Below are 59934 nucleotides of genomic sequence, written 5' to 3' on the forward strand. Positions count from 1 at the left end.
CTTCAAGTAGACCTCAACTCTGTATCTATTATTGCAGCTTCTTGCTACGGCCAATAAATTTTCTTGCATGTTGTCAAAAAAAAGGGCCCTGTTTCACCATTTGGGTGAGCTCTTTTGGGCTCCAGCTCCATGCTACAGCATCGAATGAGCCCAGTCGAAGGAGCTACAAATCATGGTTTCTCCTGGCTCCACGTTCATTTTAAGAAGAGAGTAAAACAGTTTCTATGAATAGAGCTGAAAAAAAAAACTGTTAAATATGTTCTAGATGGAGAAGGATAGAGACCACACGGCAGTCCCAACAAAAGAAATGACCAAAGAGAAAGCAAACCATTAAACACAAAATTGACTTCTACATAAATACTATATAGCGGGATTGAGCTTGAACCTATAGAAACTAAACTCTAGATAAAAAAAATAGAAGGTGTTCGAATCACATTTTTATGGTAATTATTTTCACGGCGAGAATATTCAAATAGTAGGTTTTAGGTAGATATTTTGATTATAAAATGATTTCATTATAATTATTTTTATCTAATTCACATTTTACTTCAGAGATCCGTTGATGCAAGTTTCGGTCACGCACCAATAACGACAAAATCATCCGAGGCCATACATGACCTAGACATGCAACCGACCAAGCGGACTACGCAGATATGATGCTCATTCTTTGCTCAGAAAATCCATGAACACCTTTCTAAAAGACCCATCGGAGAGTAGCATGATACGGTTGCCCTAGGACCAGCAAGGCTACCTAGAGTGCCAATAAATTTTGTCGAGTAAGACATTGGACATTAGAGGGGTTAAAAAAACTAAAGTTATGCGAAGAAGGTAATAAAATAATTTTTGATCGATTTTGTATGAAATACTTCAATTAGCCATGATATGACAATTAACAAAGCCTAATATGAGAGTTATATATCGGCTATTCTGACAAAAAGAATATATTATGGGATTTTGTTTTAAAACTTATTTTCATATAATATTCACAAAAAGTATTTTCGTACAATTTATAGTATTATTAAAAAATATTAGAAGTGAAATCTCCTTTCAAAACTAAATATTTCTTATAATTTTTATACGGATAGAAAGAGAATACGTAGACACTGTTTTTTTTTCTTAGAGTAAATTGTATGCACCATAAAACAACTTGGACGTTGGGTGCAAATTAGTCCAACAAATGCTCAATTCAGTACAACTTGGCATGCGGGTCTAAATTGGTTGAACGACTTGTAAAATGATTATTGAGTGTAACAACTTGGCAATTTTGTGCATCTACATCCAAACGTTAATACATATGATATATTTGTCTTGTATTGTGTCATTTTAGATTTTTTTCTTAATACCACGACAAAAAAAGGTTATGCCATCTTTTTCAAATTGATTTTGCAATATTTTCTTGTATTTTTGAACACTCACTTTTGTTTTATTTTTTATCTTACCGCTACGTAATTGTTTTTTTCATGGAAAAAAATAGCCCGCTATTTTTGCCGCTATAGTCCGAAATAGCTTGAAACAAATTGTGCCGTTATTTGCGTTCATGCACAGTTTTGCCGCTATTTTGCCACTAAAGTATGCTAATTATGGTTTATAAAACACTAAACACCTTGGCCTTAGCTCGCTATTTAAAACATGAGTTTTTTTAAATAATATTAATAGCATGAAATAAATAATATTTTTTGCAGGAATATTCTACTCATAACTGAACATTGACACACACGGTGACGCATACCCTTATGAATTAATTGATGTACTTAACTTATTTAAACTTAAAATACCTGTTAGAATTTAATTATAGTTCAAATTAAAGAAAAATATTGCTTTTGTGCACACTTAAAACATATAAACAGGTGTAAACCAGACTTCTAATGTGTTCATAGACATTGTTTGCTATTACGTCAAAATCATAATATTTTATAGACATTGCTTGTTACGTCAAAATTAGACTAAACTAATTTTGTATGTAGACAAAAAATATCTCTCATTTTCGATGTGAACATATTTTTTTGAATTTCGAAATAAAGATTCTTGTCTTGGACAACTATATCACCATTGTGATGTGGATATCAATGGACACATTGTTAAGAATAGTTTGTTAAGGTCACGGACCCTGGCCTATGTGCCGCCCAAGTCTAGCATTGCTTGTAATCTAGATTAGAGTTGGGCTTTTCCTGGCCTATATTAACACGTACCCGAGAGCCTGAGAAGGCATCTCATTCCTCCCACTTTGACATGGTATTCAGAGCCCTCAGCCTCACGACATTTCCCCATGGCGTTCCATGCACTAGCATCCTCATCTCTTGCCTCGTCTGCTCCCTCTCTCATTTTTCCCGTCACAAAAAAGCTGACCAAGGCAAATCACTCAACATGGAAGATGCAAGTGCTCTCAACCCTAAGGGGAGCATAGATGGCATCGTTCATTGAAGCAAAGATGACGGCTCCAAGTTCTTTCCTGTCGCTGATAAAGGAGGAAGAATATCATCAAAAGGAGCCCAAGCCGAACCCTGACTTCGAGACTTGGGTTGCACGGGACCAGACAGTCCTGAGCTTCCTACTCAACTCTCTGTTCAAGGAAATTATTAGGGAGATGCCAACGACGATCCAGTCCGCAAAGGATGCATGGACTGCGATCGAAGGGATGTACGCCTCGCAATCGAGGGCGCGCACCATTAGTATGCGCATGGCGCTCACTACGGCGACAAAGGGGTCGTCCACAATGAACGAATACTTTGCGAAGATGAAGAGCCTGGTGGACGACATGGCATCTGCCGAGAAGAAGCTTGAAGATGAGGAGCTCGTGTTGTTCATTCTAAGCGGCCTCGACCTCGACTAGAACCCTCTAGTGACCGCGGTCACCACCAGGGTCGAACCAATCTTGGTGAGTGAGCTGTTAACACAGCTTGTTGCTTATGAACAATGTGTGGAAATAAAGAATGGAGGCTCCAACACCTCTGCAAACGTCGTTGCTCGTGATGGTCGTGGAGGAAACTCATCGCATGGCCGCAATAGTGGCGATCGTGATGGTGGGGGACACGGTGGTTTTGGCCGTGGTGGAGGCGGCCGTGTCCAGAACCAGGCCCGTGACTCCAATTTCTAGGCCGGTGTTTTTTGCCAGATATGTGGCAAGGAAGGGCATGTGGCGTACCGATGCTTCAAGCACTGGAACGAGAACTACACCGGCCTCCACAGAAGACGGCATCGTCTGCTTCTACTAGTTCGTACAGTGTCGATACGAATTGGTACATGGATTCCGGCGCTACAGATCATGTGACTAGTGAACTGAAGAAAGTCACGACCCGTGAAAAGTACAACAGGCAGGATCAAGTCCACACGGCCAGTGGAACAGGTATGGACATACGACATGTTGGATCTAGTATTTTGCACACCCCAAATAGTTCTATTCATCTAAACAAAATCCTACATGTTCCACAAGCACACAAGAACCTTGTTTTTGTCCATCGTCTTGCTCGTGATAACGATGTTTTTCTTGAGTTTCACCCTGATAATTTTTTCATAAAAGATCAAGACACAAGGAGCACCATTTTGGAAGGCAGGTGTGAGAAGGGTTTGTACCCTCTCAAGGTCCAGCAGAATAAACAGGCGCTAGGAGTCACCAAGGCGTCTACTTCGCTATGGCATCATAGATTAGGACATGCATCCTCGCATGTAGTCCATCAAATCTTGCAGCGCCATAAGCTTCCTTTTATTAGAGATTTGAATAAGCATATTGTTTGTGATGCATGCCAAAAAGGGAAGAGCCATCAGCTGCCTTACCCAAATTCGTTTAGTTCATCTTCTACTCCTTTGGAACTTGTTCACTTAGATGTATGGGGTATAGCTCCAACATCAGTTGGTCAAAATAATTACTATGTTTATTTTATCGATGACTATAGCAAATTTACCTAGATTTATCTTTTGCACCATAAATCAGAAGTGTTTCAACGCTTTCATGATTTTCAAAGTCTAGTTGAGAGACACAATTTGACAAGAAAATACTAGCTATCCAAACCGATTGGGAAGGAGAGTATCAAGCCTTGACTTCTTTTTTCCAGCATGTTGGTATTAGTCATCGTGTTTCCTGCCCTCATGCTCACCAACAAAATGGTGCTATCGAGAGAAAACATAGTCATATTGTTGAGGTAGGTCTTTCCATTCTTGCCTATGCCTCTGTACCCCTAAAATTGGGATGAGGCCTTTAGCACAACAGTCTACCTCATCAATTGTCTTCCCTCCGAAGTCATTTCTAATGATACTCCTTATGAGCGCCTCTTCCATCATGCACCAGACTACTCTTTCCTTAAAGTGTTTGGGTGTGCTTGTTGGCTGAATTTACGACCATACAACACTCGTAAGCTATAATTTCGCTCCAAGCACTGTGTCTTTCTTGGTTATAGTTCACATCACAAGGGGTGCAAATGTCTAGATCCTTCGGAGGACATAGTCTATATATCGCGAGATGTTGTTTTTAATGAGCGCGTGTTCCCATTCCAATCCCTTCATCCAAACGTTGGTGCCCGTTTGCGGGCTGAGATCTCCCTCCTTCTAGAGTCTCTTCTTAATCCAAATACTGATTTAGGGGATGAAACTATACATGATTCACATGCTCGTATTCCACCTGCTAATGATGATCTAACGGTTTTTGGAAAGAAATCTAAATGATGTTGCAGGAATTTCGGGATGAAATAGTTGCAGATTTGGAGCCTATGCAGCATTATCACATGTGCCCCCAGCAATCGGCAACACGGATCCCTGTGTTGCTTCACCTGTGGCTAATCCTGTGTTAGGTGGTGCGGTCGCGCCGATCGAATCTACCTCCACGTCCGTGTCGTCAATGCTGCAATCCGACACGGGCACGGGTGCTGCTCTTGGGTTCTCTATGACCGGATCCGGGCCACAGCTGTGTTCACCTTCATCGTCCTCGCCACAGACGGATCCGCTCCACAAGGACATGTCCCGGCGCCAGATGCCGGAACACAGGGAGATCTTGGCGCTGGGTCTTCTGCGACTACGAACTCTGGAAGCAACTCTGTGTCACCGCCTGCACAACAATGTCCATTTACCCCAACTTCAACATGGCACAGCAAGCCCAAGATATATACGGACGGGACTATTCGTTGGGGCATGTTAAGTGCCTCTGCTACTAAAGAACCCAACACTATTGATGATGCATTGCGTGATCCATGGTGGGTTGCAGCGATGGATGCGGAGTATAATGCCTTGTTACAAAACAAGACTTGGCATCTTGTTCCAGCACCAAAAGGGAAAGAATGTGATTGGTTGCAAATGGGTTTATAAGGTGAAGAAGAAAGCAAATGGATCAATTGATCGCTACAAGGCTCGACTTGTTGCCAAAGGGTATAAGCAACGATATGGTTTGGACTATGAGGATACTTTCAACCCGATGGTGAAAGAAGCAACCATACGTCTAGTATTGTCCTTTGCAGTTTCAAAAGGTTGGTCACTGAGGCAACTATATGTACAAAACACATTTCTGCATGGAATTCTGGAGGAGGAAGTATACATGTTACAACCATCGGGATATGAAGATAAGTCGAAGCAAAACTTGGTGTGTAGACTGGACAAGGCATTATATGATCTAAAACAGGCACCGCGTGCCTGGTATGGAAGGCTGTGTGCCAAGCTTGTATCTTTGTGGTTCAAACCATCCAAAGCAGACACCTCCCTCTTCTACTATAGTAAAGGAGGACAGACAATCTTTGTACTCGTGTATGTTGACAATATAATTGTTGCTAGTTCTTCAAGAGAAGCTACCAGTGCACTGCTGAAGGATCTAGAGAAAGAATTTGCATTGAAGGACTTGGGAGATCTCCATTTTTTTCCTTGGGATAGAGGTGAAGCGATCATCTGATGGGTTAATCATGTCGCAAGAAAGGTATGCTACCGATATAGTAAAAAGAGCAGGGATGAATCATTCCAAGTCAGTTGCTACTCCACTGTCCTGTACCGAAAAGTTGAGTGCAACAGAGGGAGATGTTTTGGGAACAGAAGATGCTACAAAATACAGGAGTATAGTTGGGGCATTACAATATTTAGGCCTTGTTTAGTTTTCAAAAATTTTCAAGATTCCTTGTCACATCGAATCTTGCGACACATGCATAAAGTATTAAATATAGATAAAAAGATAGCTAATTGCACAGTTTACCTGTAATTTACGAGATGAATCTTTTGAGCCTAGTTAGTCTATAATTGAATAATAATTGCCAAATAAAGCCGAAAGTGCTACAGTAGCAAAATCCAAAAAATTTCACGAACTAAACAAGGCCTTAATCTTAACTCGCCCTAATATTTCTTTTGCAGTTAATAAAGCCTGTTAATTCTTGCATTCGCCCACGACAGTACACTTGAGTGTGGTCAAGAGGATCTTGAGATATATCCTTGGACTCAAGATCAGAAAATCCAAGTCAATGATGGTGAGTGCATTCTCTGATGCAGATTGGACAGGTGATATAGATGATCGACAATCTACGAGAGGCTTTACTATGTTTCTTGGCTCCAACCTCATCTCCTGGAATGCAAGAAAACAAGCCACTGTGTCTAGATCTAGCACCAAAGCTGAATTTAAGGCTTTGGCGGATGCTACTACAGAAATAATATGGGTACAAAAATTACTCTGTGAGTTAAAGGTTCCACATCCGTCAGCAGCAAGGTTATGGTATGATAACATTGGTGCAACGTATCTAACTGCTAATCCAGTGTTCAGAACGAAACATATAGAAATAGATTTTCATTTTGTCAGGAAACATGTTGCACAAAAGCTGGTTGATGTTCGTTTTATAAATCTTGTAGATCAAGTGGCCGATGGATTTACAAAGGCGATCAGTCTTCCCAAGATGATTCAATTTAGAAATAATCTAAACCTTCAGGCAAGTTGAGACTGAGTGTTAAGAATAGTTTGTTAAGGGTCACGGACCCTGGCCCAAGTCTAGTATTGCTTGAGATGTAATCGAGATTAGAGTTAGTTAGATATTCTTATAACACAATCTATCGTAATCTCTTTTAATGTACAAGCCACGACATAGGACTTTATCTGGCCTATATTAATACGTACTCGAGAGCTTGAGAAGACATCTCGTTCCTCCCACTTTGACACACATAACTATCAATTATTTGTTCTGAGCCGAATATACCATCTCTTTGCTATAAAATGTGACCGAATACGTCATTGGTGTAACGTTTATAGACCATAGAATAGATGCACTAATTGGACAAGTTGTTGCACTAAATTGGGTATTTTATAAGTTGTTAGACTAATATGCACATAACTACCAAGTTGTCGTACTAAATTGAGTATTCTATACCTACCTTCAAGTTGCGTTGTATGGTGAGTTCAAATTACTCTTTTTCTTATGTATCATATATATATATATAATAGAAAAAGAAAAAACTGTTTCTATTTTCGGGCGTGTGTGAAAAAGTGGAGCGGTGTGAATTGTACTTGTACGGCGTGACGCGCTTTCCTTGTGCACCGAGGTCCGAGCAAACAGTCGTACACACAGCGAAGAGAACGGAAGGAAGGCCGTGGAAGCAAAGGCGCGCGCAGCGGCGCATGGGAGCACACCACCAGGGAACAAATACACCTTCAGGTGGCCTCCCTCCGATCGCCGACTGAATCTACCTCGCTTCGTGCCTCCAGTTCCACCCCGGGCCCGCCGAATCTGAGCTCGGGATCGCCTCTTCCCGCTGCAATGGGGGCCGATTCCGAGGACGCCGTCAAGCAGCTCAGCCTCCTTATGGAGCAAGGTGCGTGCTTTCTTGCTGGAGTGAAGCTTCGCGCCATTTCTCGGGGCTTCTTTGCGGATGTTGCGGTGTTCTGTCTTTCTGACTTCGCTATTCTTGGTCCGGATCTTTGCAGTGGAGGCCCCGCTGAAGAGATCGTTTCAGGTATGGATCTGGAGTGCTGTATGTCCATTTCGTTGGGAAAGCATGGATCTTGGTTTTGTTTCTAGTTGAATTTGGCCCATGTAGTCGTAATCGTGGTGTAGCTTTGCAAATTTCAGCGAGATTTGAGCTGATTTGGAGTGGGAGAGTGAGCTACTCTGTATCGTTGATCCTTGTGAATGGCTAAATCAGCATAGATCAAATTGGGGCTGATTCACTTCATCTCGGATCGTTTCTTGGTTAATAGTATATGCTGGAGATATGATGGTGCAGCTATTAATGCTAGGAAGTGCATGGTCGAAGATGTTGCTTGATCTGCAACAAGTAGTTTGTGCTATGTGAATTTGCTGCATTGTCAACGGGGTAGTCAGGTTTGGTGGTGCTTGGCTAGTTGGCTGCTTGACCTTACCTATAATGGCTGTAGTGTAGTGGTCTGTGAAGTTTCGTTATAATTCCCAGGATTGACATCTGTTGTGAGCCCATGGATCAAGGCTCTCTTCTACTGTCAATGGAGTAGCAGAATCATGCTGATCCCAGAGTGTCAAATACTGTGCTAAGTCAGTTTGGACATATTTAGGTTGACATTGGTTGGGAGCCCCGTGGATCATGCTTCCAATCCGAGATGAAATGAATGGCAAGACTGCTGATCTCTAGTCCATCAAATACGCTAAGTTGATTTGGACATATTCGGGAATCAGCACTCTATGTGCCATCTGTATAGGTTCGTAACTAACTGCCATCTAGGAACTTTTGGTGTCCTGCAGCATGATCCACTCTTTTGGTTTTTAATGGCAACCAAACTTGCAGCCTGGAGCGTGAAGGCACATGTCCATCTCAACTATGTTTTCATTACGAGTTTAAGAGGTTCTAAAACTGTTGAAGCCTTATGTTTTACATGTGTGCTAAATCAGTTCCTTTCATTTCTTTGGCGTGAATAAAAACGTTCAGAAACCAACAAGGGCTGTGACTATGATTGGCTAAACTTAAACCCAGGTCCCACTGATTTTAATGGTCTTGGCTTAGCAGATTCTTTAGTTTTTGTTTACCTTGCATTTTGTTCTGACATTTGGCTAGGGAAGGGGGGTTGAAAACTGGACGGATACCACTGGAAACCTGCTGAATGTTGATCTATGAATCCCTCCAAGAGTTGACTTGCCTACTAGATTTACATGTAATTACTGTAAAGGCTAGCCTTTTCTTTCCTTTTTTATTGAAGGCAGACCAAACAAATAGGAGAACTGCTTCATTTGTCATTTCCATGAAAATTTGCACAGATCTCAAAGCAAACAAATTGTCAGTTAATACTTCTATTGATTATATTTGTCTTGGGTCTCGTCTAGGCCGGCCAGCCTGCGTCCAGCCCATGCCCGCAGCTAGCTGAAGTCCCTGATCCACTTTCGTCGCACTTAACAGCTGCGAGACGAACAATTGATTGAGTTAGCTAATCAAGCTCTGGAATTGATAGACTTAACCTATTAGTTTATCTAGGCAAGAAAACAATTGAAGCGTGTTTGATTTATGAGAGCAATAAAAATGACAGATGCGAAGGATACCAACAAGGTTCCGAACCACAATTTGATTACATGATCTGAATGCTCCTCAATAACTTGATGCTACACAGGGGCATTGGCTAGGGCTAGGGTATGTGGCTTGCATCCTGTCCTTCCCTATGACTTCAAACTGGAGCCGATCATCTCGTGGAGATGAGGTGCCAAGAGCGATGAAAGTGGATCAGGAGGATGATTCTATTGGGGATTTCAGTTAGGAAGAAGCTGGCTGGGCATAGGCAAAGCCAGACCATATGAGATTCAAGACAAAAATGATCAATAGGACATTTGATTAGCAATTGATTTGCTTTGAGATTTGTGCGAGTTTTATGGAAGGACTACCAGATAAGTTCTCAATAAATAAACCTTAATTTTTTTTTGGCCCTTCATAAAGTCCTCTCTTGCTATAAGGAGGGATGGAGGATGGGAGCATTATGAAGCAGAATCAAATATTCCTATCCCAGTTTGGAGGATTTATTTCCAAGCTAAACTTTCAGGTCTGTAAAAGAAAACGTCTAATATAAGTTTATTCTATTGCGAGAGTCGATATTATGATCAAGAAGTGATGTTCTGTGAACAAACCAGACCTGCAAACTGTAATTGAATCTCATTAACCATTGTAAGAAAAATCATTGATTATTATTTGGTTCATCTCCATCCAACCCATTTTAAGTTTTCACATATTTTGTTATGATGGGTAGTTGCAAACATACTTTATAAGTTTGGATTCATCATAGGAGAATGTTCAATGCATGGAGTCAGCATTCTATTTCTGATATGTGTTTCTTTCATTATCACGATTGCTGGAATCACGGAACTCCCTACAGAGAGTCAGAGACTACCTTAGATGCTGTTTGGTTGGCTTAGTTTGTAGCGTGATCTGATCACACCGTCAATCGATCATGTTAGTTGTGGTTTGTTCGACGTATGTTGTAGTCGGTTGGCAGGGGAATAGTTATGCACCTTCGTTGCCCTGGTTACACCTAATCTTGGGCGGGAAGCGTTCGTGCTCGCGTCCGCGTGAAAACAAGTCTGTCTTCCGGTTCCTACGCATGGACCAAACAAGATAAGTAAATGAAAGATTTCATTTCCGTTGCTTGCGTGGAACCATTCCATTTACGTCACGTTGCTTTTGGTAGAACCAAACACCACCTTAGTTCATAGTGTTTTGGTAGCCTTGCTCCATAGTCTGTACTACCCACATGTCCACATATGTTCATACGTTTGACTATATAGATATGATTAAATTTATGAAAATGTTTGATTGCTACCTTGGCTTCAGTGTTGTTAGATGTAATACATGATTATTTGTTCATCAACTTGATCTGTAACTTGTTGAGTTGATTAATTCTGCAAAACAACATGAGCATATCTTCGTTTATTTCAGAATATGCACCAGGGCTATCTCAAAGAAACTCTGGTGCGTTTCCTTAAGGCTAGAGAGTGGAATGTATCAAAGGCTCATAAAATGGTAACATTTCGTACAAGTTTCTCAATAGTGGGTGAAGTGATCACTGAGTTTAATTACTAATATGTTTGCTTATATAGATTGTAGATTCTTTGAATTGGAGGATTCAAAATGAAATTGATAGTGTGCTGGAGGTGAGTCATCCTGTCTAGAATGTAATCCTTCCAGATATTACTGTACATGTTAATCAGAAAGCTACCAAAGATTCCCTTAAAGAGTTAAAGTTCTATGATTCTGGTCTTTCCCTAATCATTTCTCATTTTGATTATTTATTTTATTATTGCAGCAATATCACTCTCAATAATCTACCTATTTGTGTATATTTGTATAGCAAAATTCTCATCTTTTTTTTTTCTGATCCACGTTTGCACTGTCCATCTGCAGAGACCTATAGTCCCAGTAGATTTGTACAGATCAATACGTGATTCACAACTTATTGGCCTGTCAGGATACACAAAGGAGGTATACCTGTTTACTTCCAATAATAAAATCTGTGTAGGTTGTATATGAATTGATTATGAACCAGTCATTTGTGTGTGTTGAAATAGACCTGCCTTTTTACTGTTAGTATTCTAAGGCTACCATATTCTTGGACTTAATTTGTCTATCTCCTTGTTGAAATTCTTAAAACAGAGTAATTTGATTTTCAGTTTTCACTAGGAAAGTTAAATATGCTGAATGAAGATGGCACTGAAGAGGTTAAAGTTTTAACTTATGTTGGTTGTCAAACTTTCACGGAATGATGTGCTACTAACAGCAATGTGGGTTATTAAGGTCTGTAGTTTCAAAGTATGATATGGTGGCATACAAGTTTTACTTGAACTGTGATAACTACAGTTGACTGGACATTGTTTGGTTATTATGGTCTGTAGGATTGTAGGTGATGTTTTCACTTGGGATCTGTGATAACTGCAGTTGACCTGACAATATTTTGTTAGCAAGAACTGTAGGATCTTATGTGATAATTTCTCACCTTTGGGTTTGCCTTTCTTGATATTTCTCACCTGTGGGCAACATCAGAGAGTCATTAGCTTCCCATTTATATACTATAATAGTCTAGTCTGTGTTCCTCAAGGCTCTTAGTTTTTTTTTTTTTTAAAAAAAAAGATATTAGCAAACTTCTACCACAATTGTTGAGTTGCATGTGGTAGTTGTTATAGTAATTTCCTTCTTTCTATCTTTGTTTCAATTAATTTTTTCTTTGTCTTTGTTTCTCTCATTGGCAGGGTCTCCCAGTTTTTGGCATTGGTGTTGGACATAGCACATATGACAAAGCTTCGGTAATTACTCTGATGCTTGCTATTTGTTTAGTAGGCTACAGCTACAGCCAATGAAACTGGCTGCTTTTAGCCTTTTATTGTATGCTGCGGAAACATTTATCTTTCAGAGGTTGATATAAGCTTTGACTGTAGTACACAATCAGTTTGTGACCTAAATGATGATCTTATTCAACTAACTTCATTTTATTTGTGGCCTCGTGCTTCTTTCTACTGAATTGTGTTGTGTCACTAAACATAGAGGTATTTTATCTCAGGTCCACTACTATGTGCAATCACATATCCAGATTAATGAGTACCGTGATCGTATAATTTTGGTGAGTATCTGACAAAATGCTCTGAGTTTATGATCACTTATGTAAACATATGAATCCAGTCCTAACATTTATTTGTACCACATTTAGCCTAGGCTGACACAACAGTTTAGGCGGCCTGTTACCCAGTGTATAAAAGTTCTGGATATGACTGGTTTGAAGCTATCAGCACTGAGCCAAATAAAGGTACGCCCCATTAGACTATACACTAATGAGTTAGTATTCTTGTACGAACATGTATAATAATAACTTCAATAATCCTTTTTAGTAATTATCTAGGGATAAATAGAATATTAGAATTACCTTTATCTAACCTCTTGTGTTCAAGAGGAATAGCTTAACCCTTGAACTTTGAGCTGTCCACTGTTCAATTCATCTCTGTTACTCTGTATGGCATTCAAGCAGAGTGTTAAAGCTGAAGGTCAGAGAATATTTTTTCACTTATCCCATATTTTTGTTTAAAAAATTGTATGCTGTATTGCTGTGTGCATTAGTTGTGTTGCTTCCGGGTATTGGTTGTGGCATGTTATTTTGTTAATATAGTTTTAATATGATATACAGATCTTGACTTCCATATCAACAGTTGATGATCTGAATTACCCTGAAAAGACAGAGACCTATTATGTAGTCAATGTTCCGTACATATTTTCTGCTTGTTGGAAGGTACTATCAACTACCACTGATACTTAGACCTAAGGTTTTTTAGCAAGTTTTTAGCAGAAACTGATGACAGTTAATTTGAGCATGCTGCTAGGTTGTGAAGCCCTTGTTGCAGGAGAGGACAAAAAAGAAGGTTAAAGTTTTGACTGGCTGTGGGAGAGATGAACTTCTGAAGGTAAATAACTGGAAATATATTCTTCCTTGTTGCCTGTCTTCTCACTTAGAACCTTCATTTCTGGGCGCAATACTATCCATATTGTGTATTTTTTTTCTTTCAGTAAAACAGTTGCGATGCTTAACTTTTGTAGATTATGGACTACTCAGCACTTCCCCATTTCTGCCGCCACGAGGGCTCTGGATCATCAAAGCATTCATCTACTGACGTCGACAACTGCTTCTCCCCTGACCATCCATTCCACAAAGAACTTTATGATCATATCAAAGAGCAAGCCTCGCGCAGGGAGCTCATCAAGATGGGATCATTGCACGTCAGCATTCCCGAGCCAGACCCAGATGACGCGAAGATCGTCGAGGTCATCCAGGCTGAGTTCCAGAAGATCGGCGAGCAGGATGAGTCCCCGAACGGCCACAAGGACTAGCATGCCCCCAAGGATGGTCATCTGGCGGAGCGCCTTATCCTATGCCGGCGGTGATGACCGCTGATGAAGTTGATCACTGCTGCTCGTTTCTGTATTTTGGTTGACAGTCCCCGGTTACCTGGGGAATATAGTGGCAAAGTCTTGCATTTGCATGACGCAGGATTGAATTTATAGTTGCAGAGGCTGAGAGATAAACCAGTCAGTGTATGTATATTAGATGCACATGATACATGAAGCCATAATCACCTTTTTGTTAGTATATAACCAACACATATATTTAGCTGTTTTAAAGGAGGAAATTCATGGAAGCGTCTTTGGCAAAGTTTTTCACCTCTTTGCAGTTTCAGTAAACTGAGCTATGGGAATGAGTAGGATGGGGTGAGGTGGGGCGTGGACCTGTGAACAAGCGGGCGGGTCAGGAGCAGCATTGCCTGTCTGTCTGGAGTCTGGACTCCGGAGAGGGAGATCAGCGAGCACGCTTGCAGCTTCTTGCCATCCATGCACACTGGCTTGTTCGGATTGTAGGAGTTTCAAAGGAATCAGCTTTCCTATACTTTTGACCCCTGTAGCAGTGTTTGGTTCATTCGTTTCCACAGGAAAGTTTCCCACACTTGTACGTTTTGGAGGAAAACAAAAATTCACTGCAATCTCTTGTTTGTTTTTCCTTCATGAAGTCCGAGATGAATCTCAGGCTGACTGCAAGCTAACCACGTTCATGCCATGGTGGATGACTAAACTATAATATATTTAAGAGAGATCAATGTTGATCTATGGGGTAGTTATTGAATGAGCTCACAACATTGGTGGCGTTCGTGATGAGGCTGCTAAAATATATTAACTGTTGACCACGCAGCGTCATCGTCTGAGCGCATCTGGTGTAGTGGTATCATAGTACCCTCCCACGGTACTGACCGGGGTTCGATTCCCCGGATGCGCACTATTAATATTTTTTTTTTCAACCTTGAACCTAATAATCACTTTCAATGTTTTGGTATCATGAGCAAACGCCGTAAAACCATAAATCCATACTATTTTTCCAGAGAAATGTGCTTAATCATGAGCAAACATTTTTTTCCCCCATGTGCCAAAATGTGCTTAGTAAAAAACTCCTCGCTTTCTATGATGTAAAAAAAAGTTGCCAAAGAAGGTGAAAGCGAAAAGGGATGCTTTTTCGCTCTCCTCTTTTCAGTTTTCAGATACCAACCTTTGTGCAAGAACCAAAGAAAAAAAAACGTTGGCTCGTCAGCTCTTCCAAAAGTCAGGCCGGCCATGAGGGAGAAACGTTGCCAATAGTTCTTTCTGGTTTCTGCAGCTGCTGCCCAGTGCCCACAAATTAGGTTTGCAGGCCAAGCGTAGCCTGTCCAAATGGGCCTGGCTTTTTTTCTGAAGGATCTCTTGGCTTTACAAAAAAGCAATGGCTGTTGAGTCACAGGAATCTGCTTCAGCAGTTCTTGTCTAGCTAGGGTTGAAACCTTTTCATGAACCACCATGGTATATAGTTTTTTTATGAATCACTGAATCATTTTGATAAGCAAAGCATCACAAAACCCCCCATCTTGGAAACACTCTGTTGCAAGCAGCAGAAGATTACGGGGTTGTTTTTCTATGCTCTGCAAGTGATCCTTAACTTGAGCACATCAGTTTGTGCTTCAGAGATTGCATGCAGTGGCAGGCTTGTGGCTAATCAGTTCAGATGCCTTGAGTGCCATATGCATATATGTAGGACAGTGATTCTAAACTACTTACTGGGGAAGGAAAGCCTCCAAATTCAAAACCATGTCTGTCCAGAAATTATTTGGTACAAAGGCAAAAGGCATGAATTTGATGAATATATAGTGATTCAAAGATCTAGGTAGCAATTCTCTAGTGCGAACAGAAATCTGGTGAGTCGTGTATATTGAGTCCTCTTATGGATTTTTTTATACGTGATTTTTTTCATATTTAGGGAAAGCGGTAAATTATCACAAGAGTTTGTAAGGTAAAACACAGGGAACATTGGAATACTGATTTTTGGAAGACGATGAGGACTTGATGTTTCAGTTTGCATGTAAAGGGATCATGCTGAACTTTGAAATATGAGGCTTGATTATTAATTTATTCAGAAAAATGAGAAATTCATCTGATGCAAAGAAAACTAAAATTCTGAACCATCTCCGAATCATCCATTGAATTTCGCAATAGTGCGATTTTCTATAAAGAGAATTGCGTTAGTAAACTGCATGCACCTGTCCTGGAGCAGCTCTTCATAAGCGCCATGAACTAGCATCCAGTGCAAGAAGCATGGATCTACCACACTATACAGTAAGCAGGCATGTAGGTGCTAATCTGCGGTCATGTCCCTAATGCTAGAAAAAACAATGTGCATGGAAGAAGCGCAGCCGAGTACTGTACAATCCACCCCCACGCTCCAACTCTCTGCAAATTCACCAAAAGCACAAACAATTCAAAAACACCTCATAAATAATTTAATCAAGATCAACAACACAATCTCGTGCAACTACGTAGATATCCACACCACTCATATTGTCTCTCATATTGTATTGAGACGTGTGCTACGCATCATTTAGTCCTCAGGAAGTACTAAATGGTGTGCCACACACCCCAATACACTATGTTTGGTGTTGGATGATAGTGCCTACCCTCCAAAGATACTTGTGGTTGTGGATGGCAAAGAACCAAAAGATCGAGAAACCAATAGAACCAAGAGCATGTTATAGTACCTTGAAGGGCAGGAGAGGATGCGGCGGCGCCGACGACGGCAGGAGCCCCTTGAGGCCGATGTTAATGGAGACGCTGCCGTCGGGCTTGAAGAGGCCGTAGTGTCGCTCGGAGGTGGGCCCCGGCTTGAGGTCCTCGTTGAAGAGCGCGAAGATGTAGGCCTTGGCCACCCGGTCGGGCCTGTAGGGCGTCCCCTTGCGCAGGAAGAGGCGCTTCCTGAGGTTGCGGTCGTAGGTGACGGCGTTCTCCATGTTGGCGCCGGCCTCGGTGGCGTCGCCGGCGGACGCCCACCCGGTCTCGGCCACGCGCACCTCCATGCCCGAGTACCCCGCGGCCTCCAGCGCGAAGTAGGCGGCGTCGAGCTGCGCGTCGAACATGTTGTCGTAGTGCAGGCCGGTCTTGGGGTCGACGATGCCGGCGTTGGGCTTGAAGAGCGCGTAGTTGATGTCGATGTGCGACGGGTCGCTCATGTAGGCGAGGAACGGGTAGGCGTTGACGTAGAAGGGCGCGCCGGTCTTGGAGAAGAAGTCGAGCAGCGGGCGGAGGTACACCATGAGGTCGTCTTTGAAGACGCAGGCGGACGGCGGGTACGAGTTGGCGAAGACGGCCTCCGAGTGCGGCGTGGAGAGCTCGATCTTGGCGTCCAGACGGAGCATCCTGAGCGCGTCGTGCACGTTGAGCACGGCGCCGACGAGCGCCTCGGCGAGCCCCGTGTCCGCGCCGCCCAGCACCTCGTTGCCGACCGTGATGCCGACGATGCGCGTGGACGGGTAGTACGGCTGCACGTTCTCGTTCAGCCAGTCCATGGCCTTGGCCGGGTTGGCCGCCATGTCCTTGAGGAACTCGTTGGGGATGGCCACCACCAGGTTGAGCCCCGTGCCACGGAACGCGTCCAGCACCTTGTGCTCCGCGTCGTAGATCTTCACGTTGCGGATCTTGGCCAGCTTCAGCAGCCGCGCCACCACCTCCGGCGGCGGCAGGTTGTCGGCGATGCGGCCGTAGTTGATCCCGTACGTGCCCACGAACGAGTGGATGCCACCTGCATGCATGCGGAGTTGAGCCATGGCATGCATCGGGCCGGCGACGATCATCAGGGTCAGTCAAGTCATCAAATGAATTAAAAGAACCAATCGATCGATCGATGGATGGATCAGCAATTCAGCAGCCTACCTTGATCGGAGCGGTGTGAGATGTTGGTGTTGGTGTTGGTGATTTGTTGAGCGTGGCAGGGGAAGGCGAGGAGGCAGCAGCACAGGAGCAGCAGGAGCCGGCGGCGGCGCCCGTCGCCGGACTTCCACCGCGGCGGCGCCATCACCGCCGTCGACTCCCAGCAGTCCAACTGTCGCAGCAGCAGCAGCAGCGAGGAGGAGGAGCTCGGTGGTGAGAGGCGCGAGCGCAGGAGGAAGAGGAGGAAGGCGTGGCCGCAGCGAGGCGCGCGGGCATTAGAGCAGGCGGGCGGCGTGCGGGGCACGTTGCGTGTGGCGGCGGCACGGCCATGGATGGATCCCGCGCGCGGTTTAATTAGTACTTCTCCCCCGCGCGCACGCTCGCCGGCGAGCGAGGTGGCCGGTTGCTTGCTCGGCGGGGCTCGGTGGGACTGGGAGTGCCTGCCTCGCAGGGGTTGCCAAGAATGGTATGGTGGTGGCCGAGGGGGGAATGGTATCGGGTCTCTTGCGTTGCCTTCTTCCCTCAGTTGCCTGCGGGAGCGGCGGCCGCGCGCGCCCGCGGCTCTCCGCGTGCGACGTGCCTGTGCCTGCCCTGCCGCTCCCTGCTCTGCTCGGCAGTTCGGCACTCAGCCGCCTCGCCTCACCATTGAGCTGAGCTCCGGCTCAGTTCTTCTCAGGGATCCAAGGATCGGAAGGAAGCAGAGCAAAGCCAGCAAGTGAAAGAAATGGGATTCTGACAGCGCGCCAAAAGGCAGATGATCCCGAGGTTCAGAGCAGAAACCACGTCAGAGGATAAGAAGCATGGAGCAAATTGCGTCAAAAGCCGAAATAAACTGATGCACAAGTGTGCTATTGATAGTATGTAAATGTAACAAGTTTTGTTTTTGGTTCTTTGGCAGACAAATAAGCTAGCACGTGTTTTATTTCTCTATCATTTTCTGTCTATTCCTAGAACTAAGAAATCAAGTACAAGCCCATACACCTTTAGCTTTAGCCTTTGCAGTTTTTAAAATGCTCTAAAGAGCACTAGTGGTGTATTAAGTATCTGAACTGAAACATTATTGTCTTCTTTGCACAGAACTGGCCAGTTGTCTGCCCTGCAACAATGAGTTCCCCGGAAATTAGGAAGACTTGGATCCATTTATCTGACGAGACGACACAACTTTCTGCACCAGCAGGGAACAATTAACAATGTGTGGCCTATGTTCCATTCACAGAAAGTGACAAGACATGGCCCTCTACATCTCTTGATGAAAAAGGTTCCAAGCAATGCGAGGATAAATATTCTGATAAGGAGATGATGGAAAAAGACACTGGCGAGGTGTGACGCTAACTGTTAAATTGCTAATGTACTCAAAAGGAAAACAGGGTGCTAAGCCTTCAGAGAAGTGTCTCCTCAATTGATATATTCCTGCCAGCGATTTTCGAAAAGAAAAGGCCTTCAGAGAAGTGCAATCAGCATTAAGGAGATGTATAAAAAGTGTTGACCATATTGTGTGATTAGTACATGATGGAAGAGCCATGTCAGCTCCACATAGGAACAAAGAACACAAAATGTGAAGACCTACCAAAGGGCAAAGCAATCACAAATTTCTGTTTCCCACTCTTCTAGTGGTGCTTGACCTACCAGTGGATGTAATCATATACGATTGGCCTTGCAAACCCTGATTTGGACTTTGTGATGTCCTGGAGGTAAATGTAGACATGTATTGTTAGATTTTGCGCAATTGAGGGGCAAGATGGGATGTAGTGACGGTGATGGCCATTGGATGCACCTCCCTGTCCCCCACACTTCATTTCCACCAGACCAGCCTCCATACAATGTATGATTGTGTTGTTATCACCACTATGTATATAAATTGTTACTGTGTATAGCAGACTCGGTCTAGCTCACTGCATCCACAAGCCAGTCTCACACCAGATCCAGGCCCACAGAAGCCCATAACCAATCAAGGTCTCAGGTCTAACTCAACCTAAAAGATTAGTTTGATAGGTGAGTGGGACTCTGTAAGACTAAAATTAAAAATCTTCTCCATCCCAAACAATTCCAAATTCTATGGAAGACGTTATCCACATGGGATATGCATATGCATGATCTTTAGAAGATGTTACTCCGTATCCTTAGAATCCTGCATAGAATGTGTGCCAAGCTCTGAGCCTCTGAAGTCACTTGTCTCAGGCTTATTATAATTTGGCTAAAGGATTCTTGTGTAAAGAAATCAAATCAGGTGGGAATCCGCTCCCTCGTTGCCCCTAAAAAAATCCTACATGCATTGTCGCCTTGTTTAGTTCACAAAAAAGAAAATTTTTTAGGTTATATAGCACATTTGTAACTATAGCAATTAGTGTCCAATTATTAGGTTTAAAAGATTTGTCTCGCAAAATACATGCAAACTGTACAATTAGTTCTTTTTTAATCTATTTAATGCTCCATGCATATATCCAAATATTCGATATGATGGGGTGAAAAGTTTGTGGGTGAGACAACAGGGCCTTAATTATCCAAATAGGAAGTATTCCTGTATAGTACTAACTTTAATGAGCAACTGGAAATCCTGGATTTTGTTCCCGCCTCCTTGTAAAATAAGAAGGGTAAGTGCGTAAGGCTCTCTAGACACTTAAACAGGGATTCTCTTTCCCGGACCTCACCTTCTTTTATCTAGTGGTCATGAAAATTGAAACTTATTAGCATTAATTTTCAGCCATAAAATAGTTTTTTTTACAACAAATCAAAATCAGTATTGACCAGCAGCCGAATAGGGTCTAGCACATCTGTAAATATGCAGGCTCCTAATGTCCATTGAGTGTGCTGTGACAACCTAATCTACCGTTCAGCAAAAAGGCACGTCATGGCTAACCAAAAACTACTTTTACTAGTAAACTTATTGGCTACCAAAATCTGCATCATAAATTATACTACCATCTAAATCAATTCAGACGATGTTGTTATACATTTGTGAAGAAAAGGAAGGAACAAAAGGGCACATGCCCAAAAAAATAAAGGAAAAAAATGCCAACCATCCCAGGATACGTCAGCTAGAGCCTACTTTGAACGACGTTAACATTATCTGGTACAAGTAGTTTCTCGTGCTGGGTCTTGTTTAGTTCACCATGAAAACCAAAAAGTTTTCAAGATTCCCCATCACATCGAATCTTGTGACACATGCATGAAACATTAAGGTCTTGTTTACTTCCCCAAAAATTTTGCAAAATTTTTTCAGATTCCCCGTCACATCGAATCTTTAGACGTATGCATGGAGTATTAAATATAGATGAAAATAAAAACTAATTGCACAGTTTGGTCAAAATTAACGAGACGAATCTTTTAAGCCTAGTTAGTCCATAATTAGACAATATTTGTCAAATACAAATAAAAGTGCTACTATTCATATTTTGCAAAAAAATTTGGAAGTAAACAAGGCCTAAATATAGACGAAAACAAAAAACTAATTACACAGTTTAGCTGTAAATCACAAGATGAATCTTTTGATCCTAGTTAGTCCATAATTGGATAATATTTGTCACAAACAAACGAAAGTGCTGCAGTACCGAAAACTTTTTACTTTTCGAAACTAAACAAGGCCTTGAGTTGTGTACCTTTGTCCCTTTTTCTCTTAATGAAAAACGGACACAAACTTGGTCATGAAAAATCTGGTACAAGTAGCTATGGACATTCAGTTCCACAATTCTTTCAAAATGCATAGTACTATATGAATTTCTATTCCTATTACAAGGAATGCAACTACCAATTGCACATCTGTGTATCATGGGGATTACCAAAGAGCATGCTGTTGTGTTCTGCATAAAAACTTTTACTCACGCCAAATATTCTTTTTCTATAAGACTATAATATTAGTTTCAAGTATAGCCCATACTTTAGACCTTATTTAGTTCCCCTAAAGTTTATTCACTATCCTATCGCATGTTTGAACACATGCATGAGTATTAAATATAGACTAAAAATAACTAATTACATAAATTCTCGATTATTTTGCGAGACGAATCTTTTAAACCTAATTAATCCATGATTTAACAATGTGGTGCTATAGTCTCGCAAAAAAATAAAGCTAATCAAACTTAATAAATTCGTCTCGTGGAGTACCGAAAACTTTTATAATTTATTTATTATTACTATTTGAATACTCTCATATAACACCTTAATATAACAGGCGATGTGACACCCCAAAACTTAACACCCTGAATTTAAACCAGGTCTAAATGTGGCTTCTTGCAGTTTGAATATACGATTCTAAAATTTTGATTATTATGTAATCTGTAACTTTGAATATGTGTTTCTAAAATTTGACATGCCCATAACCTAAAATCATGAACTTATATTTCTGTAATTTAGCATTATGCAAGACCTATACCACATCTCTACTCCTAAAAGAGTCACTAGGACCCGTTTACCGCTAGCATGGTGAAGCCGACCATCTCATGCCTCTCTATAATTTTTAGCGCTTAGCTAAAGTGAACTGCAAGTTGGGCTTACAAGATGTTTGACCATTTTCTTTCAGTTGCCTATGTCTGAACTCGAATGGATACCATAATACTCACAAGGCATTTTTTTGATATGATAACTGCAAAATACTCAATCTATCTCAAATTATAATATGTTTGACTTTTTTTGACACTAAGTTTCGTCTTATTTAAAACTTTGTGTAAAATATCACTTCTTTTATGGTGATTGGTTTATTAATAAAAGTTCTTCATAAATGACTTAAAATTGACTATATTTATATATTTTTTTTGAATAAGAGGAGTGGTCAAATATCAAAAAAGTGAAATGTTTTATAATTTTGGATAGAAAGAGTATGAAGGATGATTTAGATTTTAACACCCATAGCAACGCACGAGTCCTATCTCAATATAAAGAGGTACACGATATAGGAGTATGTTGGAAAGTACCCGAAGATAGAAACCCAATATTTCAAGATCAAATCCAGATGCCCCAATTATTCCAAGACACTATTCCAAAACATCAATTTAGGCCTTGTTTAGTTGGAATTTTTTTTGGCTTTGGCTATTATAGCATTTTTGTTTGTATTTGGTAAATATTGTTCATTATAGACTAACCAGGTTTAAAAGATTCGTCTCATAAATTACAGGTAAACTATACAATTAGTTATTTTTTTATTCATATTAGCAAATATGCGCGTGCGACACTCACGTGTATATCAAAAACTATTTCAAATACAATGAAAATAGTAATTGAATTATCGATATATCAATTTGTGTATATTTCATCAACAATTTTTTAAATATAAAAATATTATATTAAATCCCTTATTTAATCCATAAAATGTTAATAACATTTACAGGAGTGACACTAGTCTAGGTGAGGGCCAATGTTCACACAGTCAATTTTCTGGTAGGGCGGTCATGGTGAAGTTGCCATTCAGCTATGACACCGTGCGGTCTTAGACACAGTTCTAAATTGTCCTTAATATGATAATGATTCCACCATACTAAGACAATATAAATATATTAACTCATACACTGCCATATGCTTTGTTTTTGCGGGTTCAGTTAAAAGTAGATCGTCGAACTTATGAGTTAAGTGCAATCAAATAATTTGTCTGAATAAAAAATAAAATAAATATAAACAAAAAATAAAATAAATATAAACATTATAGAACCGTAAGAGAATTCCAAACGAACCTTCTATTTATTGGCAACACTTGTTTTTTGTAATTGTGCGATTGTCTCTATAGGTCTCTGATCTTGCCTCGTGTCCGTCGCAGCACGCATGGGCGGCTGCTCAGGGGATGATATGTGCTCGCTGCACACAGTTGCCCACCCGCACGTAACATGCATCCGACCGTCGCCGCCATAGTTGCCGGAACCGGCCGCTCTATTATCGTTTTTGAAATCTAGGAGGAATCCTAGGCGGAGTCTTACATCTTATATCATATAAGATCACGAGTGACGTAGGACTTATATAGCACGATGTTTAGATTATAATGGTTAGTCAAATTCGGTTAGAGCGGTCATGGTGGAGCTGTCGTTCAGCTATGACACCATGCAGTCTTAGACACAGTTCTAAACTACTCATAATATGATAATGATTCCACCATACTAATACGATATAAATATATTAACTCATACACTGTTATATGTTTTGTTTTTGTTGGTGCAGTTAAAAGTAGATCAACCAGAACTTATGAGTCGTGTGCAATCAATAATTTGTCTAAATAAAAATTAAAATAAACATAAATAAAATAAATATAAACATTATAGAACCGCAAGAGAAATCCAAACGAACGTTTTGTTTACTGGCAACACTCGATTTTTGTAATCGTGCGATTGCCTCTGTAGGTCTATGATCTTGCCTCACGTCCATCTTTGGAAATCGCAGCATGCACAGACGGTTGCTCAGGAGATGATATGTGCCTGTTGCACATTAGCGGAGCCAAAAGCTTTTATGAGCCTGAACAATTTTTATTAAGCAAAATATTTAGCTAGAAAATTATAGAGTTTTGTTTTGATATAAATTTTTTTTCCTTTTGAATGTCTCCGATGAGCCCGGCCGGCCGCCCGGTGTGGCCAGGCGGTGGCTCCGCCAGTGCTGTTGCATGCAGTTGCCCACCCGCCCACAGTATACATCCGACCGTAGCCGCAACATTTGCCGGAATCAAACGGTTATTAAACAGGAAGGAGAACCGTCTCAAAAAAAAACTCGCTCTTTTAATAAGAGATGATGATGAATAATAATGATGATAATAACGATGATATGATTTATTATCTTATATATGCGTTTAAAGATTTAATACGACAAAGAATTTTTAAAAAAAAAATTGAACTAAACAAGACCTGATTCCAAGCCACAACAAACGATTTCCCAGCTGGTTGCTCCAGCGATGGCGTTAGAGCATCTCCAAGGGACTTTGCAAATGAATTTTGCATTTGGTGTTGTTTGCAAAGTCTCAAACTCATTTGCAAAGTCTAAAAATAGTCAAACTTCAAGGGACTTTGCATTTAGATTTGGCAAACCCAAAGTATGGACTCCACCTTCGATTTTTTTTTCACCGATCGCGCCCGCGCGTTTTTTTCCCTTCGCGCCATTTTGACGTACGTCGTGCGTGCCAGTCGCCGCCCAGGCCAGGTCCGCGCCAGTTGCCGCCCAGCCCAGGTCTTCGCGCCAGTCGCCGCCCAGCCCAGGCCACATTCGTCGTTCGTCACCGTCGTCGTTGGCGTCAGTTTGGCTCCATCCACCTACGGCAGCTGGAGGGACGGCGGGCACGCACGGCAGCTGGAGGGCGGGCGCGCGCGGCAGGGAGGGCGGACGGGCGTAGAGAAAATCGCGCAGGGTGGGGGGCGGGGGGACAGAGTCCGACGTGGAAGGCCAAAATTGTAGATGCAAAGTGGTGGGAAGGTTTGCATATATGCAAAGCCTCAACCTCTATTTGCAAAGTTAACCAAATTGCAAACCTTATTTGCAAAACCATTGGAGAGGTATTTTCTACTCTTTTTTGCAAATAGAGCAATGCAAAGTTTGTTTGCAAAGCCCTTGGAGATGCTCTTATAGGACACGAGAGATGTGAGGGCGCGCGCGCTTGGCGGTAGGTGCATTTTTTCTATCCTTCCTCGACCCTTAGGCCCGCCGCGCCTTGGACTCGTCTCGCCCGCGGCCGATCTCCTCCGTCCGCTCGCCGCGCCGCAACCCGGAGAGGAGACTGAGCTCGGTCGAGCACCACCTGGGGCCCAGCGTCCTCGCGACCATCTCCGGCACGGCGTCCGCACTCTGCAGCCTCGGTGTCCCTGCGACCGTCGCTGCTGTCCTGCGTCGCCACTCGCCACTTTGGCCGGCGACGAGCACCACCAGGACACTAGGTATTCCCTCCCCTTGGTCCTCCCTTCCTGCTGTGCGAAGCCGTGCGCCCAGACATTGACGTAATTCATAGGTAAAAACCGTGCGCCCAAACCCTTACTGTTCGTAATCGGATCTGAATCTAATTACAGGTGTATATGCATGTATTATGCCTACTAACTTCGATTGCTTTGCAAAAATTATTGGGTGTACATGTGTACACCCATGTCCTTTACTGGGTCCGCCCCTGCCAGTGGGAAGCCCGCAATGCCTAGCTTAGGGGGCCAGGGTGAGGAAGAGCATGGGGAGAAGGGCAATGAGGACAACTCAGGGGAGAGCGAGGTGATCAACCCGCCAGAAGAGGCTAGCGGGGAGGCCACCTCGCCTATGGAGGGCAGGAAGCCTCGCCTTGGACTTTCCAAGGTGAGGCTCTTGACAGCGATGTCTTGTAATGCTTTTGTTCTTCATCTACAGTTGTGCTGATTGCCATTTCGTTCATTATAATATATAACTTTTAGGGGAATCAAAGCCATGGACCTAAGGCTATCAAATCCAAGAGCCCAAGGAGTGGAGATGAAGGTCAGGCAAGGAGAAAAGGGGTGAATTCTTCTCTTCCTAAGGCACCCATTGTCCAGGTGTCCCATGGTGACGCTGGTGTCGGCAGTAATGTAAGCAGTTCTACATTATGATGCACTATGTTTCAATATCTTCACTGGTCAGCGAAAGAGCCTGTAGCCTAGTGGTTGCAAGCGCTTTAGTAGCATCTCCGGGTCCTGAGTTCGACCTCGTGGAAGTGAATTTAGGCGGGTTAAAAAAAAATCCCCTCGTCAGCAAAGCTGGGTTTCAGGGATTTTCTCAGCTTGCAAGGCTGAGGTCTTCTACCTTATAATAGCAATGCCCTGGGCCCTGGGAGAGGTCATACCCCTGGCGGGTTGATGTTTAAATATATTCACTAGTTATGTGGATATCTAGAATCAGCTTCCTGCCCAATCCAGTTGGATCTTACATGACTTGTTTCACTTTTATGTTTTATCAGAAAGCTGGCAAGACCTTATACATGTTGACTTGTTTCACTTTTATCAGAAAGCTGGCAAGAATGAATCTCGCTCATCTCCCATGGATGCAACATTGCTGGATGACTCCAAGTAAGTTGCTTCTTTCCTTTCTATTAAGATCAGAATATCTTGGGAGAAGGAATGTAGTAATAGACTAATAGTGTATTAGCATTATATGCCCCGAATGAATATGTTCACCACAAATTATGGTACTGGAGAACTCTAGACTAATAGTGCATTAGTATATATGGCCCGAATGAATATGTTCACCATGAATTACAGTACTGGAGAACTCTACCAGAAACATCATTTAGAGCCCCCAGTAGGAATAGTATGTGCACGTGAGTTCGACAGTGTGTCCATGCTACGCATCTGGGATATGTGCATAAATTTGTGCCCGCTGCTTGTAAAACAGAAAGCAACCATGCTAAAAAAAAGTCATTCTATAGCTTCATATGGCATAAACATATGCACACAGTTATATATTTGAAGAGTCGCGTATGCTATTTATATTTTAACTCAAATCCAGGGAGAAAAGGAAAACTCAAAAGCCATCAGCACAGCTCTCTTCCATCAAAAGAGATGAAGAACAGTCAAATGGTGAGAGTGCAAAACCTCGAAAAGTTGGCAGCACTCCATCATATGGTTTCACCTTCAAGTGTGACGAGAGATCTGAAAAAAGAAGAGAGGTAACACTGTCTTTAGCTGTTTTATTTGCTGATTGCATTTTGAAATATGCTTTTGCCAACTTTGTTTACCCAATTCTGCAATCAAACAGTTCTATTCGAAGCTTGAGGAGAAGATTCAAGCAAGAGAGTTAGAAATAAGCAATTTGCAAGAGAAATCAAAGGTACCCTTATGTTCCTTTCTTTTGGGAAATGCTGCCTTCCAACATCACATCTCTTATGTTGCTTGCTGATATATTTCTGTAAAATGCACAGGAAACTGAAGAAGCAGAACTCAAAATGTTGAGAAAGAGTTTGAATTTCAAGGCAACACCAATGCCAAGCTTCTATAAGGAACCAACTCCTGCCAAGGTTGAATTGAAAAAGGTAACTTAGTGATCATGTCATGGCTAGCTACAGTATCTTATACTTTGAGTGAACTCATGACTGACATGCCTTATGAGCATGTGTGGAATCATCACTCATACAGTGTAAATTCCATCAGTTTTAGTCACCAACAGCCTTTCCTGCCTTTTCGGAATATATATTTCACACAATCATTTTAAAAGAGGAGGTGAAGTTGAAACTACCATATAGTTTAGCTGGAACCTGGAAGCCTTATTTTTTTTCTGATGTAAAAACCTGGTATCTGAGTGGAGATTGTAACCGCAGTTGGTACTTTGTTTTTCTCTATTTATGACTTTATATTGTCATCATTCTTTGGTGTTTTGCTGATATGATTGTTTAGTCCACATATTGCATTTAAAATTAGCCAAGCATTGCACCAGAAAACCTTGTCAAAAATGGATGAGGAGCCAAATTATACTCAGCAACTACCAGGCTTGCATAACAGACTAGATACTCAAATGTATCTTACGAATTTAGTTTTGATATGTGTAGTAGAAGCTAACGGGCCTGCTATCTTACTGATTAGCAGGGCTCAAGTAGCACTCAAGGTCCTGGGTTCGACCCCCTTTGTCGGCTGTGGTCCTGAGTTATATGTGTAACCACCTTAGTTGCTTTCAGCGAGAGTGCGCATGGACACAAGCATGTGTACTGGGCACTCGGTGGCATGTCTATGGCAGCCGCAGCCGCAGCCGCTCTTTGGGTTGTTTTTCTGTCTGAGCACGAGAAGCTTCTTAAATCTTAAAGCAATGCCGTGGTGGGGCAGTTTTTCCTCTGCATGTCTTTTTGATATGTGTAGTAGAAGAGTCTTTCTTTTGTCTACATGCACATATACTACTGGACAAATATGGAGTTTGTATTTCAAACAAATCTCATGTGTTTCGGCATTGATATTTGTTGTAGACCCCCCCAACCAGAGCTAAATCACCAAAGCTTGGTCGTTCTAAAAACAAGTCCACACCAGAGACTGAAGAAAATACTACTATGGACCAATCTGCCCGTCTGAGCCTTGAGGAAAAGGTTTCTCAAAATGGTGTGAAAAAATCAACCCCGTTGAATTCAGCAAAGAAGCCCCAGAGGAAGTCACTCCCCAGACTGCCATCTGAAGAAACTGGTCCGCTCGATGCCACCTCAAGGCAGCTAAAGAACACCAAACTGAATGCAGTTAATACTCAGGAGACAGGATCTGCTACAGAACAGGTACAAGGAAGTGAGACGAAAACAGATTCTGTTCAGGGGCCAATTGAAGCTGGAGCTAATCCTGATGAACAAGACGTCGCCGAACAGAGTGTCGTTTACTGAAGATCACGGTGACCAAAATCAACTGATTTGTGATGGATGGTGGTGTGCCTCATCTTTGTATAATATTGTGCTTGCCTGCTAGAGTACCTTGTGCCTGTATTATGTTATGTGATATATACTCCTGTTTGTTTTCCTGGAATTGAGCCTTGTATGCTGTTTATCAATCTAGAAAGCTTTTGTTCATAATCTACAGAGATATCCAAATTGCCCAAAGTCATTTGCAGTTGGTGGCAAATGCATTCATCATAACCTCCTAATACAGCAAGTCCTAGCGGTAGTGCCTGCAAATGATAACATCCTAATTCTGCAGCCCTGATTAATGAGATTTCATTTCAATATCCAGGGCTCTAGGCCATAGCAAGAGAATACTGAACCTGAACTTGTGGTCTTGCACCAATTTTTTTTTAAAAAAAACTTTTTGCCTGTGTACTTGAAACTGCTTCGTACCTTAGAACCTGTGCCTCCTAATCCAAATGTACCTTTTTATTTTTCAGAATTAACCCCTTCTGTGATGAAGAATCCCCTGATCTAGTTAGGATTGACATTCTACTGAACTACTCACCGGATTTCAGACTGAATGACTAGCTCGATGAGAACACCTCTAGAAAATGCTGATTAAAAGTAGTTTCAGGTTATTTGCAGAAGTTTTTTTCCCCTCATCAGGCGAGCTCACTAATTGATAATTTGAACTTCGATTGTGTACTGGATATTTGTCATCTGCGTAACGTGCCTATTTTTATCCGCAGAAAGCTAGAGAGTGGGCAAAATCAGCACTCCTACCTAATGGCCTTGGAACTTGCCTGCTAATCGATGAGTGGCTGTGGCTCCTGTAGTCTGAGATATGCTGCCGGATGGAGCTTGAACAGGTGCTCTCTTCAGTTTGTCATGTGCAATGCTAAGCTCCAGCGAACAGAGCATCATCGGTCGTTTCGATGATTGAAACCTCTTGGTGGTCACTTCGCTGTATCGAGTGGAATCATTAGCTTCTTGTTCTCGTTTGTATCATTAGCTTCCTGTTCTCGTTCGCTGCCGATGCATCATAATTTGCTGTTAGCACGAATCTGAATCGCACGTGAACAACACGCAAAAATATGTAATTGGTACATACAAATAAAAATAGGTTTAAGAGCACTTACAATGTGCATTTTTATTTTTACAATTTCCAGAATTTAACTTTTGGACAGTGTTTTCACGTAATATATCATTTTTATATAGCTACTAATATAGTTTTTTTTTGTACACTTGATATGCTTGCAATTTAACTTTATTTTCCTCAAAAAACATATGCTGTGACTAAACCTGACAGTGGGTTGAGATCCAAACCAAACCCACACCAATCCAAAACATATATATGTGAAAGTTAAATCCAAACCAAATTAGACCATGACTTCAATCATCCACACCAAACCAAACCACTTATGCGCTACACCCATTAAAATATATTTCCAACCCACCATTTCACCGGCACCTCATGCTATTGTTTATATTTAGCCATAAACAACAGCAAAAAATAAATAAATAGAATAAAAAATTATTATAAACTCTATTATTTAGAGCCAAACCAGTTCAGCCCACTTTAATAGGGCCCAAACCAAACTGGTCTAACAGTCTTTTCAGCCCGTTTCAATCCAAACCAATACAGCCTAAAAATAAAACCAAACTAAAAAACCGGTTTTAACCTAAACCATTGTCAGGTTTAGCTGTGACTTTTTCAAACAAATTATGCCTCGGACTTTCGAACAAACGGACTAGAGAGTAAATCACCCAAGTTTTTTCTTCACGAAAATCTCTACTCCTATAAATTAGGAAGAATAAAAAGAGCTTTTTGGGATTACTCTAAAAATGAAACGCAGAAATCACATGTTCGGATGATCCAAAAAATCAGATGCTTAAAGAATGATCCGTGTTAGATATATTGTTTAAGTGTACTCAATTGAAATAAATTTCCTACCATATACTCCCGCTGTCCTATAACACAGTACATTCTATTAATTTTAAGACATATTGAGAGAGCATAAAAAACGCATGTACTCTTATTTTATTTTCTAATCAAACGCTATCATTAATGTGATTAATGGTGATTAATTGATAAATAGAAAATATTTAATGTAAAATTAGTTTTGTCCTCTAGAATACATTATATTTAAGGATAAAGTTTAAATGCTAGAGGGAGTAGGATCCAAATAATTCTAATCTATACACTTGAAACTGGTTTCATATTTTTCTGATATAAAATAAATTTCCTAAGATTTTCTAAGATTACACCAGATTTTGAGACAATATGCTTATAGTTTATTGAACCTCAACTCCTCAAATACACATTGTCTCGAAATAGGTTCAAAACAATGTGTATTTTGAGGATTTAGGGTTCAATAAAATATAAGCACATCCCATAGAATCTACTTGCAGGCAGAGAAATGTTATAAATACAAGACAAGCACAAAGTTTCAACATAAACACATATTTCATTTATTCATAGAGGGTCACCAAGCTTACAGCACTCAACAATCTACCTGTAAAAATTGGGATCTGGCAAAAAAACAACCATAAAAGGTTGTCAAGGCAAGGCTTCTAGTATGCGCCTCGCAATGGCCAAGATCACCATGAACACCAGGCATCCCAAAGAGACTGTAAAAAAGATGCGACCCTACATGACCCTTACACACCATGGAGAACATCACACACAACACATCAAGACTCAAAACAAACTCAAAACTCAACAACCAAACACACTGCACAAGTCCACAGACGCTCCAGCATCAGCAGCCCTGGAAACGATGTCCTACACCAGCCTCTGGTGGTTGAGTTAGAATTGTGATAGTCCAGAGCTGCCAATGGATTGCCAAAGCCTGCAACTTCATAACCAGGAAGCAGTAAAACGAAAAAGGACTTGGACACTATGGCAACCTAAAAAACCTTATGACTATAAAGGCAAGGACCAGTGTCTGGATCGAGGGGCAAGATGCCAGTGATGGCAGCCAAGGCTCAAAAAACAGATAAACCCCCTGAGAGGTGATCTGTGAAAAACGAGCAGTTGGCTAGAAAGCACCCCCTAAAACAACTGGTCCTTGAACAATGCGGAAGCCCACCATCATGACTCGCTTGCGAGCCAAAAACCTGAAGATCATCTGGTTGTGCTACTGCTACGGTTGTATATCTGCATCTGGAAGTGGCTCCCAGTAGACACGAGCCCTTTCCAGCAATGGACCATCTTGTCTGCCTATGCAAGGATATCACACCACCAGAGCTGCTTCTCCAGCGATGCAATGTTGTGGTTGCCAATCATGTTGCAGAACTGAAGGTTGAGGCCCTCAAGAGACTGGCCAAGGTTGCCCAAGAACGGCACACTCTTCTGAGTAACCTTAGAGCAACCAGACAGTGAGAGAACACGAAGCTTGAGGTGCCTTGCAGATGCCAGAATGGCAACACCATGGTCACTAACCATGCAGTTTGAAAGATCAAGCTCCGCAAGCTCAGTGCAGCTCTCGGACATGGTGAATAGGCTAGCATCTGTTATCTTGCTGCAACCCTCAAGGCTGACTTTCTTCAGAGATTTTCCATGTCCCTTCACCAGGGAGGAGACAGCCACATCTGTGATGTTCTTGCAACCACTCAAGTCAACCTTGATCAGACCAGCTTCAGAAGACTGGATCAATGGAAGAAGCCCATTGTCAGTGACCTCACCAAGACCACTGAGGTCAACCTGCTCCAACTGAGGGCAAATCATCCCCACCACAGCCAAGCTTGCATCAGTGAAACCTGGGCAATCCTTGATTGTAAGGAAACGAAGTGATCGGCAAAGAGGAAGCTGTGCAGGCGCAGAGCCGATATCCTTGATCCCCATGCATTTCACCAAAGAGAGAGCCCTGAACTTCTGGCTGCAGTTGAGGAGGAAAGCAAGAATACCGACAAGAGTAACCCGGTTGCATTCCTCAAGCTGCAAGTTCTCAAACACCTTTGCTGATTCTGTGAACGCCTTAAGGCCAGCATCCGACACATGTCCACACTTCCTGAGGCAAAGCTGCTTCAAGCTTGGGCAGAACTTGGCAATAGAAGCGAGCGCAAGATCGGTGACTCCAGGGCAAGAGGTAACACTCATGCACCTGAGATTCTGCAGGCCAGCAGCATTAGCCATCACCCAGAAACCCCTCTCACCAACAGTAGCGAGACGAGTGAGTGTAAGGTCAGTGACGGCCTTCCCATAGTATCCAATCACAGCAAGCGAAGCATCAGTTATGTTCAATCCCTGGAGCCGGATCTTAGCAAGCGAAGCGGTAGCAGAGCACACCAGGCTGGAGATGCCTTGGTCACCAACAAGAGGGCAGTTCTTGATGTTCACAGCTTGCAGCTTCACGCAGCTGCGGCCAATCGCCCTCAGGCCCTCATTAGCAACACCGGAGCATGCCTCGATGGTCAGAGACACCAAGTTGGGGCACCCCTGCGCGACAGCTGCGAGGCCCTTGTCTGTGATGAGGGGGCATCGAGAGATATCCAGACGCTCCAGCGAGGGGCACCCGGCGGCGATCTCCGCAAGCCCAGCATCGGTGATAAGAGGCACATCCCAAAGCGCGAGCGAGCCGAGGTTGGGGCTGCCGCGTGCGACCGCCGAGAGACCTTGGTCCGTGACGCCACGGGTCGGGTGGCTGCCGCGGACGGCGAGCTTCTCCAGCCCGCCGCGGGATCCGGCGACGACGGCCATGGCGGCCAGGCGGACGTCAGTGGCCTCCTTGCCCTCCAGGACCCTGTCGACGGCGCACCGATCCGCGGGGGACTCCTCCTTATCCTCCTCCTCCATGACGAACTCCTCGTTCAGGTCGGGCAGCGACGGGGTGTCCGCCGCGGCGGCGGCCTGGCCGAGCTCGGAGGCCCGGATGCTGCCGAGGAGCGCGAGCCAGCGGCGGGAGACGCAGGCGGAGGCGCCGCGGCCGCGGCCCCCGGGCACGCGGCGCAGGATCTCGAAGAGGCACTCGTCCGGGAGCGCGTCGAGCGACGGCAGCGGCAGCGGCAGCTGCTGCCTCTGTTTCTTGGCCGCCCTCACGCACTCCGCCGCCGCCGCCACGGCGACCGCGGACGCGGCCACCAGCGTGCGCTTCCGCTGCTGCACGGCGCCGCGGCAGAAGAGCCCGGACAGCTCAGCCGGCGCCGAGACGAGGCACCCGCCATCTGGTCCAATCCAAGAAGCAGTCAATTAACCATCAGAACGGAATAGCAAAAGGTAATCGTTTCCTCACAACATGAATCTCGAATCAATCGACGGAACTCCGAAGAAAAGAAGAGCAAAGAAGAGGTCTTTCGCCCTCTCACCTCCGTAAGCGTAGAGCGCAGGCATGTCTCCGAATCTCCCAAGACCAAAGGGACCCCTTCCCCTCCCACTCGAATCAAGACCAGAAGAACGAACAAGAGCACGGTCACCGCCGGATCTGAGGCGCCGGAGAGGGCCGGAAGCATCTACGGCCCGCCGGAGCAAGGAAAACGGAACCCTATCGCCGCCGGCGACAGGGAAAAAAGGGAGCGAAAGGAAGGGAGGGGGAAGGGGAACCTCTGTGGCGAGAGGAGACGACCTGGGAGGAAAAGAAGACGGCCAAGAGATGGGAGAGGAATATAGGCCGAGTCGTTAGAGAGAGAAAGGGAGGGGAGAGAGAGTGGGGGGGAGGGGCTGGCCTGGCCCGCTTGCGTGTGGCGGTGTGGGCGGGGCGGATGGATCCGGCGGATCGGGGGCGAAAGGAGGAAGAGGACGCACGCCCCACACCCTTGGCGCGCCCAAGGGACAGAGCGTGGGCGTGGCGGGGGCCTCGGCGTCGCGTCGCGTGCCCCTCGACCTCCGTGGCTGGCGCAAGTTGCATTGCACCGCACGCGGCGAGCTGGATGGATTCACTGAACCTGCGCGCTGGACAGGTACGGTACGGGTTGGGATGGATCATGGGTGCAGATGCATGTTGCAACGAGGACAATTTTATAAAATTTAAATGAGCTAAAATAATTTTTAGCTAAATTACTGGTTACTCGCTCCATTCTAAACCTAATTGCACATTTCGTTTTCTTTATTTTTTTAAAATTTAATCAAATATATAAAAATACACTCGGTATGATCATTTATGGCTGAAAATACTATTCCCTTTTAAAAAGTCATGACTGAAAATATTATTTACTGATTTATTATGAGAAAAAAATTTATTAACTAACAGAAAAATACGGCTTATAAGACAAACCTCGCTTGCTTCGGCCCCCCTAAGACAAAACTACACTAAAGTTCCTGCTGCAGACGGCAAAGCGAGCATGACAATTAATATTTATAATGTGTAACAAGTATTATTTCATTCATTTCAAATTACAGTTCATTTTAACTTTTTTAAGTATATAGGTTTTACTATTTGTTTAGATACATATTATATTCAGATATATAGCAAAACTACATTTCTAAAAGGATAGAATGACTTTCAATTTGAACAGAAGAGGTATTAGATTAATATTGAAATACATTTAGTCAAATCTTCTTTAAATTTAACTAGCGTTGCCATAAACATCAATAACATTAATATCTACGATTAATTCAATGGTTGTCATTCAATATAATAAATGTTAGTATTTTATCATATCTACAACTCTTATAAAGCAAAACCTCACTATCTAATTCTTTTGACATAAAGAGTCCACCTCAGCAATCCACTATCAACCCCACTATCTATTTCTCTTAAAATGCAAAACGTCCACCTCAGCAGTCCACTATCAAGTTCTCTTGACATGCAAGGTGTCTACCTCAGCAGTCTTCTATCATTTGCACTAAGGTTCACTAGCACAAGAATTATGATATCTACATCAACGGAGCACATCATCCACTATGGATAGTTGGATACAATATCCACGATTATGCTAATAAAAGAGATACACTTATACTTCTTCTTCATACACGCGGCAACGCATGTAGTATATATATATAGTTAAATTTATAACGTTTTGATTTCTTTGAAAATGATAATTATATATTTTTAAGATAGACAGAGGAAGGGGAACCGGGAATTCCCAAACTAGAACAGCAGAAGCGGCTAGTTTTGGTACCAGAAGCTCTCGTGCAAAACGCTTTGCGGGGGTCCCTCCGCGCGTCACTCCTGTTTCGTCACACCCCTCCGCGCGTGCAGCGAACCTAGCCCCCTCCTCCTCTCCCTCTCACCCGCCTACCCCACCAGTCCACCACCACCGAACCGGGCCGGATGCGCTGCACACCCACCCACTCCACACCACACCACACCACACCTCACCTTTGAGTTGTGATTCTCGCCTATCCTCTCCCTCCATTTCCAAAGCGCGTACTACTAGTAGTAGTCCAGGTGCAGGGTATGCATTGCATTGCATCGCGTCGCACGTACTATAACGCCGCCACTTGTGCCTAACATCCACTTGCTTGCCGCGTTAAGTGCTTTGTTTAGAGGTGGTGGGGGCTTTGATTAATGGCCATGGCCTAGCTAGTGGATCAATGATTTGTACTTGTATATCTCCCTTGGGTTGATAATCAAGTGATTAGTGGAGATACGCTGGATCCGCTCCATTTGTCGTTTGGTGATCTCTCCAGCGTTGAGACGGTCTTCGACGTGCGCCTCCGGCCACTCTTTGTTTAGTTATTATTATATTGTTACTCCCTCGGTGCCAAGAATAATGTGATTCCCGTTTCTCAATGAGTCCAACAATGATTTTTAAATCTAGTTAAATATATATTAAAAATGCTCAACATTTTTAGTGTATAACAAGTGTCGTTAGATTAGTCATGACATGTATTTCTATAGTCAACTATTTCATTCATTCCAAATTATAAGTGGTTCTAAATTTTGTACATATATTGTTCTAATATATGTATATTAAGGTGCATAACGAAAATCTGTTTTGTTCCTCAACTATTACTTTTATTTATATTGTGGTTATATTTTTTCTAGTACTATATTTGTCGAGGACTTGCTTCGACTACACCAGCAACACTGCAAGAAGTACGTGGTCAAGTGCAGTTGATTAAGCTGAATATATACCTAGAAAAGTCATAACGATATAATTTAGAATGTAGGAAGTATTGTCTACTGTGCTGAACACCCCCTCTACTGCTTCAAAGTTCAAACAGCTACAGCTGGCTGAAAAATTCTCTACTAATCTCTTGTTCGTTTGGCTGATAAGCCATGGTAAAAAGTATTGTTGACTGATTTGTTGTGAAAGAAAAACACTACTGAATGACTGACACATTCGGCTGATAAGCTCAAGTGAACAGACTAAAAACACTCAACTTGCGCCGTGCTTGCTAATTGTATTTTAATTAAGATCTCATTTGGCACAGTTTCACTTCACCAGTGAAGTCATTTTTAGAGGTATCACCTCTATAAAACAACTCTATCGATAGAGCTGGAGCTTTTTTTTTAAATCGTTTCGTAAAATAGCTCCACATATAATGTTCTTAAAATATTCTCTCACATAACACTATGTGATAAAGTGAAGTTACTATTTGTACCTTTTTCACATTTCAAAGCTCGGTGAGAATAAGGCCTTGTTTAGTTAGCAAAAATTTAGGTTTTTGGCTACTGTAGCACTTTCGTTTTTTTTGACAAACATTGTCCAATTACGGAGTAACTAGGCTCATAAGATTCATCTCACAAATTACAGGTAAACTGTGCAATTAGTTTTTATTTTCGTCTATATTTAATACTCCATATATACGACCAGAGATTCGATGTGATGGAGAATCTTGAAAATTTTCGCAAACTAAACAAGGCCTATGTTTCTATAGATTTCATCGATGGAATCGTTTTATTTTATTTTGTTTGACACGAAATGAATCAAAACAGAGGGAGAAAGGTGCCTGCCAAATGGACACGCAATGCCCTGTGTGACTATTCCCGGTGCACAGCTTCTCCGCGACCAAGTTGTTGGGTGGATGCATGATTTGATTTGCTCCCGAAACACTTGTTTAACGACCGTCGGACCTCCGATGATGATGCGTGAAGTAATCGGTGACGACCGAAATGACAGGAAGTTCCCATCCCAGCTACTAATCGCGCAGGAGGATGAAGCGCACCTGGTCATCCGCGTTCCCGGCGGTTCGGATGGAGCCCGCCCGGCCTGATCCCGCGCACATGGCCGTTGCCGATGCGATCCGCCGTCGTCTCTGCTGCTGCTGCTGCTGCTGCCGTGTCTCCAGCGTACGGTCAGATTCGGAAGGGAGGCGGAGAAATATCTCCCGTCCTTTTTGGCTTTGCCAGAACGGAACGACTGGCTCTGAGGAGTGTTGCTACTGTGAGGCACAGTCACGGAGAACATGAGAGGGTGCACGTATACTCCAGCACACGCACATGGACACACACACACAGAGACAGGGCGTTGCGTGTTGTCTGCAGGGCGCAGCTGTGATCGGGCTCGGGGCGGCCGCAGGGATGGGACAACCGAACAACCGAGAAGGAACGGGCAAACGGCCGCCCCCCGCCGCCCTTGGCGCCACCCATCCCGTGCGCACGCGGGCAGGAGCCTTGCTTGCTCGGTGCGGCGGTGGCCAGAGTTGGATGATGGGAGCACATGCCGACGCCGATGCCGTTGCCCGTCGCCACTCTGCTTTCGCCGTCGCGATCGTTCCATTCCACCGTTCGACTGTGACTGACAGTGCTGACCCACTGGGTGGGGATCGGCCCGCCCCGATGCCCGTGCAAGTGCAGGGCAGGGCGGCGGCTCCTGCTCCTGCTCCTGCGCCTACGCGGCGCGCCCTGGATCACGCGCGCACGCGTCGCTGTCGAGGGCACGCATGCCAGTCTGCCTCCCTCTGTGCTGTTTCCCTGCTCTGGCTCGCCAGCGGTTCGAACCGCCACGCCCACGCGCGGTCGCCACCACGGCGCCGTCGGCGTCAAGGCCTCGGGAAAGGGAGCCGGCCGCCCGGCCTCCAGGACGGACGGACCCCCGCCGCCCTCCGTTTCAGATGCACCGCATGTTCCTTTTCTTTTCTTTTCTTTTCTGCGATGATTTCCCGAGGATTCCGTCGCCGATCGCGAGCACATGGGACGGAATTGGAATTGGAATGGAGAATCGTCAAATCGAAGGCGGGTGGGGATTCCCGTGGTTCGCGTGGCGAAACCGAGTAAAAAAAAAAGAAGAAAAAAGAACCGGGGAAAACTGTCGCCGTCGGTGCTGCCGCACGGTGCGACACCACTGCTCTCGGGGAGGCCGGAGGCGGAGGAGGGAGTTCACACTTCGCCGTCGCGCGTTTCGCTCGGACGGAGACCGACGCACTCTGCCCGCCTGGTTCTGACTGGACGTGGGACCTCACCTGGGAGCGTTATCTCCCAACTCCGATGGTGGGGAGCAGGAGCCACCGAGCCCGGACTCGGACACGGAGCGGAGGGGGGAAAGCGAACGCTCATGCATGGCTGATGGCTCACTCCCACTCCGCGAGACGGGTCCTTTGCTGCACGTTTTTCTGGTGGCGGGCGAAGGACGACGACTTGGGGAATGCGAAGTTGGGCTGCGCGACGGGACGGTGTCGAGAGCCCACGGCCTCGTTTCATTACTCGGCCCAACTAGTTTGGGCTCAGCATTGCACAGGGCGCAACTCCACTCTTGAACGGAACAGTGGGCCGACACTTCGGAGGGAAAATTGGACACGAGTGCACGTTGGAATTCCCGTCCGGATGCCTGCAGCCTAGCAGCGGGCCTAGAGACTAGAGAGGATTGGAATGCGATTCCTTCGGTTCGCTCCTTCTACAGTACCTTCCAATACAAACCCTCTTTATTTTGAAAAAAAAACCAAAGAAAAAGAAACAGACCATATTTATTATTATATTCTATATATGTCGTTGGCTGATTGGCCCACTGTTGCCTTACTCTCTCCGGCCTGTAATATAGGGTATTCTAGCATTCAAAATTTATCCTCAAATATAATACATTCTAGAGGACAAAATTTATTTTACATTAAATACTTTCTATTTATCAACCAATCACCATTAATCATATCAACGATAGCATCTAATTATGAAATAAAATTAGGGTAATTACGTCTTTTATGTTCTCTCTTTTACAGGAGAGAGGGAATATGTCATATCACTATATCAGTGCTTTTATATTGTCCGAGGCACTGTTTTTTATATATAAGGACACTAAAAAGAATGTCCCAAAGCTGATACTTTCTCCGTACTAAAAAAATAAAGTCATTTTGGACAGCAGTACGGTCTTCAAAGCGTAATTTTGATTTCTTATTTTTATAAAAATATTTTATGAAAAAAATAAAGCCGTTTTAGACAAAGACTTTATTTAAGTACAGAGAAAGTATATTTTAAGAAAAACAAAAGACAGTAGAAAAGATAGACAACAAGACATAAAACAACTTTAAAAAAGTAAAGGTACATTAAAGACTAAAACCAAACTGGTCGTCGTCATCTTCCTTTGATCGTCCTTGAAAGGACAACAAAGAAAAGGAACACATGTAAACACCCTAACCAACACAAGGCTCTGAAGATCACAAAAAACCACTCGTTGTTGACAACAAGAGCTCATAAACACTGAAAGAACATCGTCTAGAGAAACCCTATCATTCATAATCAGAACAGAGTGTTGAAGATGTCAGACCTTACTGTAGAGCATACCAAAAGAAGAGGTCAAAATTGCCACATTGAAAACCAACCAATGACTTCCTGTCACACCCGGTTTTAAAGAACAAAACCAGGCTAGCCATATGTGTGCCCAGAAAGTCCACACATACAACAACAGAAGCAATAGTATCAGAAACAATGTTATATAGCGAAAACATACGTACTTGTAAATAACACTTACATCAGAGAATCGTAACACAATAACTAATCTTCAAGCTAAATCTTCACAGAGACGGCTAACTGGGGTAACATATGCCTAGCACTTCCTGTATCTTGAGAACACCTTCATGATTCCATCGCTCTTCTGCTCAACTCTTACTAGTAAACTGAAGTGGTGGGAAATAGCAAGAGTGAGCACATATCGTACTCAACAAGTATAACCAGGGGTTCATGAGGCTCAAATAGCTGACACTGGTTTGACTGCATTTAGCTTTTAATAGTGGAGAGCATGTTCATAATTTAATAGCAATTGTCAAGGTAGCAGTAATAATCCATTAATCACATGATCAAGTGTAAGCATAATTAATTCTTAGCATAAACGATAATCAAACGAACATAACAACTTAACAAGCTCATCGTCGTCGCAGCAAGAACCCCCAAGGCCGATCTTAACCGTGAGCACGACTAGTATACTAGTTTTAACACTCTGCAGAGGTTGTACATCTTTACCCATGAGTCATGATTTACCCTTTCGCCCGAGGTGATCAGCCTCTTAACCCACTCCCAAGGAAGGTCGGCAGGGATCACTATGAAGCCTTTCAAAAGTTCGTCTAACATGTTAGGGCCGCAAGGTTTCCTTTGCGAGCAGATAAAGATACCCCTCTTCCGAATGGCACAATGACGCGTAGCCTATACACATAGGGACAGGGGCTCGCACTATACCCGTGTCGGTTCAGCCCCTCCGCCCTTTCGGGTAACCTCTAACAAGCTAGAAAAGGTCTTCATACTGAGCTAAAGCCAGAGCCATTATAGCCCTCATGGTTGCACTGTTGTCCCGGTGATCACTTACAGACAAGATCTCATATAGTTATTTGTCATCTTTTAACGTTCATTGCATAGCTATTAATCATCTTACAAGGTCATGGATTATATCAAGCACTAGCACATCTACACCAAATGCATATCAAGTAGGTAGCAAGGAATCCAGGATAACAAACATCTATGATTTTGCTAAGGTCGACAAGGTGATAGCATGCATATGATATATATGTGTAGTTATAAGTGAATAGGTAACAAGGATGATTCCAAGTTATACTTGCCTTAAATACTTGCTTTCCAATGCTCATAGAAATCCTTCGGTCTTCTTTCTTGTAGCTTTTGTCCCCCAGCGCTCACATACAGTTCTCGTCTACTCGTAGCAAACACCACACATAAGCAAACACACAAGCAACAAACAGAAATATCTAAGAACAATACATCAATCAAAATAAAAGCGTTAAAAGAGAGCGTGCTAACGGCACGGCTCGATGCTAAATTATCATAAAAAGAAACGACTACCTAAAGTTTTGGATATTATAAAAGAAACAACTATAAACTTAATATGTTTTAGTTAAGAAAAATCATTTGTAACCTACTAATTCAGATTAGTCAATTTATATTTTAATCTTTAAAAACAAATTGGATCTAATTATCTTATTTATGAACATGTCTATTATTTAATCAATAATCATATTTCAATTATAAGCATGCACGCATCATTTTAATCAAAGTAAACTTTAACTTTTCAAAGAACGTGTGAAAACATCTATTCAAATTATTCATGATAAGTGTTGGATATGATCATATTTTATTCATACATAATTTTATATCGTTTATGCCGGTTAAACTATAACTTGTAAAATAATATAACATGCTAACACTAAAATAAGTTTATGGTATATATCGTGATTGTCTAAGCAAAATATAATTAAAACACATTTCAAGTTACTATTAGTTAAATTCATGCTCATATAATTACAAAGGATAGACATGACAACCTATATTATTTTTAATTATAAAACTAACTACAAGCATATTAAACAATTAAATATTTAGCAATATATGGAAAACATGTGACATGAAAAACACTAGCACTAACGTGTAGACTACATTGCTATGAGTCTAACACAACTTGAATGGCTCAAAACGGAGATTATATGGTCAAAACAAGCTAGTGTATTTACTTTATATTCTAGAATTAATTTTGCAAAGAAAAACGACCACAAAACTCATGTGACATCATCAAGCTAGTAATAGAAAAACTACACTGCAGCCAACACAATATCTCAACATGATGATTCGGATTGCTGGCGAACTCAGAAATAGAGTACAATGAGGACACACAGAGATAGAAAGGCTAAGGAGAGCTCACCTAGGTTATTCACAATTAGCGATGGACGCATGACGAGAACGTAGAGCTCGGTGGAGCGGACGCATCAACAGGTTCTTCAACTCCTGGTGGATCTCGGCAAGACGTACACATACAGCATCAACAGGTCCTCTTCCTTAGACATCACGTATATGGGCATGGCTGACTGCTGCCCTGCTTAAGCCTTCGTGGCTGGTTTGCACGGCAGGGGCAAAAATCTCCACACTCACGCACGCATAAGGGCAGCGCGGCCACGATCTCTGGGCAGCTCGGGGCGGCGGAAGCTAACTAGGGCAAAACTAATAAGCTGATTCGTCAATACCTCATATGGCTTCGCCCTTTATATGTGTGGATTCACGATGACCTAGTGGGCTCACAGGACGATGTCCGACTCGAATACAATTCAGAATTTTATATGAGGAAGGAAATCGAGAGGTTCACATATGCAAAGATACAGAGGCTGACCCAAAGACACTAGGCCTTCCGTAGGCCCAAAAGTGAAGGAATGGGTGTATATGTGCCGATTGAGAAGACAAAGTGATCCAAGATAAATTATTTAGAGCTGATGGAAAGATTTCTATTGTTTTCGGAATTAAATAAATTCATGGATAAAATATTTTCATAAATGTCCAAAATTATTATTAATTAACCCATGAAAAATTCTCCGGAAGCTCCAAAAATTCGGGAAAAATTATCAGAGACATTATGGAACAAGAGGCACCAAAATAAAGTATTTTGGAGCTTATAAAATATATCTTGGAGCATCTAAAAATTAGATTACGCTTGCAGAAAAGTGAGAAAGAATTCCCAAAAGACAGAAAAAATCTCGAGAACTTTTAATTAGTCGGTTGGTGAAGGATAAACTTAATGATTTAGAGTAGAAGAATAGGATATAGAATACTTTAAATGAAAAGATGAAAAGTTTACGATCAAGAAAGAGGAGACTTAATTATAGAAAAAGATAGAGACACACCGGATACAAAACAACGACTTACTAAACGCACTCTAAATTTTACCCACTCACAACACAAAGTCAAGCCATAAGCAAGCATCACACCACATCAACAAATCCCATCAAGTTAATTCAGATAAATTTGAAAATTCACATTTTCCTATAACTAAATTTGCACTAACTCAAACTAAACTTAGCAAATCTTATGCAAATATTAAATTTATTTTATTTGTTTAGTATTTTCTATGCACAACCCAAAATCAGAAATTTTGGGGTGTGACAATTCTACCCCACTTAACAGGAATCTCGTCCCGATAAGTGATCTGTGAGTTTTGAGACTGAAATAACATTGATGAACAAGTTTGAGAATCTAAGCAGTTGATTTAATTTATGAGTTTAGAAATTGTGATAAGACGTCCAAACAAGTTAGAGGATCGCTACTGGACTTTACTCTTTATGTAATGTCTTCTTCTATTATCCTGTAGGTGGGTTATTACTCGACTTTGTGTTTAGGGTCTTCTTTTCACAGCTAGCTAGTATTATTATGTTCAAATGTTATTAGCAAAATTAATAAATTATTGTATTGTATAACTACGCGCGTAATAAAAGCTATATATATATATATATATATATATATATATATATATATATATATATATATATATATATATATATATATATATATATATATATATATATATATATATATATATATAAATTAGAACGATTTAATATATTCCCTCTATTCTGAAAAGCTTTAATTTGTAGAGTTAAGTTAAACTTTTTAAAGTTTAATCGAATTTCTAGAAAAATATGCTAAGATTTATGATACTAAATTAATGCTATTAGATTTATAATAGAATATATTTTCATAAGATAGTTATTTTATGTCACAGATATTGATACTTCTTTCTATAAAATTGATCAAATTTAACAAAATTTAAGTGACATGGATTTAGAAATTGAAGCTTTTGACATAGAGTATGTTTAAATATCATAAACTGTCGGCAATCATAGGTTTGATGAAGAGAGACACAGACACAGTTTGGTTGAAAAACACGAGACGAATCTTTTAAGCCTAGTTACTCCATGATTAGCCTTAAGTGCTACAGTAACCCATATGTGCTAATGATAGATTAATTATGCTTAATAGATTTGTCTTGCAGTTTTCTGACGAGCTATGTAATTTGTTTTTTTTATTAGTTTCTAAAAACCCCTCCCGACATCCTTCCGACACATTCGATGTGACACCTAGAAAATTTTTATCAACGATCTAAACAGGGCCTTAGTTCCCAAATTATTTTACTGTAGTATTTTGGTTTTTATTTGGTAAATATTATTTAATCATGGATTAATTAGGCTCAAAAGATTAATCTCGTGATTTACAGGCAAACTGTGCAATTGGTTTTTATTTTCGTCTATATTTAATGCTCCATGCATGTACCGCAAGATTTGATGTAATGGAGAATCTTGAATTTTTTTGTTTGTTTTTAGGGTGAACTAAGGCCTTGTTTAGTTTTTCTAAAAATTTTCAAGATTCCCCATCACATCGAATATTTGTATACATGGAGTATTAAATATATACGAAAATAAAAACTAATTACATAGTTTATGTGTAATTTGTGAGACGAATCTTTTGAGCCTAATTACTCTGTAATTGGATAATAATTGTCATATACAAACGAAAGTGCTACAGTAAAAAATAAAAAAAATCCCGGTCTGAACAAGGCCTAAACAATGCCTATGGGCTTGTTTAGTTTCGTCCAAAATCTAATTTTTTTTCAAGATTTTTCGTTACATCGAATCTTTGGACACATGCATAAAGTATTAAATGTGGATGCAAATAAAAATTAATTATATAGTTTGGCTTTAATTTATAAGATAAATCTTTTAAGTCTAGTTAGTTTATGATTAGACAATAACTACTAAATACAAACAAAAATGCTACGATATTCAAAATCCAAAAACTTTTAAAAAACCTATTTTTAGATCTAATTTTTTGCCAAAATCCTTCCTGCGCATCCATGGGCAGAACACATCGACGACAGCGAGCGCGCTGCGGCGGCGGTTAGGAAGGCCTCGCGAACGGCGGATGCTGCGGGCATCACCGCTGGCTGCGGCAACGGCTAGGTGGCAGCACGCACAAGGGCCAAGGCACAACCCATTTGGTCGCGGCAACGGCGTTGCTGCTGCCCATCTCCGTTGGTCAGAGCTGCTGCTGCGGCAACATGTCCATCCGCTTTGGTCGGAGCAACGGGTTTGGCGCCACGCCAGCTTCTTCCATGATTGGGCATGGCATTGCTGGGGCGGATGATTCCTCCATTTGTGGATCTGGCCAGTTGATTCATCGCCACCCCTCCTTCTGATGATTCCTCCTCTGTATGGGCGTCAAGTGCTGTAGATGTTAGCCTTCACTAAGAGTTTCAGGTTCTGAGATATTAGGATTCTTTAAATTTTGCTGATGACTTGTTGTTAGTTTGTACAATAGATGAGTGTTGGTCATAGTATCTCATTGAATGATAGACTGACAGCAGTAGATATTAGAGTTCTTCAAAATATTTGTAGCATTATGACCATTGTGCTAATTCATATATCAGTAAATGGTGCACCACCAGGGAGAAATTTGCTATTATAACATTCCAGTCGTGTAGGTTTCGCTATAATAAGATTCGTAACATCGGTTTTACAAAAATAACTCCTGAAACATTGATAGTTTGCTATAATGACATTTGATTCTTGAATTCAATGTATTCTAATCAAATCTTAAACCAAATTCAAATACTTTCACGTATTGGCCATAATGCCCTTCAGGGTAATGGATTGATCTCCCGATGTTTCACGTAACAGCGACGCGCCGCCCTCCATCGTGCGACTCTCTCCCTCACGTGCCTCTCCAGCGCCGGCCACCGTTGGCCCTAGACCGATCTCTGCCCGCCGGCCACACCGTCCACGGCCCGCCGACCGCCGGCCTCTACCTGCCGCCAGCCGCGCGCGGCGCACGGCCGTCCCTCCTTCCCGCGTTTCGTCATGGATGGAGACCCTCCAGAAGCCCTAGATCGACCAGTCGTGGTGGCGCCCAGTCTGGTTGCTGGGCTGGCCGCCGGTGTGGACGGGACCACTGCTGGCTTGGCTGCCGGCCTGGCCGCGGCCCGTGCTGGCCTAGCGATGGCCCCTGGTGCCCTGGAGAATGGCCAGCAATTGCCGGTAGCGGACTCCACAGCTCTCGCGAGATCATTGTTGCCCACTGTTCATCATCCAGCAATAGAGTACAACATCCCCGCGATTGAAGTTGAAAGGTATTCCATGCACTATAATTTTTTTCTTGTCGTAGTAATTTAGCTGGAGAAAATGTTATAGGTCCGCTGTAATACTTTTTTCCCATGCACTATAATTTTTTTTGGTCGTAGTAATTTAGCAGCAGAAAGTGTTATAGGTCCGTCGTAATAATTTTTTTTCATGCACTATATTTTTTTTCTTGTCGTAGTAATTTAGCAGCAGAAAGTGTTATAGGTCCGCCGTAATAATTTTTTTCCATGCACTGTAATTTTTTTCTTGTTGTAATAATTTAGCAACAGAAAGTGTTATAGGTCCGCCGTAATAATTTTTTCCATGCACTATAATTTTTTTTCTCGTAGTAATTTACCAGCAGAAAGTGTTATAGGTCCGCTGTAATAATTTTTTTCCATGCACTATAATTTTTTTATAGGTCCCAAATAAATGATGTAAAAAGTGTTGATTGGAGTACCTTACAAATAGTAGAGACTTATGATGATGAAGGTTGAACTGAACTCATGAGTGAGAGTTAGATATGTGAGCAAGAAGAGGAAGAGTGTGACAATGGAAGTGACAAAGATATTGCTCCAACTAATGCAAAGGGAAAAAAAAAGATCGGAGGACCTATGACTTGCAAAAGATGTGGAGAGAAAGAACATAGGCAAGCAAGTTCCAAGTGCCCACTCAATGGGACTGCAAAAAGAGGTAGAAATTTATTTTCTTTATAATTTAACTTCCATGAAAATGTCAAAATTAATTTATTTGAACACTATAGACCACGCAGGCAACTGAAAGGTCGAAATGGCTAGAGGGGGGATGAATAGCCTATTAAATTTTCTACAAACTCAAGTAGATAAGTTGATTAGTAAAACAAATAGCGAAGCTAGACTAGCACTAGCTTAACTAAGATATGCAAGCCACCTAAAATCTAGTACAAGGCTAAACACTAAACCACAACAACAAGAGAAGGCTAGCTACACTCCTAAACAAGAAGACTATGCTAAACAACTAGCAAGGTAAGCAAGAAGGTAAAGAAGTGGGGAGTGATTGTTATACCGACGTTGTAGTGTAGAGATATATCCAACCAATCACTCACAATCACAATCACAATAGATAATTCTCGGCAAGAGATGACACAAGATTTTTTACCGAGGTTCACTTGCTTCCCCGCAAGCTAGTCCCCGTTGTGGCGATACACCCACTTGATGGATCACAAGCTAATTGACAATCCAAAGCCAAACCCTCAGTGGGTGCCGCAAATCCACTCACAAGATGGGAATCCTTCAAGCCACGAGCAATCCACTAGAGTAGCCAATTGCGATCTCCCGCGCGGGGAAGGCTCAAGAACCCCTCACAAATCACTTGGTGAGGCTCGAAACAATCTCCAATCATGAACTCAATACCACCACTGCTCCAAGCCGTCTAGGGCGTCGGGAAACACCCAAGAGTAACAAGAAATCCACAGCAAACTCAAGGATCAAGTGCTACTAGATGCAACTCTCAATGCAACGCACTTGAATCTCACTCAATCATTAGGATTAGCAATCAAGCAAGGAGATGAGTTGAGGGAGTGTTCTCTAGCTCAATGTATGTCTCAAGTAATCAAATGTGCAAGAGAGAGCTCCCCAAAACTGGCCACCTTCTATTTGCCCCCTCAACAAATAGAGCTGTTGGCTCTTTCACTGGGCTAAACTCGGAGGCACCAGACGCGCAGTAGGGTACCACCGGACGCTCGACCCCCTGCGTCCGGTGCTCTAAAGTTAGCCATGTGTCAACCTTTGAATCTCATGCGTCGATCTCTAGCGGTCATCTGCAAACCACCGGACGCAAACAAATGATCACCGGATGCGTCTGGTGACCAGCGGACTCTTACGCAGAGAGTTTATCAAACTCACACCTCACCGAACGCGGAGCACCGGACGCGTCCGGTACTCACCGTACCCGCACACAGAGAGGTCTGCAAAACGTCCACACAACGGACTCACACCACCGGACGCACTCTGAGCGTCCGGTGCTCTCAGTCAGAAACCCTTTACTGAAGTCAGGCCACACCGGACGCATGAACAGGGAACACCCTGCGTTTGGTGCAGTGCGTCCGGTGCTCAACCCTAACAGAGCCAAGCACTGACAGCACACCGGACGCTAAAGCCAGCGTTCGGTGCCTCCGTGCACTGCGTCCGGTGAAACACTCCCGCGACTTTCTAAAGAATTCCATCGACGCAATAGAAAATATGCTTTTCATTTTCTCAAAAGCGTCGAATCCCGTCTCACAAGCTCGACGGGAGAGAGAGAGGAACCTAAACTCCTCTCAACCCTAGAAACTCTACCTCCTTTGCAAATGTGCTAACACCACCAAGTGTCCACCACCAAAGTGCGTGTGTGTTAGCATTTCACAAACAATTTCATCAAAGGAGTTAGGTTAGCACTTTACTAGATCCTAATGCATATACTCAAGATATGGACCTAGTAGCACTTGATTCGAGAGATGACCGTGATTTCCTCTCTTGATAATCGACTATCTATCCTAAATCCGGTCAATCACTTCTCTACTCAACTTAGACCGGCAAAAACAAAACCCTATGTTTATACATTTACCTTGATCACTTTACTCCTTTGTCTATCATCATGATCTCCACTTCATACTTCATCTCTTTGTGATCATGTGGCCACCTTTCTATGCCACCTTGCTCCTTCATCACATGTGTTGCTATGCGTAATTCAAATCACTTAGACACAAGGCGTTAGAAACTTGATGTCATTAATTATCGAAACCAAACTTGAGCTTTGAGCAACCTAGGAAGAATGCTACAAGAGAGCTACCACCAGAATCTAGCACGCCATTGAGGCCTACTAGAGAACAAATCCTACGTGATAGTCCAGGGAGAGTGACAAGAAGGTAATTTTTTATTACAAATAAACCATACAGTAGTAGTGTTTTCATATATCTAATTATGATTCCAATTTATGTGCAGCAACTTGCAATGTTATTGGGAGAGGGCACATCTTCACAACACGACGCTAGTACTCCCATGACTATGACTGCGGCACCAAAGAAGATGACTCCCAAGAGGAAGCTACGCATCGAATGAATTTTTTTAGGCCTTGTTTACTTTCACCCAAAAACTCAAAATTTTTCAAGATTCTCCGTCACATCGAATCTTTAGACGCATGCATAGAAAATTTTAAATATAGACAAAAAAAACTAATTGCACAGTTTGATCGAAATTTACGAGACGAATCTTTTGAGCCTAGTTAGTGCATGGTTACACAATAATTACCACAAACAAACGAAAGTGCTACAGTGTGGCGAAATTTTTCCCACAAGGAACTAAACACGGCCTTAGTGTTTGATGAGATGTAAACTCGTGTTTTACTCATGCACCTTGGAGTATTGTCTTATAACATGTGGTTGTGATTGCTACAAACAGTGGATTTATTAGATGATCTTGTTTGTGTTATAATAATAGTTGAATCTATGGCTTGGATCTATATTTTTGCTTATTTGTGTTATATTTGTGGTTGTGACAAGCAGCAACAGCCGGCCAGGCATGCAGCAGCAGCCGGCCAGGCATGCAGCAGCAGTCGGCCAGGCGCTAAGAGTAACAAGTTATTCGTCAATGAAATATATTTGAGTCAGTCCTGGTGCTGCGTTGCCAGATTCGTAAATCGCTGAATTTCAGTCGGCCAGCAGCAGATGCACAGGTGGCGGCTTTCTCCAGTGCGTCCGATGAACTTGGGCTGGTGGAGGGCATTTCCTCAGCTGAACTTGCATAGCAGCAGCAGGCCAGGCGCAGCAGCCGGCCAGGCGAGGCTGTTTATTAGCCCCTAGGGACAATATGGCTATTAATTGAAAATATTTCAAATTTAGAAGACATTTGAGTACAAAACGTCTAATTTAAGTTCCAAATGTTATAATAGCAAAGTGGTAATGATTCAGGAGTCATTTTAGTAAAGCAAATGTTTAGTCCTATTATAGCGAAACCCACGCGATTGAAGTCCTATAATCACAAATTTCTCGTGTGAAAGAGAGTTTTTTACAAGAGTAAAGTCCACCATCGATCCTTAAACTTGTACTGTCGTGTTATCCCGGTCCCTAAACTCACAAATCGATCGTTTAGGTCCTCGAACTTGTTTGTCTGTGTCATCTCGGTCCCTAAACTTGTTCAGTTATATCATTTCGGTCCCTAAACTTAGAAATCAAATTTGTTTAGCTGTGTCATTCTGGTCCCTAAACTTGGTTTTAAATCTCATATGGATCAAAACAAAGCGATCTAAAAACTCTATATCAAAAAATAATTCATAACTTTTTCATATAAAGTTGAATAAAGACAAACTTTATACCAAAGTTATAGTCCTCAGCACAAGCTATAACTTTGTAGTTGAAAAGTTTTTATTTGAAGTCATTTAGTGTTATAAAATTTATTTTTAAATTTTAAATTTCAAAATCTATAAACTTATAAAAATATTTTGGGACCCTAAACGATTTTAGTTTAAAAACTTTCCAACTGCAAAGTTGTAGATCGTGTTGGTATCTACAATTTTGACATAAAGTTTATCTTTATTTGTGTTCATATGAAAAAGTTATGAGTTATTTTCAATATAGAGTTTTTAGATTTGTCCGGTTTTGACCTAGATGAGACTTAAAAATAAGTTTAGGGACCGGTATGACACAACTGAGCAAGTTTGAGGACCTATATGGGAGATTTTTAAATTTTAGGGACCAGGATGACACAACCGAACAAGTTTAGGTATCTAAACGGTCGTTTTGCGAGTTTAAGGACCGGGATGACACATCCGAACAAGTTTTGGGACCGCTGATGGACTTTACTCTTTTTACAATTATAATATTTTTTGTAATCTTTGGTTGCTTGTACATGGGAAGTCGTGTTGTATCAAATAGAATAAAATGGTACACTAAATGATATTCATAATTGATTATGACTACATGTAAACATTATATCACTTACAGGCAGTCAAACAGATGACTTCTATCCGTGAGTTGTATAAATTGTCCATTTAGTCGTCTTTGTCGTGGATTTCAAGAACTTACAGATGGTATGGCCATGTGTGTCTCCGAGCTGTAGATGCCCATGCTGCGGCCATGTGAATTGTCATTATTGAACACACCCATGTGACATCTTATCGAGTTCTGAGTTCCCACGGGATACCATGCCGAATATGGCCATGCAAATTCTCATTATCGAAGATTCTCAGTGATTTGAGATCTTAATGATATCTGCATGGAGATAGTAAGTATCGTCGTGTCTAGAAATAGCTTGCTTTGCATCTCATCTTTACAAAACCAGCTCATCCAACTTCCTCTCTCAAGCTCCTCAGATCGCCTCACAGCCATAATTCTTCTACGCCACCCATGATGCCTACCCCTACCACTACCAGTGATGAACTTCTCCAAGCTCATGCCGAGCTTTAATTTGGTGCCACAGCTTCGCCTACCTCAAATCCATGGCGCTGCAAAGCGCCATCAAGCTCGGAATCCCCACCGCCATCCATCGCTGCGGCGGTGCTGCCTCCCTATCTGACCTCCACGCCTCTCTCCCTGTCCCTCCAAGCAAATGGCCATGCGTGTCTCGCCTCATGAAGCTGTTAGCCGTCTCAGGAATATTCAAAGAGGGCGAGCCAGGCGTGTACTGTCTCACCCCGGTCTCACGCCTCCTCGTGGAGGAGGACATCGACGGCGGTGGCACGGCATGCCAGTCGCAGTTCACGGTCACCGTCACTTCACCGTTCAATTTTGCGGCGTCTCAATGCCTCCCCGAGTGGCTGCAGAGTGAGGACGACGACGACCATGCTGCGGCGGAGACGCCGTTCGTGATGGCGCATGGGGCGACATTCTATGGAGTTATGGGCGGCCGTGATTTGGAGTTCGGCGCGTCGTTCAATGAGGCGATGGCCGCCGACAGCCGCTTCGTGGCGGAAGATCCTCGCACGCCGGTGCGGCGGGACGTTTGCCGGGGTAACGTCTCTCGTCGATGTCGGAGGCGGCGATGGGACTATGGCTAAGGCCATTGCAAAGGCCTTCCCGCATGTGAGGTGTTCGGTGCTGGAGCTTCCCCAGGTGGTAGACAAGGTGCCTGTTCATGGTACGGTGGAGTTTGTTGCAGGGGACATGATGAAGTTCGTCCCTTCGGCTGATGTTGTGTTACTCAAGGTATTCAGTAATTATTACTTCCCTCCGTCCTAAAATAAAATGCAGTTCTTTCTTCCTGAGAACCAAACACTTTTAACTTTGATCAAATAATATATACAAAACATCCTATCAATCTCTATTTAAATTCAATAAACAAATATATGTTGATAAAAATGGAAATGAGGCCATAGTGGCCATCATCCTATCAATGTCGGATCTAGTACTCATAGTGGTACCTATCAATGTTGGGTCTGGGAATAGACAGTGACGCCGTGTTTAGGCCCGACAATGGTCCATTGACTTGGAAAATAGTGACCCCCTTAAGTTAGTATCATCAATACTAACTTTGTGCATTTTTTCTACTTATACGTATCTATTATGCTTATTGTGAGAGATGAAGAATAAAATATCCTAACCACTGTGGACGTGCTCGGCAACGGTTAGCACGTACACAACAAGTGCTTGGGGAATAGTTGTTACAAAACTGTTGTCAACTTTGATCAGTTTTATTTACCTCATTTCATTTCATTTTTGAAGATATGCACGTGGTTATTTATTACAGTTGTGCTATTTATATATAGGTTTATGACTTTATATATTAATGCTATCTTTATCACAATTCTTAACTGGTGAACTCATGAGTTTGGTAAACTATCTTATTACAGTTTGTGTTGCATAACTGGAGCGACGAGGATTGTGTTAAAATCTTAAAACAATCAATGTCAGCTATTTCTACTCGAGAACCAAAAGGAAAGGTGGTAATCATAGATACGGTGGTCACCTCGGCGTCCAAACAGTCACTTGAAGCCCAACTTTTGATGGATCTATGCATGATGATGCTAACAACGGGTGAAGAGCGAGATGAGAAAAAGTGGAATAAGTTATTCTTGGATGCAGGGTTTAGTGGATATAAGATTAGCCACATATTTGGGTCTCGATCACTCATCGAGGTCTATCCATAGATGTTAGTTGTGCCAAATGCCCAAAAATGTCTATGGGGCTAAGGTCTATGTGCAAGAATGAGGACAATGGCTTTCTCTATTGTATCATTATCATGCCCAGGCAGTTCGAGTGTCTTTCTTTAGCCTGTACCTTCTTTATTGTGGCTTTTTGTATTATTTCTGTTTGATCTAATAATAGAATTGTCAAATGATTTTGTTCCATTTAAAATACTCACTACAACATTTAGTCCTTCCACACTAGAACACTAGAGTACATGGTACTCTGTCCTCCAATCTAACGTTGTTGTGTACTCCCTCTATTCAAAATTGTAAGTCATTTCAAGAATCTTAGAGAGTTAAACTATCCTAAGTTTGATCAAATTTATATAATAAAATAATTATTATTATAATACCAACTAAGTATCATTAGATTCTTCTTTAATTATATTTTTATAGTATACTCACTTTATATTATGAATTTTAGTATTTTTCTCTATAATTTTGGTCAAATATGAAAATACTTTCTCTCCAAGATTCAATTTGGAATGGAGGAAGTACATGCTATTGCCGAACACTTTTATTATTACTCTCCTCCATCCTAAAATAAAGTGTAGTTCTTTCTCCCCGAGAAGCCAAACACTTTTAACTTTGATCAAATAATATATATAAAAACTATTAATATTTATTTTAGATAAAAACTATTGATGAACTCTGTGTTGCATAACTTGAGTGACGATTGTGTTAAAATCTTAAAACAATCAATGTTAGCTATTTCTACTCGAGAACCAAAAGGAAAGGTGGTACAGTGGCGAGATCGACATCCAAAACAGTCACTGGAAGCCCAACTTTTGATGGATCTATGCATGATGATGCTAACAATGGGTGAAGAGCGAGATGAGGAAAAGTGGAATAAGTTATTCTTGGATGCAGGGTTTAGTGGATATAAGATTAGCCATATATTTGAGTCTCGATCACTCATTGAGGTCTGTCCATAGACGTTAGTTGTGTATGCCAAATGCCCAAAAATGCCTATGGGCCTAAGGTCTATGTGCAAGAACGAGAACAACAACTTTCTCTATTATTGTACCCTTATTACAGTCCTACAAAGAAGCAGTTTGGGTGTCTTTGTTTAGCCCGTATCTCCTCTGTTGTAGCTTTTTGTATTGTTTCTGTTTGATCTAATAATGAAATTGTCAAACGATTTTGTTCTATTAAAAATACTTACTACAACATTTGCTCCTTCCACACTAGAACACTAGAGTACATGGTACTCTGTCCTCCGATTCAATGTTATGTACGTGCTAACAGTTGCCGAATAGTACGTCAATAGTGGTTAGTATATTTTCTTCTTCGCACTCACGGTAAGCCGATGTAATACCCTTTCCATTCTAAATTATAAATTGTTGTTTTAACTTTTTTGATATATTTATTTTGCTATGCACCTATATATAATAATATATCTAGATATATGTCAAAATGGATGAACCGAAAAAAAATAAAATAACTTAGACTATCTCCAACAATCGACACCTAAAATACAAGACTCATTTATCCTTTGGGTAGCGCTACAGGTAAAAGGTTCCATACCTATTTTTAGTCTTCTCCAACAAAAAGACCTAAAAGACAACAGTCTCTGCAAATGGGTCTCGAGGAGAGAGGATACCCAAATTTGGGTTATGCCTCTCCTAATACCCAAAATGGGTCTTCTGTATGGGTACTCTATTGGAGGCTATATGTATTGTGTTGTAGACTCATTTTAGGTTTGGGTCTCCTGTTGGAGATAGCCTTATAATTTGAAACGGAGTAAGACATAAGCCACTGTCCCACTTCCACAGGGTACGCACTCACACCAAGATCCACTCTGACCTGCTATGCATGCTGACGTCTATCTGACACAAAATAAAAAAGCAAAATATTTTCTTTCAATTGCTATAACTTTTGAATGTTATGTCCATTTTCAATTCCGTCTACACCGGTATATTCTATACGACGAGGCGAATAAAACTAGACTCCACTTGCATATGTTCAATGAACTTTATTTTAATAGTAATGTATATATAAGTTACTACCATGTAATACTAAAGTTCCTACTTTTAAAATATATAAAGTTATTACATAGTATGTCCATCGGTTGTTATCACGTGAAGATAATAGAATTGTTATACAATATTTACATAAAGATACTAGCCCTATATTATATTATTTTAGGAACAAATTCCATTGATCGAGTTGCTAGTGACACTTCGTTGTAACTAAGTAGTTACACGCTTAATACATAAGTAGCTATATGTTTGCAAGTACATATAACTTGTTGGAAGGTTACATTGATCAAGTTGCTAGTGACACTTCGTTGCAACTAAGTTGCTACGCGCTAAATATATAAGTTGCTACATGTTTGCAATTATATATAACTTGTTGGCAGGTTAATATATAAGTTGATACATACTTAATCCATAAGTTGCTATACGCTTAATACATAAATAGCTATTCATATATAACATAAGTTGTCAGTGCAATTTATGTGTAAATATGTGCTAGGAGATTTATCAAAGTTTACTACCATGTAATACTAAAGTTGCTACTCCAAAAATATAACTAAATTTATAACATACAATATAATGTCCATCGATTGTTATTATGTGAAGATAATAGAATTGTTTATACAATATTTACATAAAGTTACTAGTCCTATATTATTTTAAACAAATTACATGGTTCCAGTTGCTAGTGACACTTTGTTGCAACTAGTAGTTTGTATGCACTTAATACATAAGTTGCTACTTGTTTACAAGTATATATATTTTCTTGGAAGGTTAATATATAATTTACTACACACTTAATACATAAGTTGTTACACGCTTAATACATAAGTTACCACATGTTTCATACATAAATAGCTATTTATATATAACATAAGTTGCTAGTACATTCAAACTATTTTGGAACACAAATAGTCTTATTTCATAGATCCCATCACAAGTGGCTCAATAGTACAAATAAGTAAAAGAAGCTGAAACTGAATTTACCGATGCCTATAAAGAAATTAACAACTAGAAAAAAATAATTAAGAAAAAATGAAATAAGTTATTGTACAACTAATATGTAGGATTTAGGAATGCATTCAAACCTAAAAGGGTTTCCAAAGCACCAAAAGGTTAGTACCAAGTGCTCTCTCAAAATCTTTTCCAAAGATAGTGAACGCAAAGAGACGATCACACAGAAGAGGATCATTTAAACTTCACCATTGGTAGCGTTTATCAAAACTTTTCACGATGGTTTTAACTTGTCCGCCACTAACCACTAATCGTATCTCAACATTAGAGCTCACAAGTGGCACTAGATAATGCAAACCATGTTTGCCTCTCTTAATAGTACGACTATCAATCCTAAATCTAGCTATCTTAATCTTCTCTACACACCTCATAGCTGGTAAAATGAAACAACCTATGTTCCGTACCTTTGCCTTGTGCAAATCCAAATGCCACACATGTGATGCCCACAAAGAAACATGTTGTCCAACATATTCACCAGGCCACTTGAGATAAACAAAGAATCTTTTGCTTGATCTCCATAGATGATGTGGATCACCCAAACCACCACATAGACTTCAAGTCTATCGACCTTTGTCTCACTTGCTCTTCACCATTGCTTCGGTCCTTCGGCACCAAGCCCACTAGCTTGCCCTTCACCATCATGTTGCATATGGTCCATCATAGCCAAGTCTTGCTTCGGTCCTTCACTTGGTTGCTATGTTTGATTTGAGCATTCCAACATGCTAACAGTCAAAATCCATATCAATATCCAACTTTTCTTATGAACTAAACCAACTTTTCTTTACACACTCAAATAGAGAAGTTAGTCCACAAGTGTTGTCATTAATTACCAAAACCCAAACAAGAGCCTAGACCTTTCACCAATATGCCCACAAATATAGCAAATGCTCGATAGGAACTCGTAGGAGAAAGAGCACCATTTCTCGCTTTCCCCGCTGCCCACTTTCATCATGATGCTGTGCATAAGTGGCTTGTGAATATCAATCACCACTTTGATTCTCCGCACTTGCCCGCCGCTAGACCATCTTCTCCAACATCTGCTTCCTTGTATACTCCGATCTTCTCTCCTAACGTCACCCTAGTCTCCTCATCCATCATCCCAAGGGGAAGGTTCGACACACGCACCTAGATTGGCACATGGTTGAACTCCGTCTCCTCTTGAGTTTTGGACCCATCGAAATAAGTCAACATAACCAAATATTTGGATATAATCCAAGGTCCATCCACTACCGGAATCTGACTCTTTGACGAGTGTCTAGTGGTTTGCCGAGTGTTTTTTTTTCGGACACTCGACAAAGGCAAAGAAGCTCTTTGTCGAGTGCCAAAAAACACTCGAAAAAAACACTCGGTAAAGAGGGTTCTTTGCCGAGTGTCAAGAAAAACACTCGGCAAAGAAGATCTTTGCTGAGTGTTTTTTTGACACTCGGCAAAGAAAATTTTAAATCAAATTTTGAAGCCCTAAGCAAATTTAAATAAAAAGGTTTTGAACTACAAAGTTGTATAACTTCTCAAGATCTACAATATTTATTTTAGTTATTTATTCATTTGACAAGTGACAATAAATTTGTTCATAAATTTTACATCTCTATGAGGAACTATAAGAGAGATATATAAGATTTGTGAAAAATGTTAGAATTACCATATCAGATGAACAAATGTACCAAACAATAAAAATAAATTTTGTAGATCTTGACAAGTTATGAAATTTTATAGTTGACAATTTTTTCATTTGAATTTATCTTGTCATTCAAAACTGCGTCTTTATTTGAAAATTTTTAAATTTGATTTTTTCAAATGACCTCAGATAAAAAAAACTCCCTAAATAAACTTTGTAGATCTCAAAAAGTTATAAAACTTTTTAGTTGCCAACTTTTTAATTTGAAATCATCTTGTCATGCAAAACTACATCTTTGTTTGAATATTTTTAAATTTGATTTTCTGAAATTATCTCAGATGAGAAAACTCCCTAAATGAACTTTGTAGATATCAAAAAGTTATGAAACTTTATAGTTAATAACTTTTTAATTTGAAATCATCTTGTCATATAAAAACTACGTTTAAATTTCTTAAATTTGAAATTCAAATTTTGTAAACGACCTTGGATGGAGAAACTCCCTAAAGGAAAATTATAGATCTTAAAAAGTTATAAAACTTTATGATTAACAACTTTTTGATTTAAAATTGTTTAAGGGCTCAAATAGTCAATTTATATGTGATTTGATATAATATACGAAAAGCTGAAATATAATATAGACACGGTGTGGTGCATTGGTTAAGAGGGAGGTGTGCCACATGCGTTTCAATCCCACCGGCTAGGTATTTGTAAAATTTGCACGAAAATGCCATGATGACTTGTGACTTGGTCGGAGGCGAGCTGGCATTGGCTGTTGGGTTTTTTTATTTTTCATCTTTACCGAATGTATTTGGGCTCCCCTATGTCCTGTAGTGATCCTCCGAAGCCCTTTTTTGTCATATGATTGGAGAAAAGTGAAAAGAAAGTGGTTCTCATCTAGGGCCCTGTTTAGTTCACCCCTAAAATCAAAAAGTTTTCAAGATTTCTCGTCACATCAAATCTTTCGGCACATGTATAAAACATTAAATATAGACGAAAATAAAAACTAATTGCACAATTTACTTGTAAATCGCGAGACGAATCTTTTGATCCTAGTTATTCTATAATTGGACAATATTTGCCAAAAAAACGAAAGTGCTATAGTAGCGAAATCCAAAAAATT

The 59934-nt window shown here is 41.6% G+C and overlaps 4 protein-coding genes, 1 non-coding gene and 1 pseudogene across 6 annotated transcripts; 4 read left to right on the forward strand and 2 right to left on the reverse strand.

Annotated features, from left to right (window-relative positions):
* Nucleotides 7465-14083, forward strand: LOC8082915 (phosphatidylinositol/phosphatidylcholine transfer protein SFH2). 2 transcript variants are annotated; one of them, XM_002451688.2, is made up of 11 exons: nt 7465-7758; nt 7871-7899; nt 10831-10914; nt 10992-11045; nt 11296-11373; nt 12138-12191; nt 12446-12505; nt 12593-12688; nt 13064-13165; nt 13257-13337; nt 13471-14083. In XM_002451688.2, exons 1-11 carry the CDS (start codon nt 7704-7706, stop codon nt 13759-13761), a joined length of 984 nt encoding a protein of 327 aa, XP_002451733.1. In that variant the 5' UTR covers nt 7465-7703; the 3' UTR covers nt 13762-14083. The 2 variants fall into 2 exon arrangements, with proteins under 2 accessions (XP_002451733.1, XP_021315570.1); XM_021459895.1 differs by lacking the exons at nt 7465-7758; nt 7871-7899 and adding an exon at nt 9845-9940.
* On the forward strand, nt 14628-14698 carry TRNAG-CCC. Its single transcript has one exon. It is a non-coding gene; the product is annotated as a tRNA-Gly (tRNA).
* On the reverse strand, nt 15897-17821 carry LOC8071647 (glucan endo-1,3-beta-glucosidase 14). Its single transcript, XM_021458450.1, has 3 exons — nt 17650-17821; nt 16482-17518; nt 15897-16176 (listed from the first exon to the last, which is right to left on the reverse strand). The coding sequence occupies exons 1-3, from the start codon at nt 17789-17791 to the stop codon at nt 16093-16095; spliced, it is 1263 nt and encodes a 420-aa protein (XP_021314125.1). The 5' UTR covers nt 17792-17821; the 3' UTR covers nt 15897-16092.
* Nucleotides 23395-29046, forward strand: LOC8082916 (protein WVD2-like 6). The gene is made up of 9 exons (XM_021459429.1): nt 23395-23451; nt 25174-25478; nt 25710-25878; nt 25974-26123; nt 26539-26600; nt 27040-27199; nt 27289-27360; nt 27452-27562; nt 28484-29046. Exons 1-9 carry the CDS (start codon nt 23395-23397, stop codon nt 28880-28882), a joined length of 1485 nt encoding a protein of 494 aa, XP_021315104.1. The 3' UTR covers nt 28883-29046.
* Nucleotides 31328-34497, reverse strand: LOC8071648 (EIN3-binding F-box protein 1). Its single transcript, XM_002453452.2, has 2 exons — nt 34187-34497; nt 31328-34045 (listed from the first exon to the last, which is right to left on the reverse strand). The coding sequence occupies exons 1-2, from the start codon at nt 34209-34211 to the stop codon at nt 32103-32105; spliced, it is 1968 nt and encodes a 655-aa protein (XP_002453497.1). The 5' UTR covers nt 34212-34497; the 3' UTR covers nt 31328-32102.
* On the forward strand, nt 52258-54368 carry LOC8082917 (annotated as a pseudogene).

The sequence above is a fragment of the Sorghum bicolor genome, chromosome 4, assembly GCF_000003195.3.
Source record: "Sorghum bicolor cultivar BTx623 chromosome 4, Sorghum_bicolor_NCBIv3, whole genome shotgun sequence".
In the NCBI taxonomy this organism is placed as follows: domain Eukaryota; kingdom Viridiplantae; phylum Streptophyta; class Magnoliopsida; order Poales; family Poaceae; genus Sorghum; species Sorghum bicolor.

What these genes read in the sequence shown, in the direction of transcription:
- LOC8071647 (XM_021458450.1), bottom strand. Translation starts at nt 17,791, where the DNA reads ATGGCGCCGCCGCGGTGGAAGTCCGGCGACGGGCGCCGCCGCCGGCTC. An exon ending in CTCACACCGCTCCGATCAAG is followed by an intron (nt 17,519 to 17,649) that starts GTAGGCTGCTGA and finishes GCATGCATGCAG; the next exon opens with GTGGCATCCACTCGTTCGTG. An exon ending in ATCCTCTCCTGCCCTTCAAG is followed by an intron (nt 16,177 to 16,481) that starts GTACTATAACAT and finishes GTGAATTTGCAG; the next exon opens with AGAGTTGGAGCGTGGGGGTG.
- LOC8082916 (XM_021459429.1), top strand. Translation starts at nt 23,395, where the DNA reads ATGGGCGGCTGCTCAGGGGATGATATGTGCTCGCTGCACACAGTTGCC. An exon ending in CTCGCCTTGGACTTTCCAAG is followed by an intron (nt 25,879 to 25,973) that starts GTGAGGCTCTTG and finishes TATAACTTTTAG; the next exon opens with GGGAATCAAAGCCATGGACC. An exon ending in GATCTGAAAAAAGAAGAGAG is followed by an intron (nt 27,200 to 27,288) that starts GTAACACTGTCT and finishes GCAATCAAACAG; the next exon opens with TTCTATTCGAAGCTTGAGGA.
- LOC8082915 (XM_002451688.2), top strand. Translation starts at nt 7,704, where the DNA reads ATGGGGGCCGATTCCGAGGACGCCGTCAAGCAGCTCAGCCTCCTTATG. An exon ending in GCACATATGACAAAGCTTCG is followed by an intron (nt 12,192 to 12,445) that starts GTAATTACTCTG and finishes ATTTTATCTCAG; the next exon opens with GTCCACTACTATGTGCAATC. An exon ending in GGAGAGATGAACTTCTGAAG is followed by an intron (nt 13,338 to 13,470) that starts GTAAATAACTGG and finishes TAACTTTTGTAG; the next exon opens with ATTATGGACTACTCAGCACT.
- LOC8071648 (XM_002453452.2), bottom strand. Translation starts at nt 34,211, where the DNA reads ATGCCTGCGCTCTACGCTTACGGAG. An exon ending in TGCGCTCTACGCTTACGGAG is followed by an intron (nt 34,046 to 34,186) that starts GTGAGAGGGCGA and finishes GGATTGGACCAG; the next exon opens with ATGGCGGGTGCCTCGTCTCG.